Source organism: Ammodytes marinus (genome assembly GCF_949987685.1).
Source record: "Ammodytes marinus genome assembly, chromosome: 3".
Lineage (NCBI taxonomy): Eukaryota > Metazoa > Chordata > Actinopteri > Uranoscopiformes > Ammodytidae > Ammodytes > Ammodytes marinus.
The window spans coordinates 22,749,248-22,815,854 of record NC_137232.1 but is presented as its reverse complement, the minus strand read 5'-3'; the positions used below and the strand labels follow the sequence as shown (position 1 = coordinate 22,815,854).

The 66,607-nt window shown below is 41.8% G+C and overlaps 2 protein-coding genes across 2 annotated transcripts; both read right to left on the bottom strand.

The window, feature by feature from the left end:
* Nucleotides 1–17,294: 17,294 nt before the first annotated feature.
* gpr184 (G protein-coupled receptor 184) lies at nt 17,295–23,799 on the bottom strand. The gene is made up of 2 exons (XM_080053139.1): nt 23,533–23,799; nt 17,295–19,485 (listed from the first exon to the last, which is right to left on the bottom strand). The coding sequence occupies exon 2, from the start codon at nt 19,441–19,443 to the stop codon at nt 18,400–18,402; it is 1,044 nt and encodes a 347-aa protein (XP_079909265.1). The 5' UTR covers nt 19,444–19,485; nt 23,533–23,799; the 3' UTR covers nt 17,295–18,399.
* Nucleotides 23,800–27,650: 3,851 nt separating this feature from the next.
* On the bottom strand, nt 27,651–64,759 carry prkd2 (protein kinase D2). Its single transcript, XM_080053601.1, has 19 exons — nt 64,024–64,759; nt 42,256–42,394; nt 41,734–41,865; nt 41,369–41,568; nt 40,048–40,231; nt 39,878–39,949; nt 39,736–39,753; nt 39,435–39,594; nt 39,133–39,244; nt 38,193–38,270; nt 37,480–37,801; nt 37,167–37,219; nt 36,993–37,065; nt 36,039–36,145; nt 34,728–34,889; nt 34,363–34,461; nt 33,866–34,133; nt 30,451–30,536; nt 27,651–29,704 (listed from the first exon to the last, which is right to left on the bottom strand). Exons 1-19 carry the CDS (start codon nt 64,351–64,353, stop codon nt 29,483–29,485), a joined length of 2,817 nt encoding a protein of 938 aa, XP_079909727.1. The 5' UTR covers nt 64,354–64,759; the 3' UTR covers nt 27,651–29,482.
* Nucleotides 64,760–66,607: the final 1,848 nt, after the last annotated feature.

Here is a 66,607-nt window from a genome sequence, read left to right as displayed (position 1 = left end):
AAGATGTGTCCTTGTCTTTAGGACGGGAGCACAGTTGTTTTAAAGGTGAAATTCACCTGATGTCATAATGCCATGCACGATAGTTAGTGAGTTAAAGGGACTGCAACTTGGTTTGGATATATGACATAAAATATTAATGACTTACTAATTAGTTATCAAAGTTAAAGTCCGTAGAAAACCATGTAAATTATTCATTATTAAACTGAGCTAATTGCGATAATCAGGACTTTGTCGGTAGCTACAACTTCATCAGATTTTACTGACAGTTGTGGTAACATGAGTACGGAATGAAAAAGTATTAGGGCCACAGGGAAGAAAAAAAAACATAATTTTTTTGGAGGGAGAATTTTTTTATTTTGGAAGAAGATTTTTTTTTCGTGTTTGATCGGTACCCGCTAGTTCGGCTTGCAAAAATTCGGCCACTTCTTCCAAGCTTGTGGTTTTTCCTTCTGAACAGTTGCAGTTTTCGGCACAATCCCTTCAAAGTCCTAGAACTGACCACTACACTGTGTTTGACTGATTGATTGATTGACATTTTTATTTCGAACATGTAAAAGAAAAACAGAAATTGTTATTCAGAAAATATAACACAAACACAAAATAAAAAGCATAACTAGATACATGAATGACAAACACTTGATGATTGGAAAAACAAAATGTGTTTTCTTCCCTCTGGCCCCAATATTCTTCCGAACATGAGCAAACAATCTCACAACTGATCATTTCATTTCAGTATATTGCTACATCCTTATGGGTTCATGCACTTTTTCCAGCTGAACCCTGCCAACTTAAAACTAGTGAGAAGAGCATAGAAAAGAAAAACAAATACAGAATTCCTCTCAAGTGAAAATAACCAAAGATCGTGACACTGGACAGAAATAGTATGAAAGTGTCAGACCTACTGAATTAAATGCTGATGTTGTCAGGTTTACACAAAAATGGCAGGCAAGAACCCAATGGCACGACAGCAAGCAGTTTCAGGTGTAGCAACAAAGTTTAATAAGAGTCAAACCAGGTGGTAGCGTAGCAAACAAGTCCAATAGGGGCAGGCAAAAGGGTAATCCAGAATCCAAAGGGTGGGTCCAAAACACGAACAGGCAGGCAGGTATACAGACAGGTAGCAGGTTAGTAAACGGACGCTGAAGAGCTATGTGACACAAAGACAATCTGGCAGGGAACTGAGGGAATGAATCGGTATATATACTGTGGGGCTAATAGCTGATGGGGAGCAGGTGAGTGTGGTTAGGCCAGGTGGAAGTAATCAGCAGGGAGTGCAGAGCAGGGGGGAGTGGCCGGGTCTGAAATGACAAGAGAGTTAATATGGGAACAGACAAGTGACAAAAAACTAAATTGTGGCTGAAGTAGTGACAGAACCCCCCCCTCTAGGGACGGCTCCTGACGTCCCCCCAGGCTGATCAGGATGGTCCCTATGGAATGTGGTGATGAGGTCGGGGTCCAGGATGTGGCGAGCCGGGACCCACGAGCGCTCCTCAGGGCCATAACCCTCCCAATCAACCAAGTATTGGAAACCCCTTCCCCGTCGTCGCGACCTGATGAGACGATGAACCGAGTAGGCAGGCCCTCCATCAATGAGCTGGGGGGGCGGCGGGGGTCTGGAGGAGGGCTGGAGCTGGGACTCTTTAACGGGTTTGATCTTGGATACATGGAAGGTGGGATGGATCCTCATGGAGCGAGGAAGACGGAGACGGACTGCAGCAGGATTGATGACTTTATTGATGGAGAACGGACCCACAAACCTGGGAGCCAACTTCCTAGACTCCACCCAGAGCGGAAGGTCCCGTGTAGACAACCAAACCTTCTGGCCCGGAGTGTAACCGGGTGCAGGGGTCCGACGGCGATTGGCATATCTCTGGTATCGGTCGGACGAGCGCAGGAGAGCAGCACGGGCCCGCACCCAGGTGCGCCGACATCGCTGGACGAACGCCTGGACAGACGGGACACTGGCCTCTCGCTCCTGCTCAGGGAACAATGGAGGTTGATATCCTCGAGAGCACTGGAAGGGGGAAAGACCTGTTGCTGAACTTGGAAGTGTGTTGTGAGCATACTCCACCCATAGGAGCTGCTTGGACCAGGAGGACGGGTTCTGGGATGTGATGCAGCGCAAGGCAGTCTCCATCTCCTGGTTCATCCGCTCAGTCTGGCCGTTGGATTGAGGATGGAAACCCGAGGATAAGCTGACCGTGGCCCCCAACAGCTGACAAAACTCTGTCCAGAAACGAGAAGTGAACTGCGGCCCCCGGTCGGAGACAATGTCACAGGGAAGGCCGTGCAGACGGAAAACATGATGCAACATAATTTCAGCTGTTTCCTTGGCAGATGGTAACTTGGGCAACGGAACAAACTGAGCAGATTTAGAAAATCTGTCCACAATAGTAAGAATAGTGGTGTTACCCTCGGAGGGAGGCAGTCCGGTGACGAAGTCGATCGAGATGTGGGACCACGGACGATGAGGAACAGGCAGTGGCTGAAGAAGACCCGCAGGGGCATGGCGAGCGATCTTGTGCTGGGAGCAAACACAGCAAGCAGCGATGAACTCCTTGGCGTCCTCTTCCATGGTAGCCCACCAGAACCGTTGCTTCAGCAGGGCTAGAGTGCGCCTAACCCCTGGATGACAGGCAAGGCGAGAAGAATGTCCCCACTGGAGGACCTGAGAGCGGAGATTCACAGGCACATACAGACGATTATCAGGGCAAGCACTGGGGGCCGGGTGGTCGGCCTGGGCCCGTTTTACCTTGTCCACAATGTCCCAGGTAACTGCGCCAATGACCATCTTAGTGGGGAGGATGCTCTCAGGATGTGTGGGAACATGTTCGGATTGGAACTGACGGGACAGGGCATCTGGTTTGACGTTCCTAGAACCTGAGCGATAAGACAGGGTAAAATCAAAACGATTAAAGAACAACGCCCACCTGGCCTGACGGGAGTTCAACCGTTTGGCTGACCGGATGTACTCCAGGTTTTTGTGGTCCGTCCACACCACAAACGGATTCTTCGCCCCCTCCAACCAGTGCCTCCACTCCTCGAGAGCCATCTTAACCGCCAATAGCTCCCGGTTTCCAACGTCATAATTTCTCTCCGCTGGGGACAATTTGCGGGAGAAAAAGGCACATGGATGTAACTTTTGGTCTTTACCTGACCGCTGAGACAGGACTGCCCCCACCCCGGAGTCTGACGCATCCACCTCAACGACAAACTGGCGTTCTGGATCTGGTAGGATGAGGATGGGAGCAGAAGAGAACCGTGACCATAACTCACTGAACACCCTTCCTGCAGCAGGGGACCATTGGAAGGCTACCTTTTGGGAGGTGAGGGCTGTCAGGGGAGCGGCTACAGAACTATAGTTGCGGATAAACCTACGATAGAAATTGGCAAACCCCAGAAATTGTTGAAGCTTCTTACGAGTGGTGGGGACCGGCCAATCCACCACCGCTTTAATCTTGGTGGGATCCATGTGAATACTTCCGACTGAAATTATGTATCCCAGGAACGACACCTCAGTGGCATGGAACTCGGACTTCTCGACCCTCACGAACAGCTGGTTCTCTAGGAGTCTCTGGAGAACCCTGCGGACATGCTGCACATGGTCCTGTTCGGACTTGGAGAAGATGAGGATGTCATCAAGATAAACAAACACAAATACATTGAGAAAATCCCGGAGCACATCATTCACTAAGGCTTGGAATACTGCAGGAGCATTTGTGAGTCCGAAAGGCATTACCAGGTACTCGTAGTGGCCCCTAGGGGTATTGAACGCCATCTTCCACTCATCCCCCTCCCGAATGCGAACTAGGTGATAGGCATTCCTGAGATCAAGCTTGGTAAACACAGAGGCCCCTTGCAAAAGTTCAAATGCAGAAGAGATGAGTGGGAGGGGGTACCTGTTCTTAATGGTGACATCATTCAGACCGCGGTAATCGATGCAGGGCCGGAGGGATTTGTCCTTCTTACCCACGAAGAAAAACCCTGCTCCAGCATGTGATGAAGAGGGACGGATGAGGCCTGCTGCCAGTGAGTTGTTTATGTATTCGTCCATGGTCCTGGTTTCCGGGGCTGACAGAGAGTAGAGCCTCCCCCTGGGTGGGGATGAGCCAGGGAGGAGGTCAATGGCACAATCATACGGGCGGTGTGGGGGAAGAGAGGTGGCCCGTACCTTGTTAAACACCTCCTTTAAGTCGTAGTACTCCGACGGGACACCTGAGAGATCTGGGAATTCATTAGAAGAAGGGGTGCTGCAGGCAGGTAACAAGGCAGATTTCAGACAGACCGCAAGACATTGATCACTCCATTGTAGAATGGAACCGGTTCTCCAGTCAATGTGTGGATTATGTTTAATTAACCAAGGATACCCCAAGACAACTGGCTGCTGAGGTGCATTAATCAGGTGAAAGGTTAGTGATTCAGTGTGGTTACCTGATATGCCCAGATGAATAGGAACTGTGCGATGGGTTACAGTGCAGAGGAGGCGCCCATCGAGAGCAGTAGCCTCAATAGGCTCGGCCAAGGGTTCCTGGTTAATACCCAGCTGCATGGCAAGGCCCCGATCCAGAAGGTTGGTGTCAGCTCCCGAGTCAATGAGAACAGCGACAGTATGGGACCGACCATTAAAGTTGAGCTGGGCATGAAGTAGTGCTCGAGAGGGACCTTCAAAGTTCTTGATGCGGCTCACCAGCGCCCTCTGGATTCCTGGTGAGCCCTGTCTTTTACTGGACAGGATGACACGTAATGGCCTCCCTCTCCACAGTACATGCAACAGTTCTCCCTTTGGCGCCGTTGTCGTTCAGCAGCTGACAGCCTGGTCCTGCCCAGCTGCATGGGTTCAACTGGGTCACAAGAGGCAGCAGCGGTAGGAAAACACGTTGAAGTGGAAGGTGAAACTGGAAGACGTGGAAGGCTACGGGAAGTGCTGGTCAGTACCTTCTCTCATCTCCTCTCCTGGATACGTCCATCGATGCGGATAGCGGTGGCGATGAGAACGTCCAAATCCCCTGGAGGATCCTGGGCCGCCAGCTCGTCCTTGATGGCATCAGAAAGTCCGTTGTAAAAGGCGTCAGCCAGGGAGGAAGAGTTCCAGTCACTCTCTGCAGCGATAGTCCGGAACTCGATGGAATAATCAGTCACTCTCCGGCTCCCCTGAGCCAGGTTAAACAGACCCCGAGCAGCCTCTCGACCAGGGGTAGCATGATCAAACACCTTCCGAAGACCCTCAGAGAAGGCAGCCACAGAAGAACAGAGAGCCGACTGCTTCTCCCACTCGGCGGCACCCCAGTTCCGGGCCCGCCCAGTAAGCTGGGTGATCATGAAAGCCACTCTCGACCTCTCCGTGGGATATGTGAGAGGTTGTAGTTCAAAAGTCAATGAGCACAGAGTCAGAAAGGAGCGACAGGTATCTGGAGCTCCAGAAAAGCGCTCTAGAGCACTTAAGCGGGGCTCTGGACGGGAGACAGCAGGGACAGGAGGGCTGGTGGGTGGTTGAACCGCTGGGGTCTGACTGGCCAGCGTGAGCTGCTGGAGCTGGCCGCTCAGAACCTCAAAATGCTGATTGTGGCGTTCCGAAGCTTCCTGGAAAGCCACTTCCATAGCGGTGAACTGTCTCGAATGCTGGTGTAGGGCGGCACCTTGTGCTGCCACTTCTTCCTGAAGAGCCTTTGTGTCGGCTGGGTTCATCTTTTGGCCAGATTGTACTGTCAGGTTTACACAAAAATGGCAGGCAAGAACCCAATGGCACGACAGCAAGCAGTTTCAGGTGTAGCAACAAAGTTTAATAAGAGTCAAACCAGGTGGTAGCGTAGCAAACAAGTCCAATAGGGGCAGGCAAAAGGGTAATCCAGAATCCAAAGGGTGGGTCCAAAACACGAACAGGCAGGCAGGTATACAGACAGGTAGCAGGTTAGTAAACGGACGCTGAAGAGCTATGTGACACAAAGACAATCTGGCAGCGAACTGAGGGAATGAATCGGTATATATACTGTGGGGCTAATAGCTGATGGGGAGCAGGTGAGTGTGGTTAGGCCAGGTGGAAGTAATCAGCAGGGAGTGCAGAGCAGGGGGGAGTGGCCGGGTCTGAAATGACAAGAGAGTTAATATGGGAACAGACAAGTGACAAAAAACTAAATTGTGGCTGAAGTAGTGACAGATGTATTATTCTTCAAGTGCTTTTCCCACTGGTCCTTCCTGTGCCTTCCTACTCAGCCTATTGGATTTTACATTTGAATGATGTCACACAATTAAAAAAAAGGCTCTTGGAATGTTTCTCCAGTAAAAAAGTGGCCACAGCAAAAACGTAGTTGCAATGCTGAGTTCCGGCTGCGTATCTAGCTAAGAATTTGTGCTGTTTTTTTCATCAGTTGGCTTGAAGCAGTGCTTTTACCTTTGAGAAGTGAACAAAGAACAGGTTTATTGTACAAAAATCAAGCGTCATTATTGGAGTTTGGATGTAATACATGCGATAGTATTAGTCTTCTGCCTGTCCGAGTCACAGTAACAGATCTTGGCTTTGTTAGCCATGATAAACCTTGTTAATACAAGCCTGTCATGAAAACAAAGTGCACCTAAAAATAAAACACTATAATTGGAAAATAAGACCCCAAAGGTTTCATTAAGCCCCCCTTGAAGAGATGAGAGCTCTGACATTTTTCAACACCACTTCAGTTGTTTGGACAAGGTTGAGGGCTGCACCAGTTCATTTGCTTCATATTACAAAACATAGATATACAAATGTTGCTGTTTCAACTGAAACAAAGGTTAGTGGATTTGGCTCAGATCTGTATGTATAAATGCACTAAGCCCCAAGCATTGAGATTTAGACTAACTTGTCCCCTGGGCTACTAGACACATTTTCATTCTAACCAACTGAAAGGATGGGCTGTGGCAAAGTGAAATTAACATGAAAAAAAGAATATTCAAAGTGTTGTACAGGCAAAAATTTCAAGTCAACTGAAACATACACGTTTTCTTGTCATTCAAAAACCACACTGAACAAAAACAGAAAGTGATGCAAACACACTACAAGTGAAAACCACAATGAAGAGCATGCATGCATTTAGCAAGTGTAAAAAAAAGAAGAAAAAAAAGAAAGGTTTCGTGTCCATGAATTAAAATTATGTGGAAATGCTTTGTGTCTTTACTTTGTATCTTTTGTGCTTCAACGTATCACACATCCTAAATGATAGCCTGAATAACAATATATTGGCCAATTTTGAAACTTTCTTATTCAATTGGTGATATTAATTAAATAATCATTAAAACTGACTTGACGTGACTATATTCCCCATCAGACTTAGAGAAATGTTTTAATAATAATAGAAAATACATATTAAATAGTACACTTAAGAAACTGTACAATCTTTACAAAGAACATACATTTACAGCAAGTGTTTTGTCAAAATCAGTTAATATCTTTTCAGGATCCGCTTCCTGTCGTACTGTGTGTGCTGTGGTTGCTCCTCGTGGCAGCGGTGCATTTGGCTATTTCTCTATTCTATACTATTCTCTATCTATGGCCCCGGTCCTCCTCGGGACTAGTGCCGCACTGGGGTGTGCTCTCTGGGGCCGGGGTGCTGGGGGGCAGGCTCTGGGTCTGGGGGGCTGGCGCCGATTGTGTGTCGGTGGGGAACGGTAGAGTGTAGATCAATGTAATTTAATGTTAATTGTGTTCATATTGTTTACCATTGTTATAGCGTTATTATTAACAGCCTGAGGAGCTGCCTCGGTCTCGGTTTGTCTGGGCCTGAGTACCGGTTGTCCTCCCACTGAAAAATTGTCCTGCCGACGCTAATTGCATAACTGATACCATTTCTCTGACATTTGTTCTCCTCTGTCTATCTTCCATGATTGGCTGAGTGTTGCCCCGGGGGTTCTCTCCCTCTGTCTACAAAGCACTCTCCATGCTACTCGACTGACTCCGAGTTCTGTGCGGAATCAGCTGTCCTAGGAACGGATGCTCCCCGCCTGCTATTGCCTCACATCAGCACTGATTCACCGTCCATCAGGATAGTACTCTTTCTACTCGCTTGCTTGTTCAATCTTTAAATTAATTTTTGCTTTGCTCACTGGTTGCCTGTCTGTCCTCTTCCAGTTTTTCCTGGTCGTGACGAGACGGTGTGGATCTGGTCCCCCCTCCGGTAACATCTGAGAATGGACCATCAACGCGAAAGATGTTGCAGTGGTTAAGGATGCCACCTGGAGACGTGGGATGTAATCCCGGTGATGGAAACCTTAGTTTTCCCTGGTGGAGACGAGACGGTGTGGATCCTCTGGCAGCATCTGAAGTCTTCCTGCATCCACACTATTTGCACTTTACTTAGTATTACCATGTAATCACCTGGTCAATGATCAAATTCCTTCGTGACTTTCTCTACTTATGACTTCTATTGCAGCATGTCCGTCCTGGGAGAGGGATCCCTTACTCTGTCGACTTTCCCTGAGATTTCTTCAATTTTTTTTTTATTCCCGGTAAAGGGTTTTTACTGGGAGTTTTTCTCAGCCGAGCTAAGGGTGTAAGGGCAGGGTGTCATATTGTATCATATTGTATCGTATATCATATTGTATGAAATGTAAAGCCCACTGAGACAAATGTGTTTGTGATTTTGGGCTATACAAATAAAACTGATTTGATTTGATTTGTGCATTGCAAAAAAAGGCTTTGTAAAAATTTTAATTAGGCTATTATTTATTTCATTCAATTGATCTGAATGTTTTAAATTGTTGTTGTCTGTGTGTGTGTGTGTGTGTGTGTGTGTGTGTGTAAACTTGTTATGTATTCTCATTGTATATTGTGTATCTGTACTCGACGTCATTGTAAAAGAGGGTCACCCCTCAATTGATCTTTCGAGGTTAAATAAAGGTTACAAACAAACAAAAAGGCATGTTGCAAGCCTCCTTTGTTTACATACCATTTGTTTACATACCAGTTTAGAGAGCCTAGGCTGTGTATGAATCTTTAATATACTATCTATGGTATGAATACCAGATTCAGCACACAGACAGCACACCCAGGTAGCGGATCTTTTTTTTTTGTATAATTCTTTTTATTTTGTTTTTTTTGTAACAATAATCAAACAAACAAACAAGCAAACAACACCAGACAATACATACAAACTAAGAAAAGAGAGAAAAAAAATTAAAATAAGAAAAAGGACAAATGTGTATGTTGTTCATTATTGCATGATCACACACACACACACACACACACACACACACACACACACACACACACGTAACATTTAAAGACACACAAAAAGAAAAATCCATGTCCTGTGATCTCCACTGTAGTTCCCCCCTCCCTTCTCAGCAATGCTACAAGCTTTAGTTCTCATAGTGCCTCATAGATGGGTTTCCATACTTCATTAAATTGATTTGTTTTGTTATTGTCTTCGGATAATGTATTTTCTATGGTCAGATAATATTTCATAAGTTCTTTCCAGTTCTTTAATGTAGGGGCCTCTGCATCTTTCCAGTATTTTAAAATTAGTTTCTTGTAAACAAGGGAAGAAAACATAATTTGCCATCCCATAGGGTACCTTACACCCTCGGGGTTCTGAAAAATACACAGCTGAGCTGAGAACTGCATTTTTGTTTTACAAATGGTTGATATCCATTCTTGGATTTCATTCCAACCTTTGTTCACTTTCATACAATGCCAAAAGGCGTGTATGAGAGAGTCTTGAGAGCCACACTTCACACACTGGTCAGAGGAGTCAGCATAAAACTTATGTAATTTATCTCTAGTATAATATATTCTTGTCATCAGTTTATATTGTATTAACCTGAGATTTTCATTTGTGGTAATTTTATTTGTAAGATACAAGCATTTCTTCCATTTTATATTGGCTTCTTTGAATTGGAGATCTTTATTCCATTTTTCATAGAGCTTATGCATTGAGTAGTGTTTAGATTCTTCCTTCAAAAGAATATTATATATGCTACCAATTAACTGTTTCTTCTTTCCTTTTTTAAACATAACCTCCTCAAATGGTCCTTGAACCAAATTATAATGTAAATTAAAGTTTTCCATTATCCAGTTTTTTAACTGTAAATATCTAAACGATTCTTGGTTTGACAGTTTGAATTTATTCTGAAGTTCTGTGAATGGTTGAACCCTATTGTGCGAAATTAGATCTGACAATTGATTAATTCCCCTTGTACTCCAAGTACTCCAATTGAGCTTGTCATTCTGGATTTTAATTGATGGATTATTCCAAAGTTCTGTGTTCCTAGGGATACTAATCTGCGCTCCAAGTATTTTTCCAATTTTGTTCCATGATTTTAAAGTGCTATTTGTAACGAAGTTTGATACTTTTATATTGTGTTTTGTAAACAAAGCTGTGAACAGGTTTTGGGGTTTTAAATGGTTACTTTCTATATCAATCCAGGGTTCTTCAGCTGTATTATTGATTATCCGATCTATGTAAAACATCTGTGATGCATAGAAGTACAGTTCTAAATTTGGAAGTTTAAGACCACCTTCTGTTCTTACATTTTGAAGAAGAGTTCTACTGAGTCGATGTGCTTTATTGGACCAGACAAACGAGGTGAGTAAAGAGTTTAGTTAGTGAAGAATTGTTTTGGAGGAATTAAAGGTATTGTTTGGAAGATAAAGAGAAATTTTGGTAACCACATCATTTTAAAAAGATTTATCCTTCCAATTATATTTATGGGCAGGTCTGACCATTTCTTAATACTAATTTTTAATTCATTTATTAGAGAGATAAAGTTATCTTTGTATAATTGTGTTTTTTCAGGGCTTATGATGCAACCTAAGTACTTTAACTTTTTTTTCCACTGAAGGTTCTTTAAATCTTCTGGGATGCATGTTCCTTTATTAATTTGCATCAGTTCAGTTTTTTCAATATTCATTTTATAACCAGATATTTTAGAAAATTTGTCTATGATCTTCATTACCTTTGGAAGAGATGTTTTAATATTAGTTAAATATAACAATAAATCGTCAGAAAATAGACTCAGTTTATATTTTTGTTTATCTACCTTAATACCACTCACTTCTTCTGTTTGTCTAATTTTCTGAGCCAAGGGTTCAATGGCCAACGCAAATAAGGAGGGGGATAACGGGCATCCTTGTCTAGTGCCTCTTTCTAACCTAAATATTTCAGATAAAGTCCCATTAACATAAACCTGTGATGTTGGTAATTTATAACAACAAGATTTCTCCAGAATCGCTGACTCCACCTTTAAAGTAGCTACCAGGAACATTCAGTTTCTATTGATTTAAGCCGCACCTTTGTGAGAGAGTGAGTGAGAGAGAGAGAGAGAGAGAGAGAGAGAGAGAGAGAGAGACCTCAGGATGCACTGCGTAACGTGATTATATGTGACTCTGTATGGTTATAAATGGTAATACGATGATGGGGAAGCGGATACAAGTTTTAGTACCATATGGGAAACACATGCTTTTCTGGTCTGCCTAGTATAAATCATTTGGTAAGTTCGCTGGGAAAAATTGGACCTGTGGTTGTTTGTATGTCTACTGTAACATTAGAGTAGGGGAGAACGGGGTAATTTGTCACACGGGTTGGTTGTCACAATCGTTATATCTCGGAACCAGAAGGCGCTGTCTGTGAAATTTTGGTATGTAAATATCCAGAATTGGGATCAGAGGTCAACTACATAGTCTTCCTTGGAGTTAGACTGCTGAATTTGAGGTGAGAGAACTGTTTGTGTTTTTCATGTCAAATTGAAAATATTTTATTTTATTACCCATAAAAAGTGTGAAGGGTAAGCTATAGTTTAGATTGTGGTTAGCAAGCTAATTAGTTGTCAGATGGTTGTTGGCCTTGATGCTAGCAAAAAATTCAAGTTGGGGTTGGTCGTCACATTTTTGAGGGGGATGGTTGTCACAAGTTATCCAAAGGCTACAGCCAGAAAAGGAACCCAATAACGAAATAAATTGTCAAGCTGTATCCTCACTGACACCCCAGAGAAGGAAAGAATAGAGCAGGAAAAGGCAGCTAGCATGCAAAGGAAAAAAGGGCAACAAAATCAAAACAACCCAGTGCATCCCAAACTAGACCAGCTGCCAAGGCCACAGTAAGTTATATAGGCCTATTTGTGAACTTGACAATGCAATTGCATTTTCAAATTTAGTACTACTTTCTGTCCTTCTTTTCAAGATTATTCCCATTAAGATAACATTGTGACAAACAACCCCATAGTGTATGACAACCGACCCCTTGATGGGGTTGGTTGTCACAATGTGTAAGGGTGTCTTACACATTAATTTCTTCTTTATTACAATAAGATAGAAAAAGTGAGGGGTACACATTTCAAGCCAACACTTTAAGCTTCAATGTAATGTAGGAATGACTATTGAAAGATGTTTAGGTGATGAGCAATTCTCAGTAGAGTAAAAAGTGTGCCTACTTACCCCGTTCTCCCCTACATATTGAAAAATAAATATCCTGATTATTGTTTTGCTAATGAAATATCACTGTCTGATGATAAAGCAAGTTTGATTATAAAGATTTGCTGTTTGATTAAAGACACACAATAACAATGTGAGCAGCAGGAGAGCAGCAGTGCAGTAGAAATATTAACTGATCGGCAACCAATGCTCATTATTGTAGAGGAAATGATTTATAATCGCCTGCTGTTCTGTATGTGTCACAATGCCCACCCCAAACCTGAAATAACTTCAGTTTAAGAAAAGCTTGTCTAATGCACTCAGACCAACCCTGCATTAGGGAGCTTTGACTCTGGAGAGCAAATCAATGAAAACATATTGATTCCCCAAATAGTCTGCTGGCTACAGGCTGACTCGTATCATTAAAGGTTGAGTGTAGAGAAGATTGATTATTAATGGATGATGTACTGCAGCTGATGGTAGTTTATTTATACTTGATTGCATTTTAATATTTTAACTTTTTGTATTTTTTCAAAGTTCTCCAAATTGGCTTGAGCGTTGACTGGCAAGAGTTTGTGTGGTAAAATAATGGAGTGAGTGAACAACATCTTTTGTGTAACCATTGTGAATTCATATCAATTTGGCTCTATCCCAGTAGATATATCTATTGAACTGATTGAAAAAAACGCATCTGGTTAGGCAGATGAATCTTCAACAGTTATGGCTTGTCTTTAAATGCTATTCTTTAGTTTTCTTTATCGTCAACAAATCCAATGAGAGGAAGACCAACAATGCATATGATTACCCTCAACACTCCACTTCCTTAAACGATGTCGCCCACATGTTCCTTCTGCAGACTTCATCGTTAAAGGACATTAATAATATATAAGTAATTTACTTAAAAAGCTGCAAACAGTTTTTATTTACCTTCATTAAAGGATGCTCTCTAGTAAGTATTGTCAGCAGAAGGACACGTTATGTGGAATTGACTTAACATTTCTAAAATTCTCCTGATCATTATAACGAATACAATTACAAATGTAACTCGAGCACAACAGCTTTATGTATTATCAATTCATTGGTTTTGATCACTTCATGGGATTTGTTGAAAATGAAAAAAAAAAATCAAATATCACCAGTCTTATCTTTCAATTATTGAACACCAGACATGGGGGACTCGAGTCACATGACTTGACTAGAGTCGCAAATTTGAGGACTTGAGACTTGCTTGACTAACACTGATAAAAGACTCGACTTGACTTTGACTTCACGTGAGCCTCCCACACGCTTATAATCCAATCACAGTAAATATGTAGCGCCTTCTTCCCTTCCCTTTTTACGTTGTAACGGCCCCGGGAAGTCTTGTAAAAGAAAACGAAAGTAACGAGCGTTTCCTGCAGCGCTGCTGCCTTGATAACGCACGCTTCCTTATCGAGCGCTCTACCTCCACGGACTGTAGGCTTTATAAAAGCTTGACCTAACAGTAAAAGTTCGACCTTCCACGTTCACCGGCTCCTTCCGACAGCTCACAGCCGCCGCCCCCGCACCGACAGCACAGCAAACTGCCCGTTATGACAGTTCACCCCCCAGTATGAAAAATAAATTCATCGGGATGAATCAAAATGTGATCCTGCCATAAAATAAAAGGTGATATGATATTTTTGCGCAGATCCTTGCCCTGTTTTATTTTAAATGCATTATGGGCATTAAGTGTCTGTTTTGTGTAAGTATAGGCCTATCTGTTACTATTTGCCTTTCTTGTTTTCCATGTTAAAAGTAAGCTACTTGGAAATTGAAAGTAGCCTAAATGTGGTTGAAAGAAAAGGAAATGTGCGGTGTTGATCATATGTGATAGATAAGGGGTCGCTATTGGATGCAGACATTATGAGATTCGGACCTTTGCTGTAAGAAAATGTTGTCAACTGGACCCATTTAAATTTTAGTTGAAGACCCCTCGGTCAGATCAAGAATAATTCAATTGTAGTTCAAGGATGATGTTGTCGATGACGGTATGAAGAAGAGAACTGTGGAATGCAGGTCTTTTAAATGTAGAAACTGGGTTAGATAATGTGATTTTTGTATGACTTGACTTGTGACTTGCTTGACCTGAGCAATGACTTGACTTGTGACTTGCTTGATTCTCACCACAGTGACTTTGAGACTTGAAGGTTATGACTTGAAGAGACTTGAAGGTTATGACTTGAGGCTTGCTTGTGACTTGCACATTAGTGACTTACCCCCACCTTTGTTGAACACTTAGCAACAATGAGCTACTATTTAACCCTGTTACACTAGGAAATCCTGTTGAGATAGAAAGTGATAACACCATAGAGTTATCAAGATAATGAGGGGAAATTTCAATAATAGTATCAGCAAAGTTGCGAAATATTCATACTGAAGATATCAACTAAATTGCACACTCGCATTCCATCCCATTTGTTTTTCTACAATGTCCACTCATCATGGTCCTGGTAAACACTATCAGTGAACTTAAAGGTTCAGTAAGCGGAATGGTCAGTTTAGTGGCTGCAGTTAGCAGTCCCCTCCCTCGTCCCTATGTCACCACATTAATGCACTGCGGTCTTCAAACAGCGAGTTATCTAGCATCATCTCAGATCAGTAACTGTGATAAAACATGATAAAAACCATCAAAACAGACATTGGGAAGGATTCTTACCTGCTCCGCCATTGTAGGCGCATAAACATTCACCCATCTGTCACTCTGCACGTGCACCGTCAGTGAAACGGGTGCCGGTTTGTAGCGTTCTCTCTTATGATTGGATTTAAGTAGTGGGATCCCCGAAAAGTATATCTGCCGATTACATGCAGAGCGAGTGACTGAGAGATCGGCTTCATGAAACGCACACACTATATACAGTCATTTGAAAAAGTTTGGGAACCCCTCTCAGCCGGCATTATAATTGACTCTGCTTTCACACAAAAGAGATAAAAGTGGTATGTCTTTCATTTACCAGGAACAGCTAAGTACTGGGATGTTTTCCAAACAAAGATTTTTTGAAAAGCAGTATTTAGTTTTATGAAATTAAATAAAATGTGAAAAACTGGCTGTGCAAAAATATGGGAACCCTTGTGGTTTTGCTGATTTTAATGCATGTAACAGCATGTAAAACTGAGGACTTTAAACACAAAATTGGTTGGATTATGTTGTTAAGCCTTGAACCGCATATAAAGGTCTGTTTAATCATGAGAAAAGGGATTTTAGGTGCCTAAATGCAAGTTGCACTTCTCTTTGACTCTCTGCAGAAGTGAGACAGAATGGGATCATCAAAACAGCTCCCAAAAGATCTTAAAAACTAAGATTATTCATTGTCATGGCTTAGGGGAAGGCTACAAGAAGCTTTCCCAAAGGTTTCATTTGTCAATTTCTACTGTAAGGAATGTTGTCAGGGAATGGAAGGGCACAGGCACAGTTGCAGTTAAACCCAGGTCTAGCAGACCAAGAAAAGTACAAGAGCGGCATATGCGGCGGATTGTGAGAATGGTTGCACACAACCCACAGATCATCTCCAAAGACCTGCAAGAACATCTGGCTGCAGATTGTGTATCTGTACATGGTTCAACAATTCACTGCAATTTGCACCAAAACATCTGTATGGCCGGGTGATGAGAAGGAAGCCCTTTCTGCGCCCACACCACAGATACACTTGCTTGGAGTATGCTAAAGCTCATTTAGACAAGCCAGATTCATATTGGAAGAAAATGCTTTGGACTGATGAGACAAAAAATAAGTTATTTGGTCATTATAAAAAGTGCTTTACGTGGCGAAAGGAGAAAACTGCATTCCAAGTAAAACACCTGCTACCTACTTTCAAATTTGGTGGAGGTTCAATCATGCTGTGGCCACTTCAGGGACTGGGGCCCTGGTTAAAGTGGATAGTCGGATGAATTCAACCCAGTTTCAACAGATTATTCAGGATAATGTTCAAGCATCAGTCACAAAGTTGAAGTTGCGCAGGGGTTGGATATTCCAACAAGACAATGACCCTTAACACAGTTCAAATTCCTGCTGAGGGAAAAGTACAATGTTCTGATATGGCCGTCGCAGTCCAATGACTTGAATATCATCGACAATCTATGGGATGATTTGAAGCAGGCTTTCCATGCTCGGCAGCCATCACATTTAACTGAACTGGATCGCTTTAGTATGTAAGAATGTTAAAAATACCTACATCCAGGATCCAGACACTCATCACAGGCTACCGAAGGCGTCTAGAGGCTGTTATTTTTTCAAAAGGAGGCTCAACTAAGTACTGATGACATTTTTCTTTTGGGGTGCCCAAATGTATGCACCAGTCAAATTTTGTTATGATGCTTATTGCATATTTTCTATTATTCCAATAAACAAAATGACACCGCTGAATTGCTTCTGTTTCCCTAAGGTATGTCATATATGTAAAGGAATTTGCTTCTTTGAAATCCCAGCTAATGATGAACAAAAATCCCCAAAATTAGAAGGGGGTCCCAAACTTTTTCATATGACTGTAAGTGATCACTGTATGAATAAAGATTTAACACTTATATTACCATAAATAAATCGCTTACTTCACCTTTAATGCAGCAATATAGTGTATTAAGCCAAATATTTTTGTAGTACAAATAAAGACCAATGACAAAGCAGGTTTTTAAAGGGAACAAAATGTTTGTACAAAGCTTGGTTGTTTGCCAAATGCTCAGCTGGAGATGTGTCAGTGTTACCTACTAAGAGCTTTATTAATGCATGGGGAAAGCACTCTATGATGGAGGAAAAGCAATATCCGCCACTAATGTTGATGAATCACTTTCTTTCTTTCATTCCTTTCAGGACTGCATTATTTTTTCCAGCAGTTTATTTTAGATAACATTTACAAAAAAATGTAAAAACTTTGCTCACGTAAATTTTTTCTCTTTTTGGTTCATCTCCCTCTCTCACCGCATGACAACAACAAAAGACAACAATCAGAACAATGTGTGCATAAAACAATATAACAAACAGATGTACATATAATATATAAAATATAGACAATAATCCAAACAAAATAGTACACCGGAATTAGTAATAAGTAACACTTATATAATAAAATGAAATAAGGAATAGAAAAAATATATAAGAAATAACAGTAAAATAGAGAAAATTCAATTAATCTATGGAAAAGCTACATATTATATGCAAACTAATAATCATGAAAATAAAACAGTGAGTCCTGGTGTAGAATATCATTCCCTCATGTTGTGGCATGTCAAAATAGATTATCCTGCGAGGACGGAGCTCTCTTTTCTTTCCCCCCACGCTCTCTCTGCAGACTGTGCCCACTTGATACATTTGCAGCACACAGCTGGGCTACATTTAGAGCAGAGTACTCAGATCTATGGTCTCCTCATTTTGTCAGGTTTTCCCTCCCTTTGGAAATGTTTAGAAACCCAACTGCAAAATTGATCATGGCATATCTAGTGCATACAATGAACAACCCAAAGCCCAAGCACCTGTTCAAACACTGCTTTATTTGTATTCATATTCAACATGATTCACTGACGGTCAGACACTATTGGGACACACGGTCATGCTAATAAATACGTTCTTTGGCATGCATTAGAGTTTTTGCACTTTTAGATATACCAGGGTCACGTAATCACAATCTATAGATTCGAGAGAAAACACGAGGGCTCTTCAACTCCAGCAGTGTCCAACCACAAAGCAGAAGTGGCTATCACTGAAGAACCCTTGGGAGAGCGGAACCTGCAATCCAATTACAGATCTAAGATGCAAGTTTTTCAGCCACAGGATATGAGGGAGAATTAAAACAGAGACAAAGACGGCAACGTGGTTCTCCAAGGATGTCTTGATTGTCCGTGCACGAAGGGTTGATTGTGGAATTTAAATAATCCTGCCACTTACATGCTTCCTCCGAAAACTAAGACGAGTTTCAACAGCTTCAGTAATACTATGCATAATCGGATATATGTTCTTTATGCAAACACGCACAACAAACACAAACATTATGCATACAAACTCACAGGTGCACTTATTTTCATATTAAATTAGTACTAGACTTTCCTCTGGTGTACGAAGTTACGACACAGTCTGTCGTCTTTGTCCTTCTGTACCTCCTCCAGCACTGTTTGGCCTCCTCCTGGACTCCATTGCTGACCAGGACGTACAGCACAGGGTCCACCACGCAGTTCAGACTGGACAGTGCCAGCGTACACGAGAAGAAAAAGTGCATGGTTTGTTCGAACTTGCAGTAGCTTCCGTTGTGATCCGTGTTGGCGCTGTTGTAGAAGACTAGCGAGCGTGTGAGCAAGAGGATGTGATAGGGAGCAAAGCACATTGAGAAGATCCCAATCACCCCGAACGACAGCAGGCGGACCTTCCTTTTAGCCTGGGCACTCAGGCCCGGACTCTGGCCCACAGTGGCCAGCACCCTCCAGTAGCTTACAGCCAAAACCAGCAGGGGCAGAATAAAGCCGATGCCGACTCTGAGCATGTTGAACAAGGCTACTGGTTTCTCCATGGGGAAGGTCTCATAGCAACGGTCATTGTTGTTTTTCTCATCGTGGGCGTCTTTAAGATTGTCGTTGACCAGTACGATGATGTGCATTAATATCACCACAACATAAACCATGATACACTGTGCCCAGGCCGAGCGCGATGTACGGTAGGTTTTGCAGCGCAGCGGGAAGATGACCACCAGGCAGCGGTCCACAGAGATACAGCAGAGCAGGTAGATGCTGATGTACATGTTGGAGTAGTAGAAGAAGCCAGCCACACTGCAGGACCAAGCCCCTAGCTTCCAGCGATGGTCCTGCTTGTAATAATTGATCCAGAGGGGCAGAGTGAGGAGGAAAAGCAAGTCGGAGAAGGACAGGTTGAGCAGGAAGATTCCCAGAACGTTTCCCCGCCTCATTTGCTGCCAAATGGGGCACAGGGTCAGCACATTGAAGATCAAACCAAGGACAAAAGCTGTGATGTAAGCAGCCATGAGTATGTCACTGATGGGGCTGTCGCCAATTTTAACACACACGTCTTGAGTTGAGTTGGAGGTTGTCTCTTGTTGTTTGACTGAGACATTCATTGTTCTTTTATATTTCTGTCAATTTCCTGGCAAGAAATGGACCTGGAAGCATAAAACATAAGAGTTTTACATTAAGGGTTTGTAGTAAAATTCACACCGGCGACATGAGCTTCCCCTGCAATACTTTCATGGTACTTCCTATTCCGAGGTTTGCTGAGCTCAAGAGATAACATAATGTTGTTGTTTTCTGATCTTTCTGAGTGTGAGACCGTTTTTCTCACAGTAGGCCTATACAGTCCCGGACAAAAGTCTTGTCACTTATCCTTATTGTAGAAACAACAGCTCACAACCTTACTTTTATTTAATCCATTGGTTTTAGAAATGGCTTATATGAAAGCTAAAACCCTCCCAAATTATGTTTAATAAAATAAAATTAATTTGCTTCACTGAAGAAATATTGATCATTTAATGAACACAGAAAGGTCAGATGTTGGCAGGACAAAAGTGTTGTCGCCTACAGAGAGTAATGTGAAAATTTAACAAATAATTTACTTATAAATTTAAAAATATGTTGCATACCATCAGTGAATTAAGTAGTGGTGCTGTGAGATCCATATTTAATATCTTGTATGACTTCCATGAGCTTGAAGGACTGCATCCATGCGGTTTGACAATGATTCATACAATTTATTGTATTTATGTGATGGAGCACCACCCTGCTGCAATATTTGACCCCTTTTATGGTTGGGAATGTAAGAGGTAGCTACTTATTATTGATATTTTAGGCTATTGATATTGCCTTCCACCCTGCAAATCTCTCGCGCACCCTCATACTGGATCTAACCCCAGACCAAGATTTTTCCGCCACCAAACTTAACTGTTTTTTGGGTGAATCTCGGATCCATGCAGGCTCCAGTAGGTCTCCTGCAATATTTGCTGCGGCTGTGATGGAATTCAACCGAAGATTCATCTGAGAAATCCACATTCTGCCACTTTTCCAGCATCCATCCTTTTAGCAGGCTGTGGGCCTTAGAAAATGCCACACATTTTTTTTAATTGCCTTTTGTTTAGTGCTGGTTTCTGGGCACTGATTCGACCAGGAAGGTGGATTTCTCAGATGAATCTTCGGTTGAATTACATCACATGGTTGCTCCATCGCATACTTCCATCTCTACATCAAAGTTCCTCAAGGTGAAGAAGATCAAGGTGCTCCAGGACTGGCCAGCCCAGTCACCAGACATGAACATCATTGAGCATGTCTGGGGTAGAATGAAAGAGGAAGCATGGAAGACCAAACCAAAGAATCTTGATGAACTCTGAGAGGCATCTAAGACTGTTTTCTTTGCTATTCCTGATGATTTCATCAATAAATTGTATGAATCATTGTCAAACCGCATGGATACAGTTCTTCAAGCTCATGGAAGTCATACAAGATATTAAATATGGATCTCACAGCACCACTACTTAATTCACTGATGTTATGCAACATATTTTTGTATTTGAAGTAAATTATTTGTTAAATTTTCACATTACTCTCTGTAGGCGACAACACTTTTGTCCTGCCAACATCTGACCTTTCTGTGTTCATTAAATGATCAATATATTTCTTCAGTGAAGCAAATTAATTTTACTTTATTAAACATAATTTGGGAGGGTTTTAGCTTTCATATAAGCCATTTCTAAAACCAATGGATTAATTAAAACTAAAGTTATAAGCTGTTGTTTCTACAAAATGGATAAGTGACAAGACTTTTGTCCAGGACTGTATGCGGTTTGAACAGAGAGCTAAAGTGTCCATCCCCTAGAGAGTACACAGGCTTAGTCAAGCTCCCTGACAAAAGCAGTTTGTACTAATACAAACTGAAATAGCCTAAATCCCTCCTGATTGCCTCAACTGGGGGGAAAATGTCATGGATTTTTTTTTGTAAATTTCTTTGTTTTTTTTACGAAAAGTGCCAGCATAACAGGTATAGTGTTTTTTTAGCAAATGAATTCCATACCTCTGCTCCCAAATGACCTAGCCCATCACATTATGCTTTTTGTCAATCTGTCCATAAATTGTTGCACTTTTTGACCAGCATGGTCTAAGTCTGAGTGGCAGACTGGAGCCAACTTAAGTCCAATTTATCGTTGCAATAAGAATCTGTGGTTCAGTGAAGGGAAAATCAGACGACCTAGCGGGTTATTGCCAATTCAAAAGTATCCCTACAGAGACTAACTGACATGTTGAAAAATGTCCAACATGGTGGCTGTAGCATCTCACCCAGAGAAGATGGATTTAAGTATCTACTGCAGCATGAAAAATGAGTTCTGTGAAATGTACACCAAATATGAAGTTATTAATGAATTCCCTCCCTGATTTACCCCTTAGATAGATGCATGTTCAGTGCCAGTTTATCAAAGATCTTTGGCCGTTATTCACGCCTGTTGGGCAGACACATCCTGCATATTAGTTTGCGTTGCTCTCTCTGTTCTAAAATGTTCTGATGCTAAAAAAGCACAGGAAGGCTCCAAACTACAGTTATGAAGTTAGAAGTGTTCCTAATGTAAATCCCTTGAATCATATTCTACAAAAGAGAACACATGGTTGCTATTGTTTGTAAAATGACAAAAGCCCTGAATGGCTTTTTTTTATCTGTAGATTTTATTTGGGCAATTTCCTGTCCCTCTCTCAGATTTCCTCAGTAGGAAATTAAAGCCGTATTCTGTATCTTTATGGGTATTTTTTTCTGTATCTCAGTGGTACTCTTAGATTTTTGATTCCCCTCAATGTTCTGTTCTATCACTTAGGCTTGGCCCTGCTGTGTTTATAGGCTCAGGATGCATCTAATGCCATTAACGTCTGGATAGAGGTAGGCTGGCCTATCCAAACTCAATAATGGAGAAACCATTTAGAGTCAGACCATCTTCAGGGAACCATAATGTGTGCACGCGCGTGTGTCTTTGTTTGTGTGTATACATGTGCATTTTTTCCCAGCACCACAAGACTCTTGAACTCCACAGGCCCCTTAACTACTGTCTGAGATATATATATATATATATATATATATATATATACTGTACATATATTCTAGGTTTATTTTATTTAAACTTTGGTTCTTATTGCACTGTACGCTGTTACTCTTTTTACTCTTATATTCTATACTAGGCCTATTTTTTTATGTTTTATTGTTGCATTGTTGAGGAGAGCTTGGAACACAAAAATGTCTTTGCCAGCTATAACTGCTTGCCTGTTATGTTGTGCATTTGACAAATAAAGTAACTTGATTGTATGTGCCTGCAGGAGTAATAGCCTGGATTTAATGGATTATTCATAACATGTTCAAAAAACGTGGTTAGGGGAACCACACAGGCAGTAGTAATCGGAAAGTTTTGCTCATAAAACTGAAACCTTTTCTGAAATGGTTCATGGGTTTAGTCACCAGTCTGGCTGCTGATGTGACTAACCACAAACGGGTCTTCTCCCTCTTACTTATAGGCCTGTACGTGTTTGTTCTATTCACATACACCTCCTTTCTTTTGGAGAATTTTTCACATGTAAAGCATTATTACCATTTTATTTCACCACATAATCCTAATACATGGCTACTTTACACAGCTGGCCCAAGCTTCAGTCCTGTCTATTGACCATCTCAGCCAACTATGTGTTTGTAATAAGCTGAACTAAACTCAGTTGTTATTGAATAGCAAAACATCAGCATTTTATCTCAAAAGGGGGAATTTTCTCGATGCCTAATCTCGTTTTCCAAGCAAAATGGAAAAAATATGTTTTATAGAGTCCCTCCCTAATACCAGAGCCGTATTTCAGAGGTGTCAAAGCTGTTCATGGTACATTCCTGTGAATTTCCATTATTTCTCATTATCAAGCATTTTCCCCAGCACTGTCCAACCTGTTGTGACCACCACAGAGAGAACCGCAAAAATACATTCAACCCTGTAGAGAATAAACATTTCTAGCCCAATTATTTCTTTCAACACTGGCTCAGACACCCTCAAGGATGTCGACTTTCCCTTGACAACAGTCCATGTGGGCATTTAAAGAAAACAAGAAAAGAAAGTGAGGCTTCAAACTAAAATAAAACCTTCCCCACCCTTTCCCATCTTATTTTTTCTAAGACTACATACAACTGTAATTAACAATAACCTCACCTGTTGGTCTTTGATATGGAGTGTGTCTTGATTGTAGAAGAAAGCTGTCCAGTGGTTGAGGAGTTTCAGACACATTCCAGAGCTGTTTCGGTTTTGGCACGAGTTGGAGTTGAGTCCAGGAGGGTCAGAGGACGAGCCATGCCAATACAGTCACACATGGTACTCTCAACTGATTACTACACCAGATAATTGTGTCAGTCAAAACAATAACACAACACAGTTCAAGGTCTATCCTCTCTGTACACGGCCTGATACTTTTTTCTTTGGTCCTGGGTGAGATGACTAGTCGTTGACAGCCAGTTGAAATGTCAGCAAGACGCGTGGGGAAGGGATGAGACGAAGTACATAAAAGGGGAAGACACACGTAGGAAGAGGGAGGTTTGCTTTTGCACACGTGCATGGAGGAAGTGCAAGCCTCAAGGGGTGGGGAGAAACTCTAGACTGTGATGGGCCAGCTATGATGCAGATGCTAATTCCCAAAAAAAGAAAGAGAGAGGGAGAGAGCGGGTGGGGGATTGAATCTTATATTGATATGTAATGTGAGCACTGTATTTAGGGGAAATTTAAGCTCTGTGCGCAGACATAGAGATAATGTCGCACACCTCAACTTCCCCATTTTACTTTCACATTGATATGAGTCTTTTTTTTAAATGGTGTGGCCATTTTTTATGCAATGCATAATTTTCACTTCTTTGAAACAGCTTTCACTTCATCATATTTTCTCCCTCATTCAATTCCATTGACGCAGAGTCGGTTTTCAGTGTTACTCAATGTAAGAAAAACTTCAGTACTTGATAGCGTGCCACTGCTGAACAGCTTGAGGTTAAGAGGTGAGCTGAAGCAGATTTACATGTTATGAACTTTGTACCAGGCAGCAGTATAAACTGTGGGGTTATCAGACAGTTACCGTAATTTACCCAGAACAACCCCCGAGCCAGTGCAACAACCAATATCTATTTAAGTATATGAGAAGAATGTGTGATTGATGCCTGCTGCAGCATATCTGTTAATGTGTTGAGTAAACATTTACGCCCGCCAGCTGTTTGGATTTCGTGTAGAGTATTTTCCTATGTGCAAGAAGGCATACCTGAAGACAACCGCAGCAATGGTTGAGAGAGGGAAAGAGGAAGATTAGAAATGAGGAAATGTTTAGTAGTCTTTTGCCAATGAGGCTAACAGTAATACATACTAAAGGGGGCTTTCTTGCCTCACCACCCCTCATCCATCACATTTCCTCCCCCCCTGTCCACAAGGGGTGAGTGAGTGTTTCAGCATCTGGGGCTCTGTGTGATGGTGGATTATATCTATGATGGCTTTAAGGGTTTTTTGATTCAAACATGTATCAGTTCAATTAACAGTTCAGTGTAGCTAATATTAGAAGAAGAGGATGGCTTTCGTCATGGTACTTTTATTATCGTAAAAAGCTTTTCTCAGTGGCCACACACTTTCGGTTTCAGTGTGACAATCAAAGGTGGCTATAAAATATCTAATCTCATTTCATGTGAAATGAATACAACTGCACCTTGAAACGGGATGAATCAAACAGGAGCTTTTCCAAACAAACAGATGCCAAAATAACCCCAGAGCATCTTTTGAAAACCTATTTGAAATACCTTTCAGTTTGTCCTTTTGATTAGTCATACTTTTTCCCCAAAGGCTATAAAGTAAAGATTAACCTTTTTTAGTTCATGTCAAACATTTTCCACACCCCATATGGACATAAAAACAGGTTTCACTTGCTGTAATCATTACTCCTGTAGCCTTTTTTCTGTGAAGAAAAATGCATTTAAAAGGTCAGCTGAAATAAAGTTGAGGCCAAAGCATTCGGTGTTGGCCAAGCGAGTGTGTATTTTTGAGTGTTTACAGTTGCCTTTTCAGAATAAACTCCCCATTTGTTTGCACCCAAAGACTGTGGCAGCAAGGGCTTGTTAAAAAACAGAATGTGTTTTGTTCTAACAAGGCGGAAAGTTTGGACACAGGTTGAAGACTGCGGATTTGGTCCTGCATCTGTGTGGGCCAAAAGTACATGTGAGCATGTGAGTATTCTTTAAAAACTTTTTTTTAAAGTGAACTTATTCTTTGAAGTTTGGTTGTTTACTGTCATGATGTTTTAACTCCATTATTGCAAATGCTCTGTGTGCATGATACACTGTGTAGGTTAGATGATTAAACTTGAAGGGAGGAGGGTTAAAAAATTACTATGAGTATGATGGTACAGTAGGGGTACATTAATTAACTGTTAATTAATGCTTGGTTAATGCTGTTAACAGTTAGTTAATACTATTTAAGCATTAACCTATGGTTAGTGCTTGGTTATTAATGGTTAGTTAATGTGTGGTAAATCATTAACTATGCTTAGTTAAGCATTAACTAAGCATAACAGTTAGTTAATATTTAGTTAATGCTCATAAGACAGTTAGGTAATGATGAGTTAATGTGTATTAAGCATTTTCTAAGCATTAACTAACAGTTAATTAATGTACCCTTATTTTAAAGTGTTACCAGTATAATTTCATGAAGCAGAAGCTCTCTAGGATCATGTCCCTGCTTCCAATACAACTTATGATTGTCATGGGGTAGAGGGGATATAGGGGAGAGTTGTGCCAGTGGGGAAGTTCTGCGGTTGGGGTGATTTGTGCCAGAGGGCCTGGAGTGAGTTGTAAGTAAGTAAGTAAGTAAGTAAGTAAGTAAAATGTATTTATAAAAGCACATTTATAACAGTGTGCACTGTCCAAAGTTCTGAACATAGTGCATTCAGTAGGTAAAAAATTAAGGTAAAATAACAATAACAAAAATAAAAATAAAAGACATAAAGCCCAGACATCCACGTATAGACAAATATAGTAGTGCAGAGGTAAGATAGTTAATGGGGAGGAACACATGTGGGTTTTGAGCCTTGATTTAAAGGCAGAAATGGAGGGGGAATCTCATATGCCAGGTGGCTGTTGGTTCTACAAGGGCAGAGCAGCTAGTGCAAAGTAAATTTCTGAGAGTTGTGCCATTGGAATGGCTGTATACGATGGTCACCAAAAGAAAGTGATTGTCTACAGTAGCTCAGAAGAGACTGACATCTCCATTCCACATAACGACACCACTGATGAGAGTTCAGATGGCCAGAAAGATTATGATAGTGACTTTGTCACTGTGAGCTTTGCAGGTAAAACCATTAGATCTGCTAGGCCTTGTTTAAGAAAATTGTCCTTCAATCTTTGTAAAATATTTACTTTATTTACATTAAATAAACCTTAAATAAGTGATTGTATAATGGATTTGTCTTGCATTACGGTTTATGAGATATATATCAATGGCACAATTTACCCCATGGTATTCTCTCTTGTGGCACAACTTACACAACACCAGGGGCAAGTTGTGCCACAAGACAACTTTTTCTCCAAAAGCTATATTTCTTAAACAGTTTATTCCAGATCCAAAGTTATTGTTGCCGGAGATGCACAACAACCTGAAATATATGTACATATTTGAGTTGGAGACTTTACTGTCAAGGCGACAAGGCCTCACTTTAAAGTCTCTCTCTCTGTCTTCTTTTATTTATCCTCAAATGTAGACATATTCTTCACTATGCCATCAGGTACACTTTGCCAGGCTCCTGTCTTTGTACTGACAAGTGGCAGCGAGGACCCATCACTACTAACCAAAAGACATGATGTAGCCAAACCTCAGAGAGTCACCTGGCACTAGCACTGAATTCTCAATTTAGCGTCTACTTATGTGAAAAGCAATGTTAATCTTAGGGTGGATACTCTCTCTCTCTCTCTCAACAAAAACAATCTAAGGGTGTATTCACATATATAATACTATCGCCGTGTCAGTTTGGAGCTGAGCTGCGCCGAACACACAGCTGACACACAGCTATTCGTCTCGCGAGCCGCACGTCCAGCAGCAAAAATACAGTAACAATGATGTTTCATAACATGGCATTGACATAGGCCTACATATTATAACCATATGAAACAACAATAATTTGATGTTTTTCTTCTTTATTTATAGGGTAGATGTAGGCATATTTATTTATTATATCTAACCCCATATTATATCAATTATACTATATATTTCGCACTTTTCACTTCGTGCTTCCTACCGGTACTTCTCTCCACCGATGAATGTCTGTCCAATGAATGAATAGTGAAGAATATGTCTACATTTGAGGATAAATAAAAGGAGAGAGAGAGAGAGAGAGAGAGAGAGAGAGAGAGAGAGAGAGAGAGAGAGATCATCATTTGGCATCGATGATGAATGTAGTGAAGTAGGAACAAGGGTGCACGGGCACTCATCACAGAATGGAAAACAAATCTCTCTTTGCCACCGTAGCCTCATGGTCCCCCTGAGTGCTACTCTTTGTACTGTGTGTGTGTGTGTGTGTGTGTGTGTGTGTGTGTGTGTGTGTGTGTGTGTGTGTGTGTGTGTGTGTGTGTGTGTGTGTGTGCCTGCGTGCGTGTATGTGCTCGCCCGTGTGTGTACTAAAATACATCATATCTTGTGTATTTCTCTCTAGCTGAAAGCTAAAATTTACAATTCGTAGATGACAGTTATGTTTGGATGAACAACACATTAAATAAAACACCCAAGACAAAAAGAGATATTGTTCAAGGTGTGTATTATCTCTTAGCAATGCTGGGGTTATCCTTCAAACATGTTATACACAGTCTATGTATATTTGACAACTACATCAGGTTACACATGTGTATAATAGACCATCTAATATTGTAACTAGATAACTTTACTTCACAGAAACATGCAACTTATTGACATGACAAGCAGTCAATAATCAAACTACTCACACTCTCCAAGATCTAGTTTTGTAATCCGAGCTGTCCATCTATGCACTTGCATCATAGGAAGAGGTCTGCCCCTCTGAACAACAATAAACAAGAGTGCTTTTTAAAAGCCAATCTACCTTCTGAGGGGTAAGAATGCTGCCTTCATGGCCATTATTTGAATCTTATATACATGCAACTCCGAGGACAAGCCATTCGCCATTTAAAAACACTGGCTTTGGAGATGGGTAAGAGTGGGCGACTCACCACAATGGAAGCTAATTTCACCAATCTACAGTTAGAGCTAAAGGTAATTCATACCCGCAAAGACATCTTTCATCACACATGTTTTCGAGACATCTACCATTGTGGCTCATAACTAGTGGTAATTACTGGAGGATTTGTTGACGCCAGATCAATACTGCAGGTTTTCACTACAGGACATGCAGTTATGGGAATGCATTATGTGAATCCAGATGAGCTTTTACCTCCATGCCTGCACATTAGCAATTACCGGCACAGAGAAAATCCTTTGTCACTGCAGAGCCTTCTGAAAAGAGATTGAACCGGTCTTTACTAAAGACATAAGAGGGAGTGTAATTCCCGGCAGTCCAAATTAACAACATCAAAACCAAATGTTACTTTTCTTTGAATGTGGGTCACTTTCATTTGAAATTTCAACAGCTATTTGTCTAATTGACACACCGGGTTTTCGCCTTGATCGCTTGTGGTGAAATGTTACTTCCTGCAACACTCTGAAGCACGTGGCAGTGAAAGGAAAATACTCCATTAGTGTGAAAAATTCAGATTTGAAGGCTGACATTTTTATCTATAAAAGACTCCCTTGGTTGGCTGCACAGAGGATGTTCACAAAAGAGCCTAGCAGCAGTCACTCTAAATGTCCAATCATGAAAGGAGTTCAGACATTGAAACGATGAAGGAAGACCAACAACAGGGGAGGTATCAGAGGGAAATTTTGATGACCTCATTCTGGAATCATTGCTGTAAATTGGAGTGCCGGCACGCAGTCTTTATTGAAAACATGTTTTTTTTTCTCAACTGAGTGTCTTTTTCAGGCTTCATAGTGGACCAGACCATCCTCTCCCCCTCTCTCCCTACTTCTTTCCACCTTCCAAAAAAAGGGGCTTGAGTCATGTCTGTGTGTCTGTCTGTGGTCAGAGGATGCTGACCCTCTCAGTGAGGCCTTGCATATCTGCGTCCTCCCCGCCCTCATCATCAGAGCCGGGTGCGGGGGGAGGAGGCACAAGGTGAGCGGGGTAAGGCAGGGTGTGATCACGGGCGAACATTTGCCAGCGGCAGTCATCGCTCTCGTGGGTGATGTAACGGCCGCCCAGTTTGTTCTCCAGCTCCCGCAGGTCCAGCCACGCCTGGTAGTCCTGAGAAAGTAGCAAGAAACGGGAAGAAAAACAGAAGGATGAGGTTTTACTTTCAGGAGCCTTGAAATTAGATCTGATGTTGAATGGGCTTTTATGTATTTACAGCACATCATCCAGTAATCACTTTAGCTCATGCGTGCATGCGTGCGTGGGTGAGTGAGTGAGTGAGTGAGTGAGTGAGTGAGTGAGTGAGTGAGTGAGTGAGTGAGTGAGTGAGTGAGTGAGTGAGTGAGTGAGTGAGTGAGTGAGTGAGTGAGTGAGTGAGTGAGTGAGTGAGTGAGTGAGTGTGTGTGTGTGTGTGTGTGTGTTGTGAGTGCGTGTGTGCGTGCAAGTGTGATTGTGAGTGTGTGTGTGTGTGAGGGTGCGTGTGCATGCAAGTAAGGACTTGAATGAGACTAGAGTGGTGAGGCTGTTTCTGATAAAAATTCTAAATTTCGCTTGAATCCAATTTAGGCCTACTGTGACACAAAAGCTAAATTAATTAATGTTCTTGCAACAGAAAAACAACAACAAGAACAAGTTTGAACCTGTGTAAACCTGACAGTAAAGGCCGGCCTGTTTTTCCACTGCTGAACATTTTGTTTTGAAGGAGACATTGAAGAATTGTGCAGTCAATAAAATAATTGTTATAGCCGTCCTCAGAAAATATAAGCTCTGTGCTGGCAGTTGTTGCTGTTTTTTTTCATAAATAAGTGATAAACAGTGTGCATGTTTGTGCATGCATATGAGTAGTTTCTTGAGGCTACCTGTAGGTATACGTGGCTGAGACTCTTGTCGACACTGTAGCGTTTCCTCATCTTAACCTGCAGCAGGTTGTTGATCAAGTCGATTGCTAGAAAACACAGAAATGTACAGATCTGTCTATAAAAAGAAGCTGACTGCTTACAGTAAAAAAAAAACTTGAGTCATCACAATTATCATTCTTAAAAAGGCCAAATTCATCAACGCCATGATGGTATTACGATTATATTACTGGGAATAGTTTTGGTAGAAATGCAATGAAAAGAACAGAACCCATAATTCTAATGACTGTTTCATCATGATGTGGACGGGAAACCTCATTTATTCTGTTTAACAGTTCATGTTCTTCCTCATATACAGTCAGTCTAAAGAAGATTCAGAAAGGTGTTGATTCCACTCCGTGAACATTATGGAGGAAATGTTGAACTCCTCACAGATTACAGCCTCCAAAAATGTCAAGACAGTTTTCAACCAAAAACTGATTAACTAACCTTCATGAGGGTAGGCAATTATTACCGGACCGTTGTATTAGAGCGCATTAGTTTTCGCTATAGGTGTTCTTAATGAACTGGCAACTGAGTGTAGACTTTTCTCTTCCATCTTTAGATATGTCGAACAAAACTCTCCTTGTGTCCCTCCATATCTCATATGCTCTAGGTATTTTACATATCTCATATGATCTAGGTATTTACTTACACTGTAACAATTTTCTGATGTCAATAGTTGTATATATCACATCTCAAGTTATTTCCAGTACTCACATTGTGTACATATTGTAGAATAGTGTTCTCACTTACTTAAAAATCTTATATGATTATATTGATAGCTTTATTGTCGGTTTAACCTTGTTGTCTTAAAGGTGAAGTAAGTGGTTTATTTGTGTTAATATACGTGTTATATCACTCCATATTCCTACAGCAAACGCTTCAACAGAGTGCGGACGTCATATCATAGGTCTCCAAGTCACTCTGGTTTGCAGTATTAGCCCAAATAAAACGTTGTAGTATCCCGATTTTATATCCAATCAGGAGAGAGAACGTAACAAACCGTCACTCGTCTCACTCATATATATACTATATACACTCCATGGTCTCACTGCCGGTGCACGCCAGAGCAACAGATGGGTGAATGTGTATGCGCCTACAATGGCGGAGCAGGTAAAAATCCTTCGCAATGTCTGTTTTGATGGTTTTTATCACGTTTTATCACACTTATGGATCTGAGATGATGCTAGATAACTTGCTGTTTGAAGACCGCAATGCATTAATGTGGTGACGTAGGGACGAGCCAGGGGACTGCTAACTGCAGTAACTGACAGGAAATTAGCTAAAAGAACCATTCCGCTTACTGAACCTTTAAGCACATATTTTTACATGTGTTTCTATTCTTAATTCTATTCTTTCTGCAGTCTTAAGAAGGTGGTTAACATCAAACCTGGGTGGAAGGAGTATGTGTCTGAACACCATGCTGCAGCAAGGGAAGCCTTTAAACTTTGGACTGATGCAGGAAGGCCTAGACAGGGTGATGTGTTTGAGTGTAAAAAACAAGCTAATGCCAGATATAAATATGCTCTTCGTCATATTAAGACAAAAGAGAATACTATTAGAGCGGACTTGCTTGCTAGGAATCTACAAAAGAACTATGTTGACTTTTGGAAAGCAATCAAAGTGATGAATAACCATAAAACGTCTTTACCACATGACATTGAAGGTATCTGTGGTTCAGATAACATTGCAAAATGATGGCGTGAGCATTATATCAAGCTGTTCAACTGTGTCAAGAGTAATGTTGTTGCTGTTAATAATGTTGATTTGGACACTAATGTTACAGTAAGCCCAGCAGAGGTGGCACATGCTATTGAGATGCTTGATAACAACAAAACATGTGGTACAGATGGTATTGCTGCAGAGCATCTTAAGCATGCCAGCTATAGGCTCTCTCCACTGTTAGCCATGTGTTTCACTGGTATCATGGTGCATGGTGTTCTCCCTGACTCCATCTTGTCTGTTTTGCTGGTTCCTGTGCTTAAGGAGAAGGCTGGCAAATTAAACAGCATGGACAATTATAGGCCAATTGCCCTTGCCAGTACCCTGTCTAAAGTGCTGGAAAAATTATTTTAAATAGGATTGAAATGTATGTATTAACTACAGACAATCAATTTGGATTCAAGAGAAAACATAGTACTGATTTATGCATTTATGCTCTAAAGGAGATTGTCGCTAAATATCAACGCCAAAACACCTCTGTGTTTCTCTGTTTCATTGATGCCTCTAAGGCATTCGATAGAATCAACCATGCAAAACTATTTGTAAAACTACTTATGAGAGATGTTCCTAAATATATTGTTAGAATTCTAATGTATTGGTATGCTCAGCAAACATTCCAGGTCAAATGGGATAATACTGTTTCTGATCCTTTTCATGTGGCGAATGGGGTCCGTCAAGGAGGAATCTTATCTCCTATTCTTTTTAATGTATATATTGATGACCTTTCAAGACAGCTAAATTAATGTACAACAGGATGTATTGTGGGAGATGAAGTTGTGAATCATCTCATGTATGCTGATGACCTGGTTTTACTTTGTCCATATTATGCTGGGTTACAAGAGCTGTTGAGGATATGCACACAATATGGAAGAGAATTTGACATCAACTATAATGCCAAAAAGAGTAAGGTCGTTGTTGTGAGATCTAGAGAGGACAAAAAAATCCTCTTTTCCTGCTTTTCCACCTCTCAGATGGTCTCTTAGAAATATCCAGGGAATTAAAATATCTAGAACATGTCTTCTCAGATGATCTCATGGATGACAGTGACATTCGTCGTCAATGGTGTAAAATATATGCACAGGCCAACATGATGATGAGGAAATGTTCCATGTGTTCCACAGATGTTAAGTGTGTTCTGTTTAGGGCTTATGTCACGCCGCTGTGTACAGCTCATCTCTGGTCCTCTTACAGAGTGAGAAGTATGCAGAGGCTTAGAGTGGCAGATAATGATGCCATGAGGTTGTTGCTCCGTGTTCCTATGGCACAGTGCTAGCCAGTTATTTGTGTCCTCTAATGTACCTACATGTCAGGCACTGTTACGAAAGTTAATGTTCAATTTCATGTGTCGATTGGATTTATCAGAAAATAGCATCATTATAGCCTTAACCAACCCTATGATGGGCTATAGGTTCACATCCAGGCTTCGAAAGCATTGGCATGATAGCTTGCACCTATTTTAGTACAGTATTTTATTGAGTAATGTATTTTAATGTGTTCTATGTGTGTGTGTGTGTATGTTGGATGTGAGTGGACCATCTGAGTCCTTAATAAAGATTATTATATATTAATTGAAGCAACTGTTACGAACATAATTTCCCCATGGGGATCAATAAAGTATTTCTGATTCTGAATCTGATTTGGCCTCTGTGTTTACCATCACTGGAGATCTGTTTCCAGGGGTTGGGAGGGTACATGAAGGCTGCGTTGTGGATCTGGTCGTTGATATCTTCGTCCTCATTGAAGGGGAAGGTTCCACTCAGGCTGACATACATAATGACTCCCACCGACCACATGTCCAGTGAACGGTTGTAGCCCTGGTTTAGCAGAACCTCAGGGGCCAGGTAGGCGGGCGTGCCGACCACCGAGCGACGGAAAGACTTCTCGCCGATTATACGGGCAAAACCAAAGTCACACAACTTCACCTGAGAGAGGGAAACAGTGAGGAACAACATGAAGTGGAGAGTCAGATTGTACTTTGGGTAGTGTTTTTAAATAAGGGAAGTGTTGAAAAACGACATGTAGGCATTTGAGAAAAGTATATAGGCATGAGGTAAGATGTCTGGGCAACTGTGTGTGTGTGTGTGTGTGTGTGTGTGTGTGTGTGTGTACCTATTTGTATGCGTGTGTACAGTATAATATGTGTGTATATACCTGGGGGAATGGATCAGCGGAGGCAAGCAGCACATTCTCGGGTTTCAGGTCACAGTGAACGATGTTTTTAAAGTGCAGATGTCTCAGAGCTGCAAGAATCTTTGCACACGTACACACACACACATGCATAACCAGAGGCACAAAACAGGATATGAATTAGTGTCGAAGCTACTCGATAGATACGACACAGACTTTCAAAGATGAGCCGTGACGCATTGAATGTGCATCATGATCCCCCACACGGGCAAACCACAGTGAGCATGCGGCAAGTCACAGGTCGTCACTGTGAGTTACAATAAGTGACAACACTTTCCATGTCGTGGCACATCAATACAAACAAGACAAATCCCTCATTGTGTATGCACCTGTGTGATGAGGAACTTGGTAAGCCTCTCAGGCAATCTGCCCTTTTCACTGGAGAGGATCATCTCTAGCATGTCACCATGAAGCTTCTCCATCACCACAAACACTTTCTCTGGGGTTTCAAACATGCACTCCAGGTTCACAATGCCCAGGTGACGTAAGCTCTGAGAGGGGGATCAGAGAGGAAGAAGAATTATAGGATTATATGAGTAATTAAAGAATTGTTGACATAGACAGAGTAGGCTTTGGAAGAGCAGATGAACGGTGCGAGGAACAGGAAGTGTGTAAGGTGAAACATAGAGACAGACACACAACAGTAAACCGCAGACAAAACGACAGTTAACCACAGAAGGAAAATGTGAAACACATCCGGGAGAAGAGAACATTCATTATTATGTAGTTATGTTGCAAAAGTGACAACAAGTTTTCATCTTTCTTCTCGTATTTATGTGACTCAGAGGGGCATCATTTTTCAAAATGTATTTCCCCTTGATTGGGGCAAAAGTGGCAGAGGCTTTTACATCTGACAGGCCAATTGAGTAACTGTAGAGCTGAAGGGGAAGTCAGGTCATACAGGGACAGAGTCATAAACAAGTTCAGACAGCATGTAAGGGGGTTAATGCACCTATGTCTCCATCTGCTGTTGACTAACGTGATGCACATTTAGGTATGAGCCTTAACCAGAAAAACCTGGTATGATTACAGTTACAGCCCTTCATAATCCCAATATATAATATAGATAGCATGTAATCATTATTTTGTAGAAAGGTTAATGCAAATATCATCCACAAAATAAATAATACAAACTACTGTGGACAATGTAAAATAATTCTGTGAAATTTGAAATAATGCTGCTTCATCACTGGAGACATAAACTGCAGTTTAGAAAGCCATTATCAGATAACGCTGGCCTTTTTTGACCTTTGTTTATGGAAGTCTGGCTTTTGGTAAACAACACAGCCCATGCTAAAAGCCCACACTTATAAGTGCCGTCTTTGGGGTTTTCCCTTCCTTTTAAAAAATGATCCACAAACCATAGATTGATTTGGTCAGACAATGAGTCATCTGTTACTGAGAATTACCCATGAACTCATTTGTTTGGTACTTCCTTTCAGAAATGGTTCTTGACATGATGAGTCCCTTTGATTCAATACAAACCTTATCAATGCCACTGTGAACAACAGTATTTGGACATAAGTTGGCATTTTTCGCGTATGTACCAAAATAAATGAAAACACATACAGTATATCTAACAAATAGGAAATCATGAACACATGATTTACCTCTGCAGTGGAACATGTGTGTGTGCTTACCTGCAATATGGCCACCTCATTCCTCAGCTGGCTCTCCTGTTTGGTGGGAAAACGCAGCTTGTCAATGACTTTGACAGCTACATCTCTCCCTGTCTTCCTGTGCTTTCCTGATGAAGAAATGGGTAATAATTAGTAACAGGTGATGTTGTGAGCTGAATCCTCACAGACATATAGACGTATATTGAGACATCCACAGTGTGTGATGTGTACTGTAAACCATTGCACTCTTGTAATATTGTCAGACTCACGAAAAAAAAATGTCAAATCAAAATGGATGCTGCACAACCAAAGATATTGGCTGCGTTCCAATACCCATACTATCTACTATTTAGTATGGTAGAAAAAAGATCTAGGATGTCCCGATTCTTGTGGCCAGATTTAGTATGGTTAGAAATACCCGGATGTCTACTTCATCCGGCTGAGATTTTTAGTGTTGAAAACAGCATCCTATTTGGGCGATTCTGACCCAGAATCCTGTGTGCACCGGAAGTGACGTCACATAGACGGAATCTCCATATGAAACAAACAGGGATGCGACGGATATAAAAGCAAGAGGCAAGATCAAGGCGCAATGTTATGATGAACTGAATAAATAAAAGTATGTCACAAGTGTATGCCCACTGAATCCTAACTAGATTGTTTTTATGGTCAAATGTAGTATGTAGAATAGAAAAAAGAAAGAGTATGCGATTTGGAACGCAGGGCTTGTCTTTTTTAAATCCATGCAGCCAAAAACTGGCGCCTACATTACCCACAATGCAACTCCACTTAGTCAGTTGGGTTAGAGGGTCAGGCATGTTGCTATGGTAGCAAAAGACTTTGAAGTTTCAAATCGGTGGAGTTCATCATTATACACCATTGTTTCCTACACAGCACTTTCACCTTCACTCGAACCTTTACAAAAATACAGCCATGAGGAGCTCAATCAGCCTCACGAAACATAGATCTACATACCCCCGTACACTACTCCAAACTGTCCAGATCCCAGCACTTCATCAGCAAAAATCTGGTACACTGTACCAATATCCTGTAAGAGACAGCAATATTTGATTCATTTATTATAACCTTCACTGTTTCATTCATTTAAAGGGTGAAGGAAACTGCTGAAATTGAAAAAAAAAGTCTTACCACATTCTCTTGGATTTGACTGTTGGAGACTGATATGCTGATAGAGGCTTGTCCTGAAAATAAAGCACCAGGAACAACATACAGGTTATACGGCGCTGTGGTGGCACTGGGTAAGTCAGCCAGAGTAATCGGTTATCATCTTTCCCAATTTGGTCCATTGTAACTTGAGCAACAGCAGCAGCACGCTCTGTTTCGGCAAATTAAACGGACATGCACATCCAGAAATCTCAGGCAGATAAAATAATATGTCTGCCAAGATATAATAAAAACCAAATATGTACCAAATAACTGCATTTGGCTCGAGTCAGCTTACTGTGAGGTGTGTTCCCCCCGGCAGCTGGCGGCGCATCCTGAAAGATGACTGGCATCAGGGCCTGGCGAATGGCGCCCTCCCAAGCCTTGGCCACCTCACGTCCGATGCCGCTGTTGGGTGCTACTTGGCTGGGGGAGGGAGGGGTGGGGGGGAGAGCCGGGGGGTTGCTGGGGGTCAGAGGGGGGAGGGTGTTGGGGTCCTCCCCTACAAAGTAGCACATAGTGCCTGTAATGAGCTCAAAGCAGTGAGGGTGTGTGCCCGGGGGGACAAGAGTGAAGTTGCCAGCAGGGCGCACTTCCAGGATCTCAGACAGAGGGATCTCCTGCGAGATGAATGGACCAGTGATGCAGCGTTAAAAACTTAGGTTGCACACGTCAAATAAATGGCTAAAAATGTATATTAAGGGTACATAAATTAACTGTTAGTCAATGTTTAATTAATTATAAAAATGTGTAGTATATGCTTAGTACGCATTAACTTACTGTTAATGCTTAGTTATTAACTGTTAGTAAAGACTTAGTTAAGCATCAACTATGCCTAGTACACTAATGCCAAGTTAGACATTAACAGTCAACTAACAGTTAAGCAAAACAGTTAGTTAATGCTAATTAAGCATTTACTAACCCGTGAAACTAACAGTTAATTAATGTACCCTTATTGTAAAGTGTTAAATGACTTATGAGCATAGCTTTTCCTGGCCAAGCTATATTTACCTTGTAGTATTTGTTGGTGGTGTTGTTCTGGAAAAGGATGACGCACTTACAGTCCAGACGCCAGTAATGCCTCTTTCTCTGTTGGGGGTTGGAGTAAGACAGGGTGGGGGCGGGGCGGGGCATTGAAGGGCAAAAGGAAGACATTGAGGGGTGGGATGAATAGAGGACCGAGGGTGAGGAATGGGGCATGGATCATCTGGGCAAAGTTCAGGGATCAATTATTTCAAGTTCTTGAGCTGATGTCCAGCGGAAGAGAAGAGTGGCCAGAAGAGAAGAAGGATGAGCAGGCGTAGCGGCTGCCAGAGGAAATGGTGGAAAACAAAGAAAAAAGGGAAGAGAGAGAAAGGAGACAGAAAGAAGAGGAGGGAATTAGTGAAGGCAGAGGAGAAAAAAATAGCAAGACCAAGACTAGAAAGAAAAAGAAAAGTTCCTTTGAGGTCGAATTTTGAGACTACTTTATGAGAAAGAAAAGGCAGAAAATTGTCTCTCTTTTTCCGCTTGAACACACCAAACACATCTTCTGTGAGTGCCCTTGTGTTTGCAGGGAGAGTGAGCCTCATCATCAATCTAGAGATATTCCTTCTTTCACATACAGTACATGGACACTAACACACACACACACCACCCACACGTATAAATATAAAATTAAATTGAAAAGAAAGTGAGGAAAAGCTGAGTTTGATTGACTTACAACTGTATGTTCAGCTCATACTCTGAGAAACTTTTCAGGAGAATTGCAGAATGGTTTGGAGAGAGAGAGAGAGAGAGAGAGAGAGAGAGAGAGAGAGAGAGAGAGAGAGAGAGAGAGAGAGAGAGAGATAGATAGATAGATAGATAGATAGATAGATAGAAAAAGAGAGAGAGAGAGAGAGAGAGAGAGAGAGAGAGAGAGAGAGAGTAGAGAGAGAGTTCCATGTGGATTGTGGATAAGGTTTTTTACCAGTGTGTCTTTATTACTGTAGTGAACCACCCATCCTTCCTTGATAGCTGTGCTGGATCGACGTGTTGTCTGTCTCATTGACTGCACCACTCTCATGAGCGGGATGTAAACACTAGAAGACAGAACTTGTGTGGTCAGTTAGGTTAAATGTGTTTTTGAGTGCACCGATATTTTTTCTAACTGGTCATATAACTGGTCAATAATATATATAAATAAAATGTATTATTATTTATTATTATTATTATTATTATTATATAATATTTCTTTCGGGAGTTATTTCTCGTTTTTAATTTTGTTCATACTTCTGGTCCCCGCTATTTCCGGCCTGGTTGTTGTCCGGGGAAAAAGAGCCTGGGATGCTGCAGGCCTCATCTGAGTCATCTATTGAAGACTTGTCCGAGGCGTCATACTCACTGCTGTAGTCCATGGGTACCTCTGGGTCTGCACTGGCACTGAACATGTCTGGGGTAAAAGCAACAAACAAAGGAAGAGAAATTGCAACTTGACTTAAAGTGACAATGTGTTAAATAATTAAAAATTTGAAATACTTCCGCTTGCTACTGCTGGGACTACCACTGAGGCCGCTGTACAGATAATACTTACCAGAGTTACTTCCTTTTTCTGAGAAGATAAAAAAACACAGAAGTACCAGTGAGTTTCAGTCGTCTTAGGTAATGTGTTGTTATTATGTATGGTAGTTGAGAAATGAACACTTTCATGGAAATCCATGAAGGGCTTGCCTTACCTGCCATCGTCTCCCCGAGGCAATCATTGGGAACCTTGTAAGCACAGCGTTTATGGCAGTTGAATTTGCAGTCTGAGACATAGACACAATAATACGTTCTGGTCAGATTTACATGTTGGCAGCTCAACATTCTGCATCACATGCAGAAAAATGTCTTTCTCTGTGCTCACCTTTGCACTGTAGGCCCTGCCTGAAGAGTCCACGAAGGAGCCTCTTGCAGTACTGGCAAACTGTTGGTCGCGTGTACGAGTGGACAGCGAATGTGTGGGGCACCTTCACCTTGCTCAGCAGGATCTTGTCCAGATGAACCGGTCGGCCAGTGTAGAAGCGCCGGGCGTCACTAGCTGTTCGTGGCTGGCAGAATCAAAGATTATCAATTGAACAAATGTTGTACGGGTACAGAAACTAGTCAACATTTTATAATCTACATTTTGCAACACTTTTAAAAACTACCAAACTAAGAAGGAACCAGATTAAGTGTACATTTTTGGTAATTAAACTTCAATATTTATTTTAATTTAGTTGTTTGGCCACTTGGGGGCAACAGAAACAAGTTGTGTTGATATGGTTAAGTCCTTAGCAAACATTTGTTTAACACATCCAACAAACACTCAACAAAATGACCATTCATTTGGAGAAATGTGTGCGTTTACCTTAAATCCAATTGTTAATTTCAGCTCTGCTTCTGATCTCTGCTAACAGATGGTAATAGTTGTCTCTTTAGCAGCTAAATGCTCCACTATGTTGTTCACAGTAAGTCACTCACTGTCTGTCTGCTGTGTTGAGTACAGTGAGTTTTCAATGTTTGAAAAAAAAACTATAAACAGCTGACTGCTGTGACCCAAAATACCAAATGATTGCGATTAGAATGAACTAAAACAGTAAAGCAGCTGAACATCCCTGTTGAGCTGAGGGGAACTGCAGATTCAGCTGAAATGTCTATGTAGTTTCATCACTACAACAAACCTCTTCACATCGTCAAATTGTTTTCACGTTGTCTTTTGAATCATTGTTTGTATGAAAATATGGACTGTATTCACGTCAAGCTCACGATTCCTTGCCGACCTAAAGGCTTCCCTAAATCTTTTAAATCAAATCAATCATTTAGCAATTATGGTTTTTATTTGGATTTAGCTAATCTGTTTACTTTGAGGGTTCACCCAAATTACAATGGCAACATTCCACTTCTCGGGGAATGCAGTCATGCATGTAGAAAGTTATGATTTTATTTGCAGAGGATTTAAGCTAACCATTTTAGCAATCCAATGAAAATGTTCACTGTTTTTTTTTTCACTGCCATCACATGTGTGTCCTCTATCACATATTTTGCACTCAGTTTTCAAAACTAAACTTATCTAAACTAAAGGGAGTTTACAAGCAAAGCTGTTTAATGTGGTCTAAATAAAACATGTTGTCCCCCTGGAAATCCTCTAGAACTTTAATCATCAAAAACTGATCACAAAAGAAATGAGTGCATGAAACCACCAATACCATTTGTGTGTGTGAGCGGACAAGGCTGGTGTCCTCTGTGCAGGTGGAGGCTGTCCCTACGCTGTACACCGACTCAGTGGTGGAGAGACGCAGGGACTGGCTGCTGCTCAGGGAGGTGGTGGAGAGACGCCTCTTGCGAGCTCCGCTGCAGTTGTTGGGGATGCTGAAGGCACAGCGTTTGTGGTAGTTTAGTCCACATCCTGCAGGGGGCGGTATGGATCAAAGAACCAGCAAGCAGGTGAGTAAATGGAGGAGGTGGAGCAACATTTGGTGACAATTTCTCGGGAGACATTTGTGGACTGCATGAAAGTGTTTTTTTTCTTCTCATTCACACTTAAGTAATCCTCCCTTTATATATTCCTCACCGTCACACTTGAGCCCTTGTCTGACCAGTCCAAACAGCATCTCTCCACAGTGATCGCAGAAGGCCGGAGCCCGGTATGAGTGCACATTGAGTGCGTGGGGCCGAATCTGGAAATCTTCAAAGGTAGCTGCCGCTTTTTAAGCGATAACAGGGTAAAAGAGACTGGGTCACAGGGTGATCAAGATACAATCATACAACAGTGGCTCGGTAGAATAAAGAACGATTAGATGGATAAGAAGATGGAAACAGGATGGAAAAATAGATGTTTTTCCTTTACGGACAGGGGATTACCGTTTGAAACAATGAAAGAACAGATTAGATTGCTGTAAGATATTACCTTGTATAACCAGTAGTTAAATAAGCAGATAAGGACTCATTTGAAAAGCTGTGATGCAGAGTAACCGAAGTAGCGAAATGGAAATAGCAGATGAAAGAGTCAGGAAGGTCATTAAGATTTGACTATGGTTATCTTTGACCCCATACGGCTATATTTAAAAACAAGATAAGATAGATGGTTTCTTACCAGAGAGCACCACCTCCACCAGATCACCCTCTTGAATGTCACTGGCGCCTTTAACCAGTTGCAGTATGTTGTTGGTGGCCGTGTCATGCTTGAACAACAAGATCTTGTCATAAATGCCATAGAAGCCGCACTCTGGGAACTAGAAGAAACAGAAAAAAAACATAATGGAAATGGAGGTTAGGAAGGTGAACTGTAGAGAAGGCAGACTGTTTAATTAACATTTGGATCGTTATCCTGGAAAATAAAGAGACCTTTCAATGAAAGACGAGAAGTTGCCTTTTGTACAATTCATTGACGGGCTTCATACCAGCAACCAACACAAATGTATGAGATTTACATTTGTGTTGCATTCAGACGTTGCAATCAAATCAATAGTTCACTGAAAACCCAGACTCTATAAAAGGTATTTGCAAACAGAGGGCTTTCTTTTGAGTATTTAGATTTTTTTTTTCTTGAATGTTTAGATTTTCGTTTTTTATCTATAGATACAACATGTTGTATGAAAACGGATTACTCTAAACTGACCTGAGTTTTACAGGTAATTACCAATACCCTCAACTTTATTATGATAATCATGCCCCTGTAATATAAAGCATCGAACACACACACACACACACACACACACACGTGTAAACACTGATGGACAAGACACACAGGCTAAAGTGGAAAAGCAAGACAAAAGGAGAAACTCGACCCATCTTCTTATCAGTCATATACAACGCACATACGCACTCACACACACACACACACACACACACACACACACACACAGACAGACAGACAGACAGACAGACAGACAGACAGACAGACAGACACACACACACACACACACACACACTATATGACTGTGTCAGTCAGAAGTCAGCAGAGCAAGGATGCAATCATAGGGAAACCCTGCTCTCCTTAATAGTTAATGTTGTCTGGTTCACTTCAGTGGTCACACAACACAGGACACCGTGGGTACACACAGACATGGGAAAACAGAGCGAGAGAGACTATGTGAGCTTTAAAACATAATTTGTCTTTTAGTATGAATACATATGTCACACCAAGTGATGACCTGTATGAAAAGGAGAAGAAGAGGGCAAAAGTGGTTTAGGTTTTAAACACAGGCACACCTCCTGTCTCCCTCAGTTGTTTTTCACATGTTGGAAGTCAAGATTCACCATAATGCCACCGGCTTTAACAACTTACAGGAAGGGAAACCCTGGTCTCCACCTTAGAACGACACAATGATACACATACACCTCCTCTTCACTTACCAATAGACACACCCTCCTTACAAACAGAAACACACAACCCCCCTCCATTTCCCTTCTTTTTGCCTAAACACACACACTCACACACACACACCAGTACAATCTCCCTTTCAGTTTCCCAACAGGCACTCCACATCACCACATCTGAAATCCAGGCCGACTAGTACCACTGCCAAGCTACATAGTGTGTCCACCACGCCCCAGGAGTGGGCTACTGCTACTCACCACACATGCAGTCAACAACAAGACTCAAACAGCAGCACATAGTGGACCTTTTTCCACCCTCAAATCTGCAGCACATCCTCAAACTATTTGACAACAAATGACAGCCATAAAGCACAGCACAGACACAAGGTTAGGCCAATAAAGCTATCAAAGAGGAGGAGGACAACAAACCCTGGCGGTGTTTAAGAGGTGTATGAACAAAACATAGTGTAAACGTTTAAATAACACTTTGATTTGGTACGCACATGTAATATGGCAAGTTTATTCACAGACGTGACCAAAGAAAAAACAGAGTCAAAATTATAAACCAAATGTATATACATGGCAAAGACGAGAAGAATTAAAATATAATTTTGAGGAAAATGGGACAAAAGTGATTTGTCAACATATTCCCCTGAATGATACAAGGTATAAACACAAGATTGACATATCATGTCCTACTTTTGATTTAGTCAGCCAACTCAAGTGGATTAGATTGTATATACATTTTAATATGTAAATGTTTGATGTTTAATGTAGGGAGTGGGAAGTTATAATAACTTCCGCCTCCCAGGGATCGTACCGAGTCTAAAAGCTTTCACGTGGATACTGCCGTAGAGGTTGGACTTTTGAAATGCTAAGAAAGGGAACAGCAGCAATTGTATTGGCCGAAACACACCATAGTTTCCATGTCAGCGGTGTGGCATGAATTAAAAAGTACACCGCCATGATTAAAAGTGAGCATTGGATATGCTGCACTTGCAATAATTCCATGTGTAGTGTCTTTTAATTAGTGCTTGTCCCACAATTGTTTTTCCGAAGTCAGTAAGCCATTACTCCTGAATCCATGAAACACCTTGGCTGTGTCTTGATTCAGGGGTTGCAGCCTACGTAGGCTGCATTTGAAGACCGATTGCGTCATAGCAGCGCGCAAAGGCTGTCCCGTTTGCAAGGCTCCTTGCAAAGCTCCTCATATGCGGCCGAGAAATGCAGCCTTCGTTTCACGGTTTTGAAGGCTGCATCAGATGGATCCTTCGTGGCCCAACATATCCCAAGATTCATTGCGTTTTTTTCAGAGATGGCATAAAATAAAATAAAAAATAACAAAACAGCAACGTGTTGCTCCATCTTCTTAACTTTTATCTTCCTTTCTTTTTTTCTTGTACTTTTTTTTTCTTTTCGTCTGGTAGGCAACTTCTTTTTATTTTTTCCTCCGTTGACAGGGCTGTCTCCGTTGGCAGCAATCAGGGTTGCTAGGCAGCACAGGAGCGGCGAGTCGTCACGCAAGGTAACGGCTTGTTACGTAAACCGGAAATGCTCGTAAACCGAGACCTGCGGAGACCGTCTCATTTAACAAGGCTCGTTGGCCTTAAAACCGGCCTTAAAATCGGCCTTCATAGGCTATAGCCTTCATAGACCGCGAGACTGCGTCCTACCAAGGCTGCAACCCCTGAATCAAGACACAGCCCTTTTCAACAGTTGTCATGGCCGGGACAACTTAATAGTAGTTCCAGTGAAAACACTTATGGGAGTAACAGGGACACCTTCTCTGTTGCTGTTGAGTTTTGTCAAATGTTCAACGCTGCGAGCAACACCAGTTAATAACAATGATCATCTTAAGTGGGTTGGAGGTGGAGATGGATCTCTCAGAAGCTAGCCAGATAAACCCAAATCATAACCAGTATGAAATCATTTATGTGTTTTTTTAAAAGTGAACAGACCCTTTAAATCCAACAGACGCCTACATAAATGTGTCTGACTTTGGGTCAATTAGATGATACAGACACTAATAAGAAGAGGCTCCAAACGTTTTCCCTAGTCCAGACTTGAAAAACCCACAAGTTCTCTGACAGGACCTTAACACATAATAACTGCATGCATCGGTACCTGCCATGACCACAAATAAGACCAACTGCTGCCACTTGTAATTACAGACACCCCAGAGCCCGGATCTGAGGACTCTGAGCCATGCCTATAATCCACAGACAACCCTCAGCCTAAATCATCTGCAAGCCCCACGGTGCTGTATTATGCCAATATTTCTGCTATTAACCCCACACTGTGACTGTTAATTTTCACTACTTTTCCTCAGCAACTCAAGACACAGGGCAAGTCATATTACCCTGCAATGCACTGTCAAAAACATACACAGTGTACCCACCACAACTGCAGTTGCCACGTCTGTGCAGACCACACGTCTTTACGGCTCTACTGAGAAGCACAACATCCCAACTCCCCGAAACCACATTTACCTCAGAGAAAATCACCATTTTTCTGCTTTTCTTCCTTTCCCGTTACAGTTTTCTGTCAAAGTACAGGGTGGGAAGAGCACAAAAGCCGCACATTACTTCTGTCTGCAAGTCAACTTAGTGAAAGGTTGGGTTCTTTCTCTTGTAATTACATGATCATCCCTACATGTTTGTGTGTGCCCTGTGTAGAGGTTGCGGGTATTGTTGCAAGAGACTGTGTGTGCATGTGCGTGTGTTTGTGTAAAGTCTGCAGACAATGAGTCGGCTGTTTTATCATACATACTGTAGTATAGTGTAGTGTGGTTTGCCTGGAGACAGGGCTGTGTCTCTAGCCGGTTTGTTTGGGTTACCAGGGATCAGGTTGCCCTGCATTGCCTGCACTATTCCTGCAGCTCTTCGGGCCAATGAAGCCATTATGAGTGAAATGAATTATGGACTAGGTTTTCTTTACCCCAACCCCTCCCTGTTTTTCTCCCATCCATCTAAATGTCCTCCTCAGTGCCTTGTTTATCAACCATCTACTTACTTCTCTCCTGGGCTATCCAGCTTCATGTGACACTCTATATTCTTCTTCAATTAGACATCAAACTTCTAATATAACCAAAATGAGCCTCCATGAAAAGGAACAGCATACAAAGGTCCTGTAAAGTAGACTAACGGAAGAAATGGTTGCACAAAGAAAAGCATTCTGTCATCTTTTTCTGAGCTTTTCCAACCACTTATATTGTCCTCAATGTGGTCCACTCCCTCTCTCTGCAAGCTGATGTAATGTTAAGGTCAGCCAGTGGCGCGCCTCCTCGCCAATGACTTGACTAACCTACTTTCTTCAAAGGTTCAATGCTGTGTTCTGTTCATGTTGGAAAGACTTTCCATGGAAGCAGACAGGAATATAGAGTAGTCTAGAAATCTATACAATGAGGGAAATAAGACATCAAAGAGTCTTTATCTCAATGTATGTGTCCACCTAAACTCCTTCAGTCCCAAGTTGCAAATATAGGTCCATTCAATGGTTAGCCGATCAAAAGACATATTTAGACATGTCATATTTAACTGTTTCAGTAAATGCTTAAGTAAAAGTGTTTAATATTATAGGATTCCAGCTTCTCATTTGTGAAGACTTGCAGTTGTTTTTAGCCAACAATATGAATAATGAGTTGCAGTCCTAGATGTTTTTGCACAATGTCTTTTTTTAATAATCAGGGCCATTTTAAAATCAAGAAATGTTTGAAGTGAGATTTGTGATTATGAGTATGCTCATCACAACAGAACAGTATTATGAACATCTAATTAATCATTGAAATCTGTGAGGTTTTTGGTGCACTTTGGTTTTACAGGAGTGTCCAAAGTGGCAAACCACTGAGAAAGCATCCCTCATCATCAGCACAGCCCTTAACAACGACAACTTTCACTTTTTCTATCGTTGTAGGTCTCAGTATGTTGCTACTGTCAATAACGTCATTAGGCCATCAGCTTCATCCAGATTTCCCTTTAAGTCATTATTAAAAACACACACTCACACAAAAGGATCCAAACAGTCAATAAGCCGCTTCTAAGATCCTTTTGTGTGAGTGTGTAGCCATATCGTTCTGTGTATATACTACTACACACACAAACACCTCCTTCTCATCATATCAGTGTGATGTCATGGAACAAGGCTTTTGTGAGTGAAATCTTATCTCTAAAACATTGTTAATCACACACACACACACACACACACACACACACACACACACACACACACACACACACACACACACACACACACACACACACACACACACACACACACACACACACACACACACACACACACACACACACACACACACACACACACACACACACACACACACACACACGCACACACACGCACATTCTGACTTGATGGCTGCCATTTACTCTCCATCCGTGCTCATCTTCTGTTTATATCGTCATCAAACTTTGCAACCCACCCCTGGTCACATAACGCGGGTCACAAGCACAGGGGTAGTGGTTGAGATCTATTGTCTGATATGCAACAAAGTGCAGTCAAACTGGAACCTGTACTGTGTGAAGCTATGACCTCATTCCTTCTTCCTTCTTCCAGTTCACTTGTTGTTTGTTTAGGATGCTACATTCACATTATAGAAGCATTAGACAACCTTCTTGTAATGACGAACTGTACTTTGAAACCAATTAATCATCAAGACAAAACATTTAAAAAAACTCAACTGAAAGGACATGCAAGAAAAGACACAGCAGCAGAGGCATGCAGAGTTTTTCGTAACACCTCAGCATCAGGTTAACATTGCCTCATCAAAGCATTGATGCTCACACACAAGCACCAGCGGCGATGTCCGGTTGTGTCTGCTATACAGTTCAACTTCCAGGGCTCGTCATACGGGTGCAGAGCAGGGCTTCTAAATATAAACCCTCTTTATATAAAGATGCTGCGTGCATGTGTGAAGAGCACAAAGACTTTAATGTCCTGCTGAGAAAGCCGCTTGCTTCTGCTTTACATCCTCCCCATCACTTCCCCTCCAGTAGCTCAACATGAGCCACCGTCGACCACCAAGCCGCACAGATATTCAAAAAACACAAACTCAGACACACACACACACACTCACACCTAATCAGATTAATGTGCCAGCTTCAGTGCCACCTAAGGGGCACTTTACACGGTGAAAACGTGAGTTTTCCCGTTTTTGGTTTAAAAAAAAAAACCCCGTTCAGACACAATTTATCTGACATCTTCACCCGTACACAAAGTTTTCAGAGGAAACGGGCCGAAATCGCTGAAGTAGCAGCCATGCCAAGCCAATAGTCAGCGGTGACACAGCTAGTTAGTAGATAGCTCTTCCGGTACAATTTGATGCATAAAACCTTACTGTAACCGAAAATTAATGCCACTAACGTTCATAAAGCGGTTGGTGTAAGCTTGGGGTTACAAATATTGTAAAAGACAAGCTTTCTGTCCTCTTATTTCACCGCATTGAACTCGGAAAAACAGCAGACTTGCTGATAGTGAAGGGGCTTCGTGAGCGGATATTTTCCTGTTAGGCGTACTTCAAAATAAAAGTCAACTCACGTGTGTCCAGCGAAATGCTATGAATGTTTAGCCAGTGAAATGCTTTTACTGTGAAGCCGTAGCCTTAATGCTCCTTTTGTTGAACAGTAGCCTAACTTAACCGCTGCACGCTGATAGTGTTTTTTTAATGTAGAGCCGTGTCCCTGGCATATAGAAGTGACACACGTTTATTTAGCTAGAAAAACAGGCAGAGCACAACTCTTTCCCTATTTGCTTGTAGGAGCGATTGGTGGCACGATAACAAATGCATCAGCAACAGCACAACGTCCATGAGCACAATGAATACAGCTCGGTGATCCGCCATTGTTGTTGTTGTTTTCCAACTGGCACACGTGGACCTACAAAGACGGCGCATGCCTATTTATATCCAAACGCAATGCGCATGTGTGAGGGTGGAGCCGTGACGTCAGCGTTATCAGGGGAAATGGATTCGGTGTTTACAGGAAACCAAAACCGTTAAGTTTTCCAAAAAATCCTCCCTCGGAGGTGATCTCAAAAATCTGCGGTTCATGCCTGCGTTTGCGTTTGCGTTTGCTGTTTTCCTGTAAATGATATAGTGCAACCGCAGAAATTTTTCTGCGTATGCACCGTTTTGCGTGGCCGTGTAAAGTGCCCCTAAGTCTGCGGCTCTGCAGTTTACAGGCATGCAGCTAATCTAGGTATAGTTACTTGTCAACAAAGTGGTAGATATCAAGTCTGTTCTTTTTTATGGCTGAAATTATTCGAATAAAAAGCTATTTATGCAACATGCAATGATGCCCTCCAAGTTTCACTTTATTTTAAGAATACAGAAAGTGATACTTGTGACTTGATGTAACTTAAGACTCTTAGCATTGTGTTAATTGACAAATAAAGCAACGTTGCACCTTTTAGGTGTTGTTGCTGGTTGTTTCACCAACATCAACATATTAACATGCTTTACAAACACAAAGGGGAACTCCACAAGGTCCATGGACTAACAAAGAAAAGACCTTTATATGTCCATGCATTGGACCAGGAGACCAGTACTCCACTGCTACATTGTTAGCCTTCTGTTACAGTATACGCTCGATACATCATGCAGCTATTACTTTCAATTTTTTCAGTAATTAGTAGAAGCGCATTAGTGGCACACATTTTTGTAGTTTTGCGATTAATATCAATATATGTATTAATGTTCTGTTTTCTCCGCGACACAGGAAACTTCAACCTTGAGCATGTGGTTCAAAGGTGTGAAGAAATGAGTGAAGCTCTGCGGAGGAAGAGTAACAACATTTTAAATATATTGCGCTTACTACAGTTGCAGAACGTATACACACACACCTCATCAAGACTTCCAATGCCATGGCGCATTATGAAATCTTGGTGACATGGCAGAATAATTTCAAAAAAGCAATGAAAGTGCAGCAGAATTTTCACATTCAGGAAAAATTTACTGGTATTAATTTTTTTTAAACATAAATTGTATTGGTTCAGTGAAGAATGACTGGGGGACAAGATGTTACAGACACAAGAGCTGGATTTGTGTTTACACAGTGAAGCGTCGATAAGATACAAAACACGTTGCGTGTTGCCGAGCGGTATAAATAGTGTGACCTCCACGGCCCTACATGGTCCTCTGTGCTGATGTGCCTCTGCAGCAGAGCATGGTTTCAACAAACATAAACTTGATCCAATCATTAAAAGTGAGAGGAAAGCACACTGCATCTCCTCAAACAACAGACAGTTTAAAAATCCAAATCTTACTGTTTAACAAAGTATGCACACAACCACCTTCTTGCTGGTCATGGTGGAGGGTTGTGATGCACCTGCACTTTACTGTGTGTGTGTGTGTGTGTGTGTTTATTTATGCACTTCTTATTTGCATAAAGCAGCCTTCTCCTTAAGACACCAACCTTGATTACCATAACTCCACCTCTACCCTTGTTCACATGTCAGGCACGGGTCTGGGAAAGCACCACGCCACCTTCCTGAGAGTGATGAAGTGTTTAATGAGGGGTTGCCAGGGCAACGGGCATGTAAAGACGTCAACGATCTGCCCTCATTAGCTCCTGACAACAACTAGGCGCAACACAGGAATTTTTTCCTTTTGTGCTGACAGTGTTACGGATGGAACAAGCGTGTTACTGGCCCGCCAGTCTATTTTTAATGCCAGTGAGGTCACACACTGACTATGACACGGATCAGGCAACAAAAAATGACAGCCATCCCTGCCCTCCCCGTGCCCTCAGCAACCTGTAGAGGCTGTGCTGTGGACCGTGCTGGCTTTAAGAAAACAAAAAAGTGAACACAACCTGTTGTCTTTGAACATCACACAATAAATCACTGCAGTAAGTGACAGCTCTGTGCCAGGAGGAAAAGGAATTAAATAAAAACCCATGACGTCAGCTATCCGCTTAGGCTTGGCAGACACAAAGAAGGAAATCAACACATGAAACAACAGAAAGTGTGTACACAAGAAGGGACGTTAGATGACGTGGTGCAGTTTACCATGCTCTAGTGATGTCAGCAGCCCTTAGGTATTCTCTCCATTAAAAGCTTTGATGATCTTACTTTGTGCGTTAGTATGTCCACATGTAACAACACAAACACACCATCAGAGGTGGATGTTCTGCGACTTCCTCTTTCTGTAAGAAGTATTGGTCTGTTTATGACGTCCGTCACCTCGCCCCACATAGACACAAATACAAACTCAAATACAGAAATAACCACACTGGAGCCAAAGTACCTGTGTCACTCCATACACATGTGGTAAGAGGTTCAAAGCGAGTAGAGAGCTTGTGCAGCAGCAAGATAAGGTTTATCAATGGAAACAATGACAAACCATTCAGCATGATTTTGATCTTAGTAAGGAGGCATTCAAGGGCAAATGCAAAAGATTATTTCTTCCTGGATTTGATTTGTTTCCTGTTGAAATATGACAGAGAGGAAGGACATTAGACACAGGAGGTGATGTTTTCAAAAACGTCAACCCTGCATGGGACATCCAAGATAAAGCCAGCAGTATGAATTGGACAGGGGGGAATTGGGCGTTCTCAAAAAGACAAAACTGGTCTGTGTACTTTCAGTCATTTTGTTTGGTCAAGGCCGAAGCAGAGAGTAAAAGTAAACGAGTGACAGATGAAAGTTCCAAAACAGTTGGATTATAGCACACATTCTCAGGGTTCTCAATAATGAGCACAATTACAGTACTGTACACTGTGTGTGTGTGTGTGTGTGTGTGTGTGTGTGTGTGTGTGTGTGTGTGTGTGTGTGTGTACAACCAGGAGTTTCCCTCCCCCTCCAGTCTCTCAGGTTTACACAGTTATCTGTGGTATGCAGAAACTAGCAGGTCGGGAATGTAAAACTGATTATGTGTATGTTCTGCAAGAACACACACACACACACACACACACACACACACACACAAAGAAAAGAAAAATGAAAACACAGGCACATGAGCCACAGATATACAAACAGTCAGGGCTGAATACACACACAAATTAAATGCAACAGTGACAATGTAAATAGGCTTGCACAAATGGATTTTGACACACAAACATGCATCCCTAATAAATTGACTGTGAAAATTTTTTTTAAAAACATTCAAGCTCAAGAAATGAAAACACACTGGGTTTAATACACACAGACACGCACACACATGTGTATGTGTGCGTGTCTGTGTGCAGCCGGTAAGTGAAAGAGGCTTAGTCTCGAGCAGCAGCACAGGGACAATGCGTTTCATTCTGCTCCCAGCATCAAGGAGGACTGGGAGGTAACATGAGAGCCCTGACCAGAGAAGGGTCTGGGGATAAGATATTCTGAAGCGGCCTTTATTGCTAACTCCTACCCATCCTTCTCCTCCTCCTCTCTGTCTTTCTTTGGCTTGGTTCTGAGTAGGTAAGCCGATAGGAACCAATGAACAACCTGTTGATTCATTACAAGAGGCAGCGACTGAAAACAGACCTTCATAAGAGAAGGCAAGCCATCAAAATCGTGATGGGTGGAAACAAAATGAGCAGTGAAATGAGAATGCTGATGCTGAAACTACTTGGACACTTCTCTGTCTTTTCTGAATAGAAACATTTGATCAGTGTCATTAAGTTAAAAACCAAGGCAACCAACACATCACTTTTCATCCTTGTTTTTTGTTTAAGTCAGTAGCGCAATTTCATAATTATTGGTGGGTTTCAGAAATTGAATAAGCACCATTAGGAATACATCAAGTGAGGCCAAACATTCTATACACATAAACATGTAACTAATCATGAAAAAAGGTATTTCCCTGGTGTTGAAAGCTCTTATTAGGGAGTCAACAGGAAAGGAGGGGGGAGTAGGAAATGGTGGTAAGACATTCATCAAAGACCCCCAGACAGGAATCGAACAGAGGGCATTGCAATAACATGGACAACAAGATAAGCTAGGAGGGCACCCTGCTTCTAGAAAATACTTGCAAAACTTATACTGTAGGTTTGCGTTGAAGACGAGGCAAAACACAGTTATTTGAACGTCATGGAATCTAAAAGGTCCTCTGAAGAATATTCTTACATTAATTCTAAAAAGTAAGTGTGACTGAATATATATATTTTTATTAGGTAGGTTTGCGTCTAGATATTATGCTTATCTTCATTTCATATTCCAAAAAGGCATAACAATTTAAATAAATATATCTAAAGCAATGTTTTCATAAATGGCTGATACAGGAACAGTAAACCAGAGATCACCCACACTGGCAACAAAACAAAATCACAGACGTTGTACGTTAATTGTTTGTATAAAGTAGGTCTGAAATATATTTTGCACCTACAATACAAGATAAAGTAGACGAAGAAGCTCATGACAATTTTTTTTTTTTAAAACAACACTTGTTCCCTTATCAGTTTCATCAACTTTACCGCCGCGGTTACAGCAGAATTACTTCAATCTTGAACTCCGTCTTTTCAAACAGAGCAACTTCTTAAAGCACGCAAAGGAAGGCAGATGGAAATGTGTCTGAAAGAATATTTTCTTGTGAAAGAGCCTCTCACCGCCCACTGCCACAGACTAGCTTGACTAGTTGTTACATGTGTAACTAATCATGTACTCTCTCGACACAACTGAGAGAAATTATTATACCAATTTGTAGTGACAATCATGTTGAAATATGATGGGGGCGTTATGACTTCTCTGCATGACTGCTCATGAATTGCACCATTACGATCCAGTCACTGTTGAAGCATCTGCCTCTGTGTTAACATGAGAAAAAGTCCATTTATCTTTTAACTGTGCCACCAGATTTAAAAAGGGAACACCAACAACAATAAGCAAATGAGTGACGATAATAGAAACTGAGAAACGAGCAATGTAAACACAGGTGCTATAGAGGCCTGTGGTGACATCTTCCTGCATTTTCATATTAAGATACTTTATTCTAGACATTATAATGGAAGTGAGATGGACATTTTTGACAAACCGCTGCCTCACCAATTCTCTCTTCCCTCCATCCGCTACTGGCAAGGTTGACCATAAAGAAACACACACACACACCATGAGAAAGTGTGTACACATTCTCCATGCACCAAGAAAGTCAGGGCTACACTTAAAGCTGCATGCTGAGGGCCACAATAGACACATTACTGCATTCTGAGTCATCCCGTCTTCCTTGCCTGTTCCCCTCTTCTCTCCATATGCAGTTGGTTCTTTGCCTCTTTTCACTCTTTTGTAAATACTGAAAATGTGTGAATCCACTAATCCTTTTCTGTATCTTGAGTTTTGCTATAGAAAAAACACTGCATGCGCAGGGACGTGTGCAGAAAAGCCATCGTAATTAAAGTATTCTTCATGAATGCTACCACAGCAATTGATCACTTAAACCAACATTTGATTGTTTTGATATTTAATTAAAGTAATAATGAGGGTAAGTTCAATTTCACATATTTGATTGTTTAAGTAATATCCGTAACAAAAGTAAAGTAGATACAGTATGTAGCTGTGCATAATGCACATTCTTATCCAAAATGAAAGGTAATACGGTACATATCCTAGACCTAGAGCTTCCTCAGAGCCCGTGTTGAGAACTAATAGTCACACTAATGGACACACGTTATTTTCCAGTTGCTTCTTCCACTGCCCAGTCTTCAATATTGATGTCATGTGTTTACCCACTGAGGTAAGACTGAGGTTTTTCTCCGTTTCCCTTCATAACTGAGCGTCCCCTTCATGCATACACGCACACACACACACCTCATGATGTGTCTGGGTCCCAAACTGCACTAGTGCCCCACACCAAACCTGACCCACCCTACCAACCCTCACACTGAAGCCATTGTCCACCAACTTCCCAATAACACACTCTCACACACACACATTTCACACACCTGACTTCATAACAGCAAATAATTCCATGGCCTGAAACGATGTAGCTCTCCCTGTGACGTCTAAGAGATTGTGCTGAAATATCTCACTGTGCTTTAATATATGCCTCACTTTTTATTATTATCTTCACCTGACGCTAAATAATCAAAAGTGCAACAATAACAGAGTCGGTTCAGTTTGTGGCTATTTGAATGGCAGTCAGTAACAGGTCAGGCCTCGGCAACTGCAGTCTCTCTCTCATGACAGTGTTTATGCGAGTGTGTGTGTGTGTGTGTTTTTTATTTTATCTATCCATGATCTCCAGTGCTCTCAATTCTCTCAAAGAGCCATGTGTTGAACTGTTTTTTCAGACATGCAAAGAAATGCCCTGTAAACGCCTGTTACAAACTCTCTTCATGGTTACATGTCAGCAATTGCTGCCCAGGTCTGCTCTGTGGCTCCAAATTGGATTAGGAAATAAAACCGTTTGTGCCGATAGTAATCGCTGGATTAGTATCATAAGGTCTAATTTGCTCAGAGCAAGAGAAGGAATGCAGGGGCCCATAGAAATACAGAAATTACAAATCAGGTATAGGCCTTAAAGCATAATTCCGCTTTACTTAACTTTGGTCTCTACTTGTTTTGGCCATAAGTGGCGTTTCTTGTTTTATCCTATAAATGCATGGCGGCGTAAACCGCTGCTGTGTCATATTTAACAATCTGATGTGACAATTAAATACGGTCATAATGAACACCACCTCCTCAGGGGCCGTATTCACAAAACATTTTAAGGCTAAGAGTAGGTCCTAACGTGCTGATTTAGGAGTAACTCTCAAAAATAAGGGGCGTTTCACTCCTAATTTTAGGACTCCTAACTTTTTAAGATAAGTGTAATTCACAAAGCATTTTAGCGCTAAAACTAGCTCCTAAATCTATAAAAAGCTAGGAGTCCTCGAGAGGACTCCTAAGTCACTAAGAGTAAATCACAGACAACCATTTGATGGTGTTTTGGAGAGATTTAATGCTAGTGAGCTTTATAAAAGGTACCTTTAATAGCTGTAAGGGTTTAATGATCTTTGTAAAGCTATATTTAGAAAGTATAGACACATTTATATTTATTATAGTGTTATAAAAAAATATTTATTAAGTTCATTTTCCTCCAGTTGCTTTGGGTTTATGATGCACTGAAAGTTACTGTTGGTGTCACGTTTGGGTTTAATTTCCTACTAGAGTAGGCCCATATGTGGCGCTTCGCAGCATCTCCTCCGTTCCATAGATCCGCTACTGTATAGTTGCGCGTCTCGCCTTTTTCCTTCCGCATGTACTTTACGATTTCGCCGGCTGTTGTTTCTAAATTGTGAATTTCCTGGTTTGTCGCTGTCTGACTATTGCTGCATAGTCCGCCATTGAGAGAAATACAGTGAGAGTGCATGGCGTGCAGCTGTTCAATGAGGATATTTTTCTGATTCAAATCATTGTAAAATTTAAAATGAATAGACCTATGTGGCGCTATTGTAGGTTAATTGTGAACAAATGTGTGGGAAACCCTGCAGTATCTTGGTTTCATGTTAAATCAGTGTCACTTGTCATTAATTGTATATAAAAACTCTTCACTTTAATACAGCGACACGATATGGATATCTCCCACAGTGTTTCCATCATAAATTCACTCTTAGCTCTCATTCCCTCTCAGCCAATCACTGTGGGCATAGAAGGTATGAACATGACATCATCCATAGCAACAGGGTCAACACCGCCCTCTAGTCTTAGCTAAGGAGTCCCTCCCATTCCTTAGTAAAAGTTGGTCTTATCAGCTTTGTGAATAGGTTTTAAGAAATTACTCCTTACTAAGAACTTTTAGTGCTACTTAGGAGTACTCTTAGCGCTAAGATAAAATGTTTTGTGAATACGGCCCCTGGTCCATATATTCCACTACACAGAAGTCACTAAATTGTAGAAAAGGATGACCAAAATTACAAAACACAAGAGCCAAGTCATTGTAGACCGAAATGACCCTTTAATACACTGGCCACGGAATAGAGCGCCGTGTGTGTTCAAGTTCATTTCAGGATCACAATTTCAGCCGCCGCTTAAGATGAATTCAATTAAAATCTCCATCAATTTATATCCCACCTCTCAATTCTCTCCCTCTTACACACATATCATACACACTGGGCCACTGTCAATGATGTGTGCTTTGAATAATCAAATGTCCTTGTGCGGACTTAGCTTGCCCTGCAGCACACCACTAACTGCCAGGAGACACCAGGCACGGTCAGCCATGCAAAGCTGTTCCGCTACCATTCAAATGATGGAGACACACACACACACACACACAGTGAAAGATGGAGCGATTAGTAAGCAGAAGTGATACTCCACTACACAGAAATCATTGTAGGTCCACCACTTTGAAAACACACACACACACACACCATTTCCTTTATAGCATTAGGGTTTAGTAGAAAAAGTCAATATAGCCACTATGAGGCTCAGAGCATTTGGTCATAGCTGCATTTGGTCAGTGGCCATGTTATCTTCACTCAGTCATCAAAAGTCATTTCAGCCTGATAAAGGCGTGGTTTGTTCTTTCACGTGTACATCCACCGGTCAGAGTCTTGCTATTGACTAGCATGTATTCATTGACCAACAAAGGTTTGGGTTGATAAGCAGAGTGTATTTGCCCAGCATCTCTGACACATACTGGAGGCATTTTATTTTTCCAAGCAACAAGACAAAAACACATGTAATTCAATCAGTATGTTGGATGGAAGTGTTACTGTTAGTTGCCATTCAGAACAAATGAAGTCACCTGCTGCGGGCTCTGAACACGGAACAGTGTTGTTTGTTTTCAAACAACAAAAAAAATAGGACCTTGTCTGTCACACTGGGCCTTAATCCAGAAGATCAGGGCCAACTGGTTATGTTTCTTTGTGTGTGTGTGTGTGTGTGTGTGTGTGTGTGTGTGTGTGTGTGTGTGTGTGTGTGTGTGTGTGTGTGTGTAGAATACATGTGCAGCAAGACAGTGAGGTAAACAGGAGGTGGTGTGTATGAACCCATTCCCAGGGCCAAACTGCTTCTCCAGGGAGAGAGATAAAGAAACAGCCCCTTCCAAAACGGAGGTGGAAACAATGGCTGGGGCTTGCAGCTGTGTGTGTGTGTGTGTGTGTGTGTGTGTGTGTGTGTGTGTGTGTGTGTGTGTGTGTGTGTGTGTGTGTGTGTGGATATTTCTTTGTGTTCTAACCATGTAACTAAAGAACATAAACAAACTTCTGTCCCCCATTGCTCTTTATTTATAACAGCTTAATTAGTTTTTCTGTTACATGATGCAGCCCCATCATGTTACAGTAGTAACAGGCATCCTGAGACTGGATGTTTAGCCATATCTACAATATAAAGGAATTAACAGCAGTGCACATCTATTAGCGCTGGATACAAGTTACACAGCTCACCCGCTGCTAAATGTGTCTTACCTCATCACAGATTAGTTGGCAGACATGTTCAGAAATAAAGAAATGTGACCACGGCTAGCCGACAGTGACAGGACTCGACAGGTTCTCTCTTTCTCTCGAGTTCACGTGCTTTCCATACTCGCACACACACAAACACACGCTGTAACACACCCAGTGACGTCCACACAAATAGCTGTGCTTCCCATCGATGACGAAATACAACAAGTTGGAAGAATAAAAACCGTTAAGCTGACACACCTTTTGGCAATCTAGGCCAAGGGAGTAGAAAGAAAGCCAGACTACTATCAACATATGTACAGTATATTACGTTCAAGCATCACCACTATATAGCTCCTTGTATTTTTTAAATTGTAAGGGCTTGGCATCACCTGTCACCAATGTCTAATATTCAGTGGAAAACGTGAATCATGCTAGCCACTTGACAAATGGGAGTAAAGGATTTTTGAGTCATCACTGTCTGACTTGAGCACAAGTCCTGTAAACCTGTATTAGCCTGTCTTGTATACGGCCAGGCAAGAGTGTGAAATTATTTTGTTCACTCACTTGAAGTGTTCAAGAGGGAAAAGAACAAAGCAAAGGTAAGTGGGACTGACAGGGTAGTGGCATGTGGCAGTGGGCGGATGAGTGCAAGCGGGTAAAGTGGATGAACAGGAGGTGGGATGTGTGGAGGAAGAGGACGCTGAGCGTGAGAGGAAGTAGGCGATAAGGCAGGCAGAAGGGACCGGAGATGAGTGGATAAGGGGAGGAAGTACGGGATCTAAAGAGCTCCTAAAGAGAGGAGGAAAAGGGTAGGAGGTATAGTTCTCCCCCCACGGAGAGGATGGTCATGTATTCTGCTAGCTATACTGTAACTGCATTTAAAAAAGAAAAATTATTCCAATATTATTACTAATACTTATGGTGAAGAAACCCATCGAGACTATTTTATAAAGAGTGAAAAAGCATGTAAGTCTTATGATCACGCTATAGAAAAAAGGGAACATTGTACATCAGTGGAACACAAAGGTAAAATGAGAAAAGGGAAATAGCAACAGAAAGAGAGAGAGAGAGAAGAAAGGAGTCAGTGAGGCCCATCCAACAAAAGAGCTAATACACCAAAGCTGCATCATGGTTGAATGGAGACAGACCTCTGGTTTCCAGCCCCCACTATTAGTTGTTGTTCCATCGAGAAGGGGAGGGGGGAGGTAGGCCAGCTAAATGGGATTCTGGGAAGCTGAGGCTTTAGGGAAGGTGTGGGAAGAGTGGAGTCTGGATGGTGTCTATGACTGAAGGTGGGTTTTTGGTTTCTGGCCTGACAAGACACTGGGGTTAATGCTCCAACCAGGAGACTATATAGACAAGAGCTGCAGGATGGCCCTTAACTCTGGTTTGGTGTTGGGAGTTGAAGGCAGGAGAGGAGAGGAGAGTGTGCTCCTCCAAAGGGAAGTGAATGGAAAAACGTGTCAATGGAACACAAGGACTGGGAGCCGGCAAATAAACAGAGGAGGTGACTCGCCCTTTCTGGGATGGGAGAGATGAACGTGGGCGGCGGGTGTGGGGTACCGAGCTGCCATTCCCATCCCCTCTGAACACACACACACCAATGTAGGTATTCATGCGTGCACACACGGCCCTCATGTGTCCAGCTCAGTAGGCCCGACCAGGACAAGCTGTCTATTGTCCAAATCTCCCACCTAAAGCCCTCCCAGCAGGGCAGGAATTGCGTATTTAGGGGATTTGGGGGGATTGCAGAGTAGAGTGTGAAATGTGTGTGTGTGTGTGTGTAATGTGTGTGTGTGTGAGTGTGTGTGTGTGTGTGTGAAATGTGTGTGTGTGTGTGAAATGTGTGTGTGTGTGTGTGTGTGTGTGTGTGTGTGTGTGTGTGTGTGTGTGTGTGTGTGTGTGTGTGTGTGTGTGTGTGTGTGTGTGTGTGTGTGTGTGTGTGTGTGTGTGTGTGTGTGTCGAGGCTTGAAAAGGGTTTTGAGTGTTGTCTTGTTTGTCGGAAAGGATTTTTTGAAACTTTGAAAGATTTCCATTTTTTTTTTCTTTGGCTTGATTTACAGAAAAGTAAAACTTAGGGATAGACAAGGAATTATAAAATGACTCTGGACTTGACAGCTATAAGCAGCAGGCAGCCACATTTGAGTTCACAGTCAGGGCCTTGGTCAAACAGCCGCATCCTGATATCCATCTTTCATGTGTTTTTGGATGGATGGAAACTGGAGCATACAGAAGAAACAGAGAAAAGATGCAAAGTCCACACAGAAATAATTGTGTTTTTTTTATTTAGATTGTGAGGCCTAGCTCAACCTGACACCAATGTCTAATATTTACCCAAAAACAGGAACACTTTCTTCCCCAAACATGTGTTGACTTGACAAGTGTGAAAAAACCCAAGGAGAAAATGCAAAGTCCACACAGAAAGACTTGTGTAATATTTGATGCAGTGATCTTACACCTCGTCTCATCACCGCATTTTAAAGGCTTCACCTATTTCCAGAGAATTCAGTTTCTAACGTTTGGATCTTCTCCAATATAAGTTTGGTTGTTGTACTGTCGCTGAGACTGTGGGACGGAAGATTTTTCTTCTTCTTCAAAAAGCAGATTTCGCTCTACTTTGCTGACAAGGCTTTCTTTTCTTCTTTTTTCTACATTAGATGCTGTTGGACAGGGACCGCAAACTGGTACAGAATATATATTTAGACTACATGAACATTCCTCACCATGTCTAAAAAATAGAGAAAGTTTTCAGTCTAAATGGGTGTTACCATGCCAGACACTTTGTGCTATTAGTAGACATAAAGCACAGCTGGAATACAGCCTATGGTTGTTTGTTAATTGTCCTTAGTGTGAGACCTTCTTACATATGTCAGACTGACCTTTATACTTCCCACCTTGCATCTGACTCCTTTCTTCCTGACAGCAGCATGTCCCTGCTAGACTAGTGCAGCGTTATCCATGCACACACACACACACACACACACACACACACACACACACACACACACACACACACACACACACACACACACACACACACACACACACACACACACACACACACACACACACACACACACACACACACACACACACACACACACACACACACACACACACACGGAAAATGAATAATACAATAAAAAGGTAGTTTTTGATTTTTGTGACACTTCTCCCAGCACTCCAAACTACCAGTCCACCTTTTATGATCAGAATCAGCTTTATTATTATAGTAAGTAGTACTGTTTCGCATTACAAAGGGGGATGAGTTGTTTTGGTTTAGTTTATCAGAAAGAGAAAAAAAATAGGAAGACACTGACAGTGAACTGGGCATGCAGAGACATGCAGTTGCTGCTAACATTTCGATGAAGATACGGTACAACTACTTCACTTCTCCAATCATATCTGTTTCCATGATAGGGACACCTTTAGAAGCAGGCCACACTACGGCTACACTGATCCTAGAACAGTCTGGAAATATTGAAATCCAGGTGTATTGTACAGCTGAATCAGTCCATCTCAGTAAATGTTACCAAGTTACACGACAGAGAAACACTCATACAGCAGAACAAAGACTGTTGTGCATAAAAACAGATTAGCAGAGTGGCTGAGCTGGCTGAAGAGGGCCACCGGTATTTCCTGCAATATTTGCAATCGTGGGGAGTTTTACAGAATTGCTCTGAGCAGGCTGTGGGAGATCTGCTAAAGTAATCACTAAGCAGCCTAATTGGCGGATAAAAAACACACATGGCCTACCACACCAACGGAAGATAATGCTATCTCACTCCTGCATGTGTAGTCTATACTTGGATATGGTTTCAATGGTGATGGTAACAAATTGCTGCTCTATATACAGTAGTCGAACAAATACGACTGGTGGTTCTCAAAATCGAGACCATATTTCCCATAACACCCATCGCTTCCTGTTGCAAAGAGGATGTCACTACTTCTCTCCCCGCTCCCCAACCCTGCACATGTTTGCTTTTTCAGGTTTGATAAAGACGATACACTCGTTTGAAGTTATTGTTCCCACAGGCAGGTCTATAACTCATTCCACCAAGACCTTTAAGTGTGTGGGGAACAACCATGTGTGATTGAAAACACAGTGGATGAGCTGCAAACTCTCTTTGAATGATAGCCTAGTTTTTTTTTTGGAAATCATGCCAATGCTGTCAAAATCAAATAAGTATAGGTAATGCACTTAAAAAGCTTAACGCAAGATTTTGAAACACATACTGATACAAACTGTGAATATAGAAACACAGTAACAGACAGAAGAGTAAAAAAGACAGGCAGTAAAAGTGCATGTGCTCTCTCCAAGTAAAGTTATGTAAATTGTTTCGCTAAAAGAAGAAAGAAATCAATGATGCGCAAAGAGACTATACACTTGGCCTGATGTGAACGTTTCTCCTGGCGTGAAATGCAAAACTTCTAATGTGAAGTGAAAGAGACTTCTGACCATCTGAATGAAAGGTCACAGGCACAGGACTGGGATTAAATATATCGAATTTGGCTAGATCTGTGTTTGCTCATGGCTACACACTCGCTGCCTTCACACTTACAGTCTCTTTAACTGATGTAAGGTAAAGCTGCCCATCAACAAGTAGATTATTAGATCTCTTTTGTTGAACAACATGTTGAGACATGCTTGTGTTTATTGCTAGCAACAAGGTGAAATGCAATAAGGGCAAAACAAATGTAAGTGCAGCAACTATAGATGTACTACAGTATACCCTGTGTTTTAAACCAATGTTTAATGTACAGCACACATGTTTCTTTCAAAAACTAGAACTGTCCCATACACTGAGCCCCCTCTGCTAGTCTGCTGTGCTGCATGAGGGCGAAACAAAGTCTACTTGAACAGTGTTCTCTTCCAACTGTGTGATGGGAAAAATGCTAATTGCTGTAATTAGAGTGCGGCGAAAACAGTGACATGTTGTACAATTCCTTGGAGTCTGACTGTCTCAGCTCTCTGTTCAATACCTTTGTGAGTAGTAAACATTGGTTCAGGTGGGAGAATGAGGGAACCAAAAACAGAGAGCAAAAGAGAAAAGAACCCAAAGGGTTTATTTGACAAACAACTTAAAAAGTTGATCATAGATAGAAGGGCTTTTTTTACCGAGAGCTTTGCACATGCAATGGCTTTCCACCCGAAGGAAGCATACACCCAGTTTTACCTGACATGCCACCCTCTCCAGTTTGCACACAGACAGACACACATACACACAAACACACATACACTTTCCTACCTTGGTGTCGACAATGGAGCAGGCAATTTGCTTCACATAGGCCAGATCAGCAGTCTGGGGCATCAGGACAGATTCTCTGGTCAGGCCAATCTGGATGATGAAGGACACCCCTAATGGAGTAGGAGGCAGTGAGGGTATCACAACCCCACCGGGTACCTGCCCTGTTAACAGGTCCATGACAGGGAACCCACTGTGAGCTGATGGCATTGAGGCCATGGACATGGGGGTCCCCTGCTGCATCACGGCCGAGCCTGGCGGTGAGGAGCCCCCGGGAGGGAAGAAGACCTGTGCCATGGGCCCCGAGGGCATGCAGGGGCTAGCGTTAGCCATTCAGGGTCCTGTCTGCTTTCTCTGGCTGAAAGCACTCAACATACACACTCACACTCTCAAACTCAAGTCCAGAGATCTTAGGAAAAAACCTACACTCATTCAAACTGTCTCACAGCGGAGGAGAGAGGGGGCACACACTCACTGACACATTGACAAACACACTGAGCAGAGTCCCAGTTCCTCAGCGTCCTGTGGCCTCCCCCTCCCACTGGACCAAGGAAGAAATCCTTATCCAGGAAGCAGTGTTTTTTTCCTCCTTACAGCCACTTCTTTCGCGCTCTCTCGCCGTCAGAATTGTAATTGTCCAGGCATGACAAGCCCCAGCAATGTGTGTTTGAGACACAGAAAAGACATACTGAGGGAGAAAACTAAACCTATACACACCCTCCTCCCACCCCCTCCTTCTGCTGTTTTTCCCCTTCCTCCTTCTTCCCTCCTTCACTTCCCTTGTTGAAAGAAGTTGCTCTGCAGGGGAGAAAGTCCAAACTTGATTGTGAAACTCCTGGCTGTGGTAGAGAGCAGAGAGAGAGAAAAAAAACAATGCCAAACTTTGTTGTGCTCCTCTCCAGGCTGAGCTACAAAATGGCCTCCTTAAGCAGGAAACAGTGAGAATGAAGGAGAGCTAGAGAGAGACTGCACTGCTTTTACGATTCTTGCCCTGTTTCAGTTTCAGCCCCAGTTCAGACTTTTTTTAGTGTGAAAAAGCAGAGAGAAAAGTGAGAGAGAGAGAGAGAGAGCTGTCTGAGGGTACCTCCCTCTCTCCCCCTCCCTCCTGCCCTCTCATCTGTTCTTTTGCCACCGCCAAGGAGGAAGTGAAATGACTGACACAGCCCAAGGCCAATAGACTCTCAGAAAAAAGTCCCGCCCTTTGACTCCATTACTAGCCTACTTTACTACCAGGCGTCTCCCTCCTCCCTTTCCTCTTTCTCTTCCTTGGTTCGGGCCGGGGTTATCCGCCTTATTATCCCCCTCCACCCGGAGCACAGGCCGGCAAAGATCCCCTTACATTGCCTGAGGGGGCAGCCCACATTTTGAAATACGCTCCCATCTCTTTCTCATCTTCCCTCATTGTCCTCTTTCTGTCCCTCTGTAGAACTGTATGTCCTGCCTTATTGTTTTACCCTTTCACACCTTTTTACATTTTAAGTAGGCACACCTCTACCAGAGAGCAGAGTAGGACCACACCTATTGCAGAGATATTCATGCAAAGTTGAATGCATGTTTCAAGGAAGAGGGTGGTGCACCGAGCACACCCGGGAAACATACAGTATGCTTACAAATTGGGCAACACCAGAAAAAATGCAACACAGACTAAAATATGCCTCTCCTCCCCAGATTGTAATGATAAAAACTCATTAGCATCATTAAGTTAATCATCTTCTACTTACCTTCTTCCTACGAACATTATATCAAACTTATCCCCGTGAAGATATTGAACTATTTACGATCAATTAAAACAAATTAACCATAAGCGGCCGCTCTCTGATATGGTGATGTGACATGATACCTCCATAGCTGCATTACATTTGTGTGCTAGGATTCTACGTACCACCACAAGAGGGGGGTGTTCCGCATAGCTGCGTAGGCCTATGGAATACATTCACAAAGTAGAGATGTTTGAAAGGGGTTAAGGGTCAGTGACTGCGAAAGAAAGTCCATGACAGTCAGGACTGGATCTGGCTCTTCATTTTTAATCTCGTAACTACACTACACATGCCAAATATGTATTAAATAAACGTTGTATGTGTGTGCAGGCTGAAAATAAAGAAATATTTAAAATATATGTGCGGAAATTATACGCATTTGCAATAAGAGTAGATAAACACTCTAAAATATATAGTTACTTTATTAGTCAATGGTTAAATTTTTTTTTTAAATCGCATTTCCCTTCTCAAGTTACCACACTTCGGAGGGGGTCAGAGCGCAGGGTCAGCCGCAGTACAGCGCCCCTGGAGCAGTTTTGGGGTTAAGTGTCTTGCTCAAGGACACAATGGTAGAGATGGTGGGCACCGTAGACGTAATACCAGCCTCTGCTAGTTTTACAACTAACACCCTCCTGTCCGGTGCCGGGGATTGAACCAGCGGCCACCTTTCCTCTAGGCCATCCTACCACCCCAATAGTATACCTATACTAATGAGTGCAGTCAGGCAGAGGGCCACGCAGTTTTAGGATCAAAAAATATCTGATTCTTGTTTAGACAGAGCAACAAGCAAGACTGTTAAGGGGTTCCTAACTAATAAGTGCCTTTGTGTT

Excerpts from the sequence above, each read along its gene's own strand:
- gpr184 (XM_080053139.1), bottom strand. The coding sequence starts at position 19,443 with ATGAATGTCTCAGTCAAACAACAAGAGACAACCTCCAACTCAACTCAA.
- prkd2 (XM_080053601.1), bottom strand. The coding sequence starts at position 64,353 with ATGGCTAACGCTAGCCCCTGCATGCCCTCGGGGCCCATGGCACAGGTC. Across the intron at positions 42,395-64,023 it reads GCTCCATTGTCGACACCAAG|TTCCCAGAGTGCGGCTTCTA; the intron begins GTAGGAAAGTGT and ends TGTTTCTTCTAG. Across the intron at positions 39,950-40,047 it reads GCAGGGCCTACAGTGCAAAG|ACTGCAAATTCAACTGCCAT; the intron begins GTGAGCACAGAG and ends TCTATGTCTCAG.